Source organism: Gymnoscopelus braueri (assembly GCF_963280865.1).
Source record: "Gymnoscopelus braueri genome assembly, chromosome: 18".
NCBI lineage: Eukaryota > Metazoa > Chordata > Actinopteri > Myctophiformes > Myctophidae > Gymnoscopelus > Gymnoscopelus braueri.
Genome location: NC_137618.1, coordinates 9,529,385 through 9,592,359, shown reverse-complemented (window position 1 = coordinate 9,592,359; position 62,975 = coordinate 9,529,385). Strand labels below are relative to the sequence as shown.

At 42.1% G+C, this 62,975-nt stretch overlaps 2 protein-coding genes across 2 annotated transcripts; both read right to left on the bottom strand.

Moving 5' to 3' along the window:
- Nucleotides 1-2,540: 2,540 nt before the first annotated feature.
- fam113 (family with sequence similarity 113) lies at nt 2,541-32,732 on the bottom strand (the record flags this gene model as incomplete). The annotated part of the gene is made up of 13 exons (XM_080456689.1): nt 2,541-2,544; nt 4,040-4,175; nt 4,527-4,640; nt 7,863-7,961; nt 8,312-8,543; nt 9,345-9,498; nt 12,553-12,785; nt 12,929-13,008; nt 13,759-13,840; nt 14,217-14,238; nt 15,422-15,512; nt 31,533-31,706; nt 32,696-32,732. 13 exons carry the CDS (start codon nt 32,730-32,732, stop codon nt 2,541-2,543), a joined length of 1,458 nt encoding a protein of 485 aa, XP_080312815.1.
- Nucleotides 32,733-55,953: 23,221 nt separating this feature from the next.
- LOC308105926 (GPN-loop GTPase 2-like) lies at nt 55,954-56,844 on the bottom strand (the record flags this gene model as incomplete). Its single annotated transcript, XM_080456892.1, has 1 exon — nt 55,954-56,844. A coding segment is annotated over one exon (891 nt), but the record flags the coding sequence as incomplete, so codon positions are not given.
- Nucleotides 56,845-62,975: the final 6,131 nt, after the last annotated feature.

The following is a 62,975-nucleotide window of genomic DNA, read 5'->3' as shown; positions in this document are numbered from 1 at the left end:
TCTAATTTTCTTTAACATCTAAAAAAAAGGGTAAAACACATTCTGTAAAAACGAACAACCCTTAGTAAATTTGCCGAACAACCCTTAGTAAATTTGATTTACATTTAAAGTGTTGTCTGAGACAGTTATTTAAAATAAGTCTGCTGTCAAGTTAATGAGCCTTGTGGTTTATACTGTAAATAATAAAATGTAAAAGTAAAAGGTAACAAACTCAAGTGCCCCGTTATTCCATTCAATACGTTACCGGGGTGCTACATGAAATTTTACTTTATGTTTATTAACTCAGAGATGGGGAGACCCCTGTTACTGAACAAACACTCTATATCAGTGATTACTATCACTGATTTGGTATAGTATACTACTATAAAATAATATAGAGCTTTATGTTTTTAACAAAACGTTTTGTTTTAACCAAAATATAGCACCTAGGGTGCGGTCACACCGAACTTTAATTCTGCCTATGAGGGCGGATTCTGCCAATGCTTTTCAATGGGTACGAAGCTGCGGAAATCAGCAAATGGCAACAAACCGCTCCGTTCCTATTGAAAAGCATTGGCAGAATCCGCCCCTCATGGGCAGAATTAAAGTTCGGTGTGACCGCACCCTAACAGCACCTCATTATTTAGTCTCTGTCGGGTGGAAATCTCATATGTCCAAAACTGTTACTGATTCAAATTCAAAAATAGCAAAAGTAGCAGATCTACAAGCTCAAAACGCGGCGTGCTTCGCGCCACGCTTCAAGCTTGTGGATCTGCTACTTTTGATGAGACGCTGTAGTATGATCAAGTTTGTTCATTTACTAAAAAAGAATATGGAGATAGGAGGTTTCTACCCGACAACAACGACTTTCAACCTTTTGTCCTACTGCTGTGCTCAGCCTGCAAACTTACCATACATGGCCGCCATGCTGTGTGCAGGTCTGTAGTGGGGGGGCTGGGGGGGTCTGTGGGGGGGGTGTGGCGGCGGCTGCTCACCCCCGTCAAAGCTCATGTAGCCTGGGATGAACTCATGGTTTGTGGTAACGGAGTCTTCAGCGAACTCTTCATAGTCATAGTAGTGTGTCTGGTAAGTCTTTGCTAAAAGAGAACATAGTGTTCGATCAGTACAACTCTGGCAGTGAAAGTACGATTCCTTAATGCAGTGGTTCTCAAGCTTTTTCAAGTCAAGGACCCTCAAATGTATTTTGGCCACGGACCCGGGACCTTCAGTAGCAAAGATTTGTAGCAGATCGATGAGCTTGTATATCTGCTATTTTTGAATAGCCAAGTATAAAAGAATGGTTAAAGTGGTTAAAATGTTTGTGACGCTATCTTAACAAATTTTGCTGGGGACCCACAGACACAGAGTGAGCAGACAGACTCACTCTGTGTCTAATGTGTCTCATTAGTGTCATCTTAGAATGAGAATTAGTGAGGACATATTGAAAATGGGTGAAGTACTGTGGTCACAGCTAACTTTGATTCTGTCTATGAGGGCGGATTCTGTCAATGGGAACGGAGCGGTTTGTTGCCATTTGCGGATTTCTGCAAAACAAAACGCTCTGTTCCCATTAAAAAGCATTGGTTGAATCCGCCCTCATAGGCAGAATTAATGTTCGGTGTGACTGCACCCTTAGGGATAAGTTCCACTGTCTTGGAGGTGCCATTTCTTACCTGCTTTTTGTGCACCATTTCCACAGGATGGCTTCGGCTTTGGTTTAATGGGCTCTGAAGGGGCATGTAAAGTCAAATGACATAGTTTAAAGTCATACAGTGCCATTTCCCCGACACTCGCATCAAAAAGTACGCAGGGATCGTTGTGTGTATGTGTATGCTGGAATTATTTATGTATTTTGAAGTCGATAAAAACATACTTAGCTTTCTAAAATACTTAGCAAAACATAGCATCCCATGCCAATATCCTCGGCGCTAGGACCCCGCAGCACATGTTTTGGAGCGGTACTTTCATGATATTGTTTCAAACTGAATTCTGGGAATTGCAGTTCTAGCGGACCCCAGAGCTAGCGGACGTGTCGTCAAGAAGACTATACTAAAATGGGTGTTACACAGTAACACTTGAATGTAATGACCCAAGTAGTAAGAATAAACTATCTATTAATTCTCAAAATGCACTGTTTGTCTGTCTGTCTGTCTGTCTGTCTGCCTACCTGTCTGTCTGTCTGTCTGTCTGTCTGTCTGTCTGTCTGTCTGTCTGTCTGTTCCGGGCATAACTTGGGCGCAGCACAACCATGAGTATGACTGAGTATGCAGAGCCGAGCGGAAAACCATGAATATCTGCCTGTCCGTGGGTACTCCAGAGGACACATCGAATCTCTGTGTGTTTGGCAATAAAGACCATTAATTCAACTCTTCTATCTGTCATCATTGAGAAATCGTCAATATAATCAACAAGCCATGGTGTGAAACCCATCTACCCAACCACAGGCCTATTGTCAGTTCTTTCCTGTGTTCTTTATGTCATGCCTCGAGCGACAGGGTGAGAAGCGAGCGAGCACCTGAAACTAGACGCTTCACTGCAAAGAAAACATAATCTTGTGACTTTCACCTGTTTAACAAGAATGTCGGTCAGGCATATGTGACTATTTGATTGTGCAACTCTTAATGTGTACCCACATGTACCTGTACATGTAACGGGTGTGTTTACCATTGATAAGGACCGTTTTCAGCACCCCATTCTCCTCAATCTGTGTTCTCTCTGCCCCGTTCTCCTTGATCCTGTAGACCACACACACACACACACACACACACACACACACACACACACACACACACACACACACACACACACACACACACACACACACACACACAGACACACATAGACACACACACACACACACACACACACACACACACACACACACACACACACACACACACACACACACACAGTTAAATCGAATAAAGAAAAACATCACTTCATCTTGCTTTTCAATTCACTGCTGCCCCTTATACTTCTATTGCCGAGCAAAAACTGTACGGTTGGTGGTTTATGATAGGCTGGTTGGTAGGCTTAATTTATTATTATTATCATGTAAATCTTATATGATTGGCACTAGACCACTTCATCCATTTATACATTGGCTATTAAAAATGAGCAGATCTACAAGCGCACAGCGCGTTACCTGCGCTTCGAGCTTGTACGTCTGCTATTTTAGAAAATTTGGGGAAAATCTCCAAAATGTTTTGGAGAATTTTGCCTTTTTTAACACAAATCTTCTATTCTGGGGGTCCCTGGCACAAAATATTTTCAGATGGGGGTCCGCCTGCCAAACACATATCAATTTGGGTGGTCCTTTACATGAAAGAGTTTGAGAACAACTGGGTTAAAATATCGGTTATGGCCGGGCTATTAAAAACGGGTGTAGTTTTATTTATTTATTTATTCATAGGACCACAATGGAAACAAGACTGCAAGGACTTTTTTGGTGTTTGACTGTACCCATGCTGTTTTGCATTTCTGTCTAATAAAATATTCAATCAATCTATCTATCTATCGATCTATATATATCGATCTATCTATCTGGCCACATGATGTACCAGATGGGTCATAACTACTACTGCATGAGACTCAAAATTACTCACAAGAAACAAGAAGTACAGTCACAGTAAAACTTTCAGTGAACCCAAGTTCACTGAAAGTTTTACTGTGACTGTACTTCTTGTTTCTTGTGACTGTACTTCTTGTTTCTTACAACAACAAAAAAAAGTCAATAGCCACCACTATTCGTGACAGCTAACCACATACTGTACATTGAGCAGAGATCCTTTATATCGTCTCTGTCGGGTGAAAGTCCAAGACTGTTACTTTTCAGGATTCAATTTGAAAAATAGCAGATCTACAAGCTAAAAAACGTGTCGCTTGTGGATCTGCTACTTTTGATGCTTTTGTGTGACGCTGTAGTATGATCAAGTCGGGCGTTAATTTACAAAAAAACACAAAAAGTCAGAATACGGAGATAAGTGGTTTCTGCCCGACAACAACGATATGCAACTTGACCCAGGTCTGCTCATTTTGGCAAAAAGGAAGAAAACTGTACTTTTGGGTGGGGGTGCATTTGCCGCCGACGATGCGAGTGGAGGTGGAAACGGATTTGAAGTTGCCCATCCCTCCTCCCATGCCATCTGTCCCATCCATACTCCTCAAGGAGAAAGAAGAGAAGGAGGAGAAGTCCACTGGAGGAGAGACGAATTCCGCTGGGGACAGTTTGCATTGGTTTAAAGCTAAATTTACTGGAGATACTCCAGTAAAGTAAAAGTACCTCAACATTGTACTTAAGTACAGTACTTGAGTAAATGTTCTTAGTTACTTTACACTGCATTTACTTTAAGTAAGTAAGCAGAGTAAGAGTAAACAAAGTATCTGTACTCTAACTACTTTTTATGCTTTTCATCATGAATCATCATTTTCTGCAGAGGCCTTTCTTAATCTCCTGCATAGGTGTTTCTGGCCCACTACACTAGCATTGAGTGAGTCATGGCAACTGAACTAGACAGCGATAGAGGAATGGGGAAAACTCTGTTTACCTCCTGCTGCTGAGGGGAATCCACTGGGGCCAAGACGAGGGGGGCCTGCGTTGCCGTGGAATCCATGCCCATGGATGCCTCCGAAGGAAGAAAAGTCATCTGAAGAAAAGTAATCTGAGGATAGATAGACATCATCATCATCATCATCATCACCGTAATAGAGGCTGGAAAATGGCTGATTAAAGCCTGTGACTTCCTTTAATCCGTTAATAATAAACTTTATTTGTATAGCACCTTTCATGACATGACATGCAGCTCAAAGTGCTTTACAGAGCAAGAATACAATTACAGTTACAACTAATTTAACAATAAAGCATAAAAGAAAAGCAGAAGCATAAAACAACATCAAAATAATAGCAAAGGGCAGTGAATCAGGCAATACAATGAGGACATGGACAACAACACAGAGATTAAAAAATCAACCAACAAATCAGCTAAAAGCAAGAGTGAAGAAGTAGGTCTTGAGCTGTGCTTTAAAGCTATCCACAGAGGCTGCCTGTCTTAGGTGTAATTGGAGTTTATTCCATGCTGTCGGTCCGTAGAAGCAGAATGCTGCTTCACCGTGTTTTTTATATGTCATTGTAGGCACCTCGAGCAGGTCAGCTCTTGAAGACCTGAGGGGACGGTTTGGAGCATATCTAGGCAGGCAGTCATAGAGGTAGGAAGGTGCCAGACCATTTAGAGCTTTGTAAACTAGTAAAATAATTTTAAAATCAATCCTAAAAACAACCGGGAGCCAGTGTAGTGAAGCTAGAACTAAGAGTTAAAGGGATTGTAGGCGAGTTCAGAGATTAAAAAAATTAAAAAACTATTGTCAAACACCGCACCCACCTCCTCATCAGCATTTCGTTTCCCCGACCACCAGGGGGTGACGCAGGGGGGACTTCTAAACGGGCCATGCCGAAAATAGGTTGCTTTATTCGGATACAATGCATGTCACTGCCCGCCCCTGCCGGTTCTCTGATTTTTTTTTTAAAATAGGCTCTTTCATGATAAATTGACCACATATATGAAGTTAAACAACTGAATTCCATCCAAACGCTATCTTAAAAGTAAATTCCGTACCTCAAAAAAGAAGTTTGAGAGCGTTTTAAAACCGAAAGTAAGAAGTATAAACTGCCTACAGAGAAAACAATGGCGGCTCGTTCCATTTTTGTCGGCTGCACTTAGTCCCATTCGGTTTCACCCGAACACTTCACACGGGCACGGACACGCACGGACGCGCACATGCGCGTCCATGCATTTACGTCCCGGATACCCGGATGTCAAAACATAAATTGTAGGGAAAATACGGATTTCAGAAAGAGGACTGTGTTTCAAAAAAAAAAAAACACCCCAGCATCATTATATAGTGGCTGATAGAGGGGGAAAATGCAAAATATATATATATAAATATTTTAAAATGTAGGCTTAATGTTGCCTACAATCCCTTTAAGACCTGAGGCCAATTCTACAAATGCCTTCTAAATCAGCAGTTCTCAAACTTTTTCGTGCCAAGGACCCCCAGGGAATGTTGAACGGGAGGAGTAGGACGCAATCGCTTCGTCCTCCTGGTGGGGGCACCTCTCTGGCATGGTGAGCCAGTAGGATACAACAGCAGTGGCTACACAGAAATGTTTGTGGGGAGGAATGAATTGGCAAAATAAAAACAATTGGGATAGAAAGGGGGTAAAAAACTCGATCATGATCTGCCTCTTGTGTCCAATCAATCTCCTGTGGGAGCCAGGAGCCTCCCTTCGTGGCCATTTTCTCAAATGTTTTTCTGAGTAGCATGCAGAAGTACTCTGTAAGTAAAAGTCCGGAATTAAAAATGTACTCTACTCCAGGCTGGATTACTGCAATGCACTACTCATCGGGACCCATAGCAAGAGCCTCCAAAGGCTCCAATACATCCAAAACAGCGCTGCTAGGGTCCTGATGAGAGTGCGAAAATATGACCATATCACACCCACCTCACTTCACTGGCTCCCCATCTCCTTCAGGACCGAATACAAGATTTCCCTTTCACCCATCAATGCATTTACGGCAACGCCCCCCCTACCTCAAAGAACTCCTCACCCCAAAACCCGCCACCCGAAGCCTCCGCTCAAACAACACCAACCTTCTTGTTGTCCCTGACACCAACCTCCGCACCATGGGCGACCGGGCCTTCTGTCACACAGCCCCATGTCTGTGGAATGCCCTCCCAGACCACCTGAGAGCACAGCAGTCCACTGATGCCTTTAAAAATGGACTAAAAACCTACCTTTTAAAAAAAGCATTTTTCTAATTTTATGGACTTTGTTTGTTTTTCGTACTAAGTTTTAATTTCAAAATTTTGGCCCTTTAGTTTAGCCTAGTTGGGTCTATCGTAATTGTTTTGTTGCCTATGCTGTTTTTATGCCTTGCTTTTAATTGTAGCACTCTGAGATTCGTGAGAATGTAAAGTGCGTTATAAATAAAATGTATTATTATTATTACTTGAGTAAAGGTACAAAAGTATTGGTATCGAAATGTACTTAAAGTACCAAAAGTTAAAGTACTAAAATGTTTGAAAATAGCAGGCTATACAACCTTGCTTGCTCTATCTGAGCTTGTAGATCGGCTATTTCCAAATAGCCTAGGTTTAAAATAGGGCTAAAGTGGTTAATATATGTTTTATAACGTAATAATTTATACCTGCAAAGTAACTAGTAACTAAAGTTTTCAAATAATTGTAGTGGAGTAAAAGTACAATATTTGCCTCTGAGATGTGGTGGAGTAGAAGTAAAATAGACCCTCTAGAAAAATGCGATTATGCATAATTTACCGCATAATCAGCAAAATGGCACATAATTATGCAGGGGTAATGTTTTTTCAAAAAGGCCGCATCGCATAATATGCGCATCGCATCGCATAATATGCGCTTCGCATCGCATATTTCCGCATATTTCGGAACTTTTGACATATTTAGCAAATTTCAATATTTCTAGGATTTTAGCCCGCATAATCAAGTGTTTTAGCCCGCATAATCAAGGATTTTTGCCTGCGTTTTTCTGGAGGGTCTAGTAAAAGTATAGACAATTGGAGATACAGTAAATTAAAAGTACCTCAAAATTGTACTTAAGTACAGTACTTGAGTAAATGTTCTTAGTTACTTTACACCACTGCATTTACTTTAAGTAAGTAAGCAGAGTAAGAGTAAACAAAGTATCTGTACTCTAACTACTTTGTATGCTTTTCATCATGAATCATCATTTTCTGCAGAGGCCTTTCTTAATCTCCTGCATAGGTGTTTCTGGCCCACTACACTAGCATTGAGTGAGTCATGGCAACTGAACTAGACAGCGATAGAGTAATGGGGAAAACTCTGTTTACCTCCTGCTGCTGAGGGGAATCCACTGGGGCCAAGACGAGGGGGGCCTGTGTTGCCGTGGAAACCATGCCCATGGATGCCTCCAAAGGAAGAAAAGTCATCTGAAGAAAAGTAACCTGAGGATAGATAGACATCATCATCATCATCACCGTAATAGAGGCTGGAAAATGGCTGATTAAAGCCTGTGACTTCCTTTAATCCGTTAATAATAAACTTTATTTGTATAGCACCTTTCATGACATGACATGCAGCTCAAAGTGCTTCTGGGGGGTCCCTGGAACAAAATATTTTGAGATGGGGGTCGGCGGCCAAATACATTTAATTTTGGAGGTCCTTGACATGAAAACATTTAACTAAGAACCACTGATACAGCAACATGCGTTTTTCAGAAAAAAATTTAGGAGACATTTTTAGAATCGGGTCTTAATGGGTTTAAAATCCCCCTGCTCACCATCAGTGGAGAGGACTCCCCAGGCCTCGGCGGCGCGCTGCAGGATCAGGGAGGTGATCCTGCGGTGGGCCAGGTGGTCCCAGTGCACACCGTCCTCCATACGCTGCTGCAGGTTCAAGCGGAAGCGGGTGTACAGGTCCAACACGTCCAGCCCGTACGCAATGGCCCGCTCCCAGCTGAACCAGTTGGCCTTAATCACATCCTGATCCAGCTGAAGAGCCCTGTATGCCATCTGAGGGACAGGAAGAGGTGCAGAGTGACTAAGTATCTTACACAAGTACTGAACATTAGCCAGAAATGTCTTTTTGGCAAAGACATTTACATGCACCTGTGGACACAGTGTGAATGATTATTGACAGCATGTGAGCGGAAGTGTGAACCAGAATCTGGTCAGGGTCTTTTGAGGACAAAGGAGACCTATGTGTACAGAATATATATATACACAATATCTGTCCCACAGTCTAGCATCAGAAAGGAAGGTGATTCCCAAGTGTAGTATGATACTAATGAAAGATAAACGGCAAACTTTGTGCAACCGTCATATTGAGATATAATGATAATTTTTTTCATTTATTTTATTTTATTTTTTTATTGTATTTTATTTTTTCCATTTTCCCATTTTCCCATTTTCCATTTTTAAAAATAAATGAAAAAAGTAATTGAAAAAACACGGCCCCTCGCGTATTAGGGGGGCGGTATGAGTCACCAGAACCAAGGACGGGTGTTTTTGATGAATCTAACATGGTTAAAATGTAGTTTGAAGTTACAATGGGTTTGTATAGGAAGGGGGCGTGGCTGATTAAATGAATATCAAATATCTATATACTGAATAAAGCAACTTAAAAACTGTCTGGGGGGTTCACAACGGCCTGAGTAGACAATAAAATGACCAAAAGTTTTTTTGAAAGTGAAATATCCCTTTAAGCCCTATTTAACAGTATACTTCGCCTATTCGACATTTTTTTTTTTACAAATACTTTTGTACTTTTCCAAGTCAAATGTTGCTACTTGTAACACATGGGTTGTACTGTACCACAGGACGCAGGAATCCAGCTTTGTTCCTCTGGCTGACAGGCATGGTGAGGTTCCACATCACCAGGCTCTCCTGAGGCAGCACCGCTGTGAGCCCATAAAAGAACCTGTCCAGGTTCACTGTGTATTCCTCCAGCCAGTTAGCATTATTATACCTGAACACAACAACACGCAGGCACGCACGCACGCATACGCAGTTAGCATATCTGAATGCACAAAACCAACCCTAACCTCACACTAACCTAACATTTGTCTGACTATTAGGAAGTCAGAATAATGGGAGGTCGGAATTATGAGTGAACCCCTTATACCCAGGGATTTTATGGGAGTATAGGCCTACTGCCACTTTAAAGATATTTAAACTGGTAAAAAAAAAAGGACCGGTTATAATCATGGCAGAGCAGGTAAAATAATGCAGTCCTTAGGATGATTGTTAAAGAGATTGTTTCTTTATACACATCTATGTTTATCACATTAAACAATATTAGACAAACCAAACACATCGGAAATAATACTATTGCATTGTGACAGGAAAAATACAGATATATTATTTTCACATTACAGACAGACAAAAAGTGTTGATAAGTTGTCTTTATTGTAGAGCCGTGCAGAAGCCAGTGTCCATGGACCAATGCAAGATTAGCTAATGAAACTCATTTCATGAAGCTTTCTTATAGCGCATATCCCCCTCCTCTTTCCCCAAGTGAAGTGGCTATCTCCCCTTAAAAATCATTACCAGACCAAACTCTTGTGCTTATTTGGACATGCTTTTACATGCTTTTACAATATCCCATTGTCACTTGATGTCCTATTTATTACTTTGCCATAATATGGCAAGGTAATAAATAGGAAATCAAGTGACACTTGTCAGGCTGATATTGAAACAACAGTTTCAATGTCAGCCTGACTTTGTCCTACTTGACACAACATCATAAGTGAAGCAACGTCAGAATAGGCTATGATATGACACAATTCCATAACAGTCTTAATAACTGTCTTGCATGTATTTTGTAAGCTATATACAGCAGTACCTACAGTATAGTGTCCTATTGTGATGCCACACTGTCTGGCATTCGACTCATGGTACCAGGCTAGACCATTTGTCATGGGGGGAATCTCCCTTTGTTTGTATAGGGCCCTGTTCCAGCCCAGATGTTTGGACGGTGTCCAAGGATCTGTCCAGTAACCTCTGATTTACTTAGCAATCCATCAGGAACGACACCTTTATTTGTTAGAGAAGTGCGTCTACCCTCGTTCTGAACCGCAAATTGACTTCAATGCCATTTTGACTATGCTTGCATCTCTTGGTTCTCCAACATCTCAATGTCACTGAAAACTAAGCTTCAGACCTCCCAAAACAAACTGATTCGACTACTTATCGGCCAAAAGCCCATGGCCCACCTGATATATTTTTTTTTAGATTTAAGATAGTCAAAGGGACAGTGACCTCAATACTCTCATACCTGACTAACTCCTACTTCTCTGTGAGTGACACCCACAGCCACAACACTAGAGGGAGCGACCATGATCTGGTACTACCCAAATATAGAACAAACATGTGAAAGTTCTCATTCTACTGCTCTGCCACCAACATGTGGAATGCCCTGAATCCATTAAAAGATGTGTTAAAAGATGTGTAGAGATGTGCCACTGGTTTCTTTCAAAACTGGCAAACATCCATCAGGAGACCACAAGGGGAGGTAAAAGCAAATTCCCATAGAAAGGTGGTGTCATTCACTGCAGCCAGTTTTTGGCTTTTTTCTCCTTTGTACATATAGTGTTTTGTATTTGTTGATAACATGTATTATTGTGTTATTTCTTATGTTGATGAATTGAATACATACTGTAGGACCACAATGGAAACGAGTCCCCAGGACTTTTTTTGTGTTATCCTTTTACCCTTAATGTCTTACTGTACCACATGCTGTTTACATTTCTGATTAATAAAGTATTCAATCAATCAAAAAACTGACCGGTGAACCTGAAGCAACATAGGACATGATACAGACTTTGTGTTTGAACATGAACACTTGTGATTTATGGCTGTATGCCAAGACCAGTGTAACAATCATTGTATTACTGTATGTACTGTCTTTTCTTTCTTTTTTTTCTTACTCTGATGCCTCGATGAAAGGCGATGCAGCCCTGGTATCACTTTGACTGTGAGTCTGTTTGAAAGCAAAGGGCACCGTTCAAATAAATTACTGTAAGACATTTGTGAAAAAAAAATTGGCAGCTTTTACGTTCATATATTTCATTACTCATTTTTCTCAATTTTTACCCTTTTAATTTTTTGTCTTATCATGATTTGACCATGACAGCGTTTAAGTGGTTAATGTATGTTTTGTTATAATCTAAATCTGCAAAGTAACTAAATGGCAGATCTACCAGCTCACAACAGATCGGCTATTTTCAAACATATAGGGTTGAAGTTATCAAACTGATGTAACGCTATATTAAAGATATAGGGTAAGTGATTTTCTTTGGTTAAATAATAATAATAATAAGTGTTAAATAGCTCTATTCTGATAATAGCCTGGGAAACCAGACGAATCTGCCAGTGCGAAAAACAAAAGCCCATCTACGCAGTGATATATGCCAGGCTATTCTGATAGTACTCATTGCTATAGCAGTGGTTCCCAACCAGTGGTTCGGGCACCATCAGTGGTCCTTGAGGGGGTTCCAGGTGGTCCCCAGCTTAATAATGGAGAGTTGGTAACCACATGGACCCTTATAACTCTTGAGAGTGTAAAATGAAACCTAATGGGCCCTTACGATCCTTTTGGTTTAATTTTACGCTCTCAAGAATAAAATTATTATTAAGCATCTGCATTACTTAATTAAATAATTGTTTTTGATCAACGTTTGCCTGTTATCTTGCCGATTGGTACCACATCAATACAGCATGGAATTGTGGACAAAATCGTATCCAACGATAACCAAATATTCTAAGTTTTGGGTCTGAGAGTCTAAATCTCATCAAACTGTGGTTCCGTGGCTTAAACGCCAAATAAATAATGGACCTTGATATGAAAAAGGTTGAAAACCACTGCTATAGAGTGTTTGTTCGGTAACGGGGGTCTCCATGTCTCTCCAGCTCTTTATCAAACAGAGAAAATATTTTCAGGTCGGGAAACCAAATGAATCCAATCAGGATAGAGACCCCCTGGGGGGGTCCCCGGAGACCCCACTTTGAGAACCACACTGACCTAGTAATGTCCCAGAGGCAGGAGTTGACGATGACCACGTCGGGCTTGAGGCTTGAGTTGTGGAAGTGTTCCAGGATCAACTGCACGTAGGGCGAGTAGATCCGGGTCAGGAAGTAGAAGCGGACCAGGTGCCGGTGGCCGTGGGAGAGGTACTCTCGGACCTCGCGGTACCCCGGGCCGTTGTGCAGGGGGCTCCCATCCACCAAGCGGTCCTGCTCAAAACTCAACTCACCCTAAACACACATAACAGCAGCATGGGGCGGAAAAGATACACTTATTATATGAGGGAGAGCAGTGCAATGTACAGACCAATTTAACCAAATAAACCCAAGTTAGAAAATGAGAGACAGTACTTACAAGTTCAGTTGCCATTTACCTTGCTCTTCAGTTGTCCTAAGCTCAGGTATTTGTCTTTCTGGAGCAGGAGAACAAGGTCCTTGTACACTGACCTCTGAACTGAGGAATACAAGCACAATGGTGCCACTTATACATACAGTACCAACGTAAAAGTATTCATTATGAATAGTCCCCCCCCCCCCTCCCGCCCCCAATCGAGATGTTTCAAAATTTGTCTCACAACACGTCACCTTGTCAGCCTCTATATCTGCTATTTTCGAATATCATAAGTATAAAATAGAGAAGAGTTTTTATTAATAATCTAAATCAGCTAAAGTTTTCAAATAATTGTAGTGGAGTAAAAAGTTGAAAATACTTGAGTAAATGTACTTAGTTACTTTACACCATTGATTCTTAAGCATTTATTGTATAAAAACATAAAACATTACAACAGTTTAAAAAGTAGGCCTGCACGTTATGGCCAAGATGATTATCACGATTATTTGGATCAATATTGAGATCACGATTATTTACCAAAATTATTCATTGAGTTTAGTGACAAAAATATGTTTTATTGCACTGTCACATAAACATAACTTTGCTTTCACATTCATGTTGTGCTACTGTACATCATGAATATTTTTGAATCATAATCATATTTTGTTCTTATTCACCTACTGCAAATTCTGTGCATCTCAGAATGCACTGCTTTCACCTTTACCCTGTGTTACACATTCCTGCTAATTAACAGATCAATAAATGTCAGTAATCAGACTATCATGTTCATCTAATTGTTGGAGGCCAAAATCGTGATCACGATTAAAATGTGATTAATTGTGCAACCGTACTTTAAAGTTGGACTGTACTCACTGGAGTCTCCCAGCACCACCACATACTTGTCCCGCAGCAGAAGGCTGGCCTGCTCATGGTTTACGAACTCCATCGTCTCCACCTGTTCATCAAAAAAAGACAAAGAACGTTACATTTGATTGGTTATTGACAAATGTTGTGATTCTTCTCAGGAAAATGCTCTAATATCTGTCACTCAGTCTGAAGGAGGATGTGTGTAAGAGAGGGAATTCCCCCAAGTTGAAGTCCAACAGCAGCAGTAGTTAACCATGCATCGGAGAACAGACTGAGAGAGTCCAGACAACGGTGACAACGGTGCCCTGCCATAATGGAACTTAAACTTGATGTTCCTTATCTGCGGGGGGCCACGCTGGGTTGACAGAGGGGCCGAAGTGTTGCGTCTGTCGAAGTGTCTTGTCTCGCTTCCTTATCATAGTCTAGCATATATGCATTTAGTTCAGGTTTATTTGCATGCATACTTGCGAGCTCAGATGCACCAATCTGTTTGCACACCATAACCGTTTATGATGTGCAAACAGATTAACAGGTACATTGTGCTATTATTTCCTGTGTGCCACAAACTTCGAGAGACAGGAAGAAGCCCCATTGGTCTAGCATCTGCTTGAACTTCCGAACCTACAGCTCATTTCACCCTCAAATGAACTCGTATGTATCTGTGTTTTGCTAAACCCACGTGATGACCACTGGGACGTAACCTGTAATGCCGGATACACACTCTGTGATTTCTCTTCAATAAACCAGAACAGATTGAACTCATACACTTGTGTGACCTCAGTGAGTCCCTTCCACGATGCATCGTTCTCCTGTGCTGCTCTAGATCATCAACTGGTGTCTCAACTTGTCTCATGCGCATCATCCTCATAGACTGAGAAAGGCAGATAGCAATTTAATCATAACAGTAACCAACGGTATACGTTACATGTCGAGCGTATCTTTTATCCTGAAATTCTTTTTTCTTTTGCATTTCGGAAAATGTCTGATTTTTCTTTTTGAAGATTTTGAAAATATTTTTAAATAATCATTTTACATTTCTTGAAACAAGGGTAAAATTATATTTCCCCAAATGTGGGGTTTGGGAAACAGTGCTCTACAATTACAGTATGTTCCCATACAACATTCCCATCCATGTGAAGCAGATAAGTAGATGTACTAGAGCAGTGGTTCTCAACCTTTTCAGGCCATGCACCCCCCCCCCCCCCCCAAAATAATCATATTTGAACTGGGACCCCCCAGTGAAAATAGCTGATCTACAAGCTCACAACGCCTCGCAACGCGCCTCTTTCTTATATTCGGCCGATGTTTCACCACTTTTTAGTTTGTTGATTACTTGTGATGCAGTAATGGTCTTTTTTCATTAATGTTTTTTAAGGTATCAAAAGGGTCCTTAAATTGTCACATTACTGTCATCAGGGGACCCCCCCCAAAAATCATGTGGGGACCCCCTGGGGGTCCCGACCCACAGGTTGAGAACCACTGTACTAGAGGAGTTATGACCCCCTTATGGTAACTGAATATTCAAATAGAGTCATTGTGGTATTGATTATACTTGATGTATGTTTCAATTCCATTAGTTAGATCATTCCTGCAGAGATGCAGCTGTCACCACATTATCTTTCCCCTGTGGTGTGAAGTTGTGACACATGTCCTTGTTTGTTGAGAGTACAGTTCTGTGTCAAACCATAGACTGGCATATTCGCCGATACCGATACCGATACCAGCGATTGCGGTTGACGATTTAATGATGTCGTTGAACACTGGGAGCATATGAATAGAAATTACATTTCTGTTTGGGATTTTAGGCTTTGAAGTCGCATAGGGCAGATGTGTAAAAATAACCTAAACATACAAAGAAATTACTGACATATTTAACAACTTTATACTTAGAAAAAAACATTAATAGTGGAAATAGCTGATCTACAAGCTCACAATATGGCGTTGTGACATGGCAGATCTGCTATATCCACTATTTTTGAAAATGTTTGAAAATATATTTAGAAACATTTACATGGAAACTATTATGACGATTATGCAAAATAATTGAGATTATCTCAAATAATTGCGTATATATATTTTATCCCTGCTTCTGGTCAGACTGAATTAAATACATGCATTTCCTTGTAGACTGTCTGATAAGTTTGATATTGATGTTTGATAATATCAAAAATGATCAATTTAATTAAAGATTTATATCAACCACATTAACATATTAACCACACTGACATTCCTATTTCCTAGCTCGTGGTCCATCAGCTATTGTCACTATTTATTATACGAAAAAGTAGATACAGTAGGGCTTAAAGCAGCACTGTAGTTTGGGGTATCAGAGGCCACTTTGGACACAAATAACATTTTTTTTACATTCATTACATTCACCGATGGCGGAGGAAACCATGCAAGGCACCAACCTGCCATCGGGAGCAATTAGGGGTTCAGCGTCTTGCTCAAGGACACTTCAACGCTAACTTTGGGAGAGCCCAGGATCGAACTGGGAACCTCAGGGTTCCCATCCAGCCGCTCTACCCTTGAGCTACTGCCGCCTTGGTGCCTTAACAAATGCCAGAATGAAATGAAACTCATTTGAAATCCCAGAATGAAATGAAACTCATTTGAAATGCCAGAATGAAATGAAACTCATTTGTCTCCCCTATACATAGTAATACAGTCAAGCCCTTAGCAAGGACCCCCCTGAGTCTATATATCTATAGAAGGATGATTGTTATTGCTTAAACAAGTAACTTTATACATTTTGTGGGACATATTATGCCATATAGTTGTTAAAAAGAAAATGTCACCCCTCTGTTTTTTGTGGGGTTTCTTTTTTACAAATCAAACCTTGACCATAGTTACACGCAAAGATAAGCGGGAAGCTTGTGTCATATAGGGCCAGTCTGTACTCAAAACAATACATACCAGGCCTGCATGTTGTGAAATCTGAACTGTCTGACTATTCTGATTGTCAAAACATATGGAAATTCCACAATGCATGCATGCTTCTAAATTAGTTTTTCGTATATACCCAAGATGTGAGATGAATCAATAAAAGGTGATCACAACCACTGTCTTTGTGTTTTTATAATGAATGTTTGCAAACAGGATAGAGACGTTAACTGTCCAACAGATCTCTGTCTGGGAGAGAGGCTTTCTGAAGGTCTTAAGGAGGGTTGGATACATAAGATAAAAACTTGACCTTGACTGTCTAGAACACTGGTTCCCAACGACGGGTCCGGGGACCACCGGTGGTCCAAATGAACACAAACGGGTCTGTAACTCTGAGAGCGTACACAATGGAACCAAATGGACCCCTGCAGATCCAGTTGTACACTGTCAGAGTTAAATTAACACTGAGGATTTTAAAAGAAATGCTATCAAATGGGGGGGGGGGGGTCCGTGGCCTGAATGCATATCAAACTGGGGGTCCTTGAAATCAAAAAGGTTGAAAGAAAACGGAACTATTAGTTAGTATACTGGAACCACAATCTAGCCAAAAATTCTCAATGCTTATATATTAACTCTGAGGGTGTACAAATGGAACCAAATGGACAAGTGTGGGTCCATTTGGTTCATTTAGCTGGGGACCCCCCTGGAACCCTCTCATTAAGGACCCCTGGGGGTCCCCGGATGGATCCCACTTTGAGAGCCAGTGCTTTATTTGATTCACACATCACCACTGACCACTGCTGATCATCGTTAATAGAGATACAGTAATTTCGGATTCATCAAAAAAGTAATAAATAGAATAATTGCAAAGAAACTAATCGATAGTTGCAATGTTGTTTACCAAAACATTAGTACAGAGCATTAAAACCAGAGCTGTGAGCATGCATATTCTGGGGGAAACATTAGCCAAGAATAGCCGATCTACAAGCTCACAACGTGAGAGCTTGGTGTAGATTTAGTGTAGATGGAAAAAAGTACAGTCCAAGTACAGTTTTAACTCACATCCGGTTTACTAAGAATAGAGGATTTAAGAGGTTAAACCGATGTTCTGTAACACAACAAATCATGAACATGATAAAGACAGTAAGGTCTTACCTAACAGTGAATATGAGAGATGATTCCGCAGATATCTGCCTTTTTTCTTTTAATATGACTTAAATTATTGTTGAATAGTAAATAATTGTCTTCTTCTCTCTTTCTCTATTTTGTCTGCCTTTCTTCTGCTCACTCCCTCTCTCTGTTTCTCTCTGTTTCTCTCTCTCTGTGTGTGTGTGTGTGTGTGTGTGTGTGTGTGTGTGTGTGTGTGTGTGTGTGTGTGTGTGTGTGTGTGTGTGTGTCTCTGCCCTCTCTCAGGGCTTCTGGAGAAATGAAACTTTACAGCTGCATAATGCAAGGGGGAGGTATTTTAGGTATATTGCTGCCTGTGCATCATGGATGTCCTGTTGCTGTTTGTTTTGTAGTGTAAGTTTGGCAAAGACGTGTCATTTTATTCTGCCTCTTGGCCAGTTCACACTCGAAATGTGTTTGTATTGGTTAAATAAAGGTTACCAAAATGGAATAAAATGGTTAAGTTGTCCCACTGATTATATCTCCAAAGGGAGGGAGTTATGTAAAAAAAAAAAAAGACATTCATTTCTTGACATGCAGTCTATGTCAGTACAAAAAAATAAACTGCACTATTTATGTAATAACACTGTGATAAGTATATATATGTTCACCCATATCATTTTTGCACAGCTTAGAGGAGGGAGAGGGTGTGTTTTGATAAAGCATGCTTGCCGATTACTGTCAATATCACACGTCACTCTGGGGCAAGTTATCTCAGTGCTTACAGGGCAAGTCGTCCCAACCTCCCCAGGGTTAATAAAGGTACAATCTGGGAACCCATCGCCAAATAAAAAGGAAAAACAGCGCCCTCTGCTGTTTTTTTACTCTTAGAATCTGTTCTTGAGAGATTAATAAAGGTAAAACAAAAACAAAATAGCCCCAGTTACTGTTAGACATGTAAATTCAAGGTTACTTTTGCAACCCTGGTTCTCTGATAATGAGTGAGGGGCTTCACACATTATTGTCAAAGACAGTGTGAGTAAGCACAGTTATAATTGTAATAATTATGTTTGAAATTACACAATGTAACTTTGAGTAGTTATTGTAAAGATGTATTGTAGCAAAATAACATATAATAATAGTAGTGCCCAAAATAATATTAATCATATAAAAAAACAAAAACAGACAAATACCAAAAAAATTATAAATGTGAGAGGCTACTTCTAGTAGAGGGGTTCTTTTCTTTGGCACTTTGACCTTTTATAAACACCTAAACCTGTCAACCTCCCCAACAAATGTCGTAGTCTGAAAACAGGTTGTACTTGCAAAGAGTGACAGGAAGCGGAAATCAGATCCCCATCGGTCAGTTCCCCCCAAAAACCGGGCACTTAATGTGCCCCTTTGTGACCGTTGAGCACCTGGACCTCCAGTGGTCTCAGCACGCCTGTAACTTTGTAGACAATTACTTATTTAATGGACAGATGAGTACATTTCACCAAATACAAAGAAATAGGCTTACTGAGCGCATTAGAAGTATGTAACAGATGAACATCACAATTTAAAACCCTTCCAATCGCTAAAATGTTCTCCTTTCTATATGAAAAATTAATCTATTTACATTTTGTGATAAGGAATGTATAATAACAAAGGAGACAATACGATACAGTAAGTTATCTAAGTTTTAGTTTAACACAAAACCTTTTTTTATTCTATTTTCTTTAGACCACAATGGTCCCCAGGACTTTTTTTTGTGTTATCCTTTTAGCCTAAATGTGCTGTTTACCTTTCTGACTAATAAAGTATTCAATCAATCAATCAAAAAACCAAGCAACCTTTTCCTCAGACAATGAAATAAAGAAATAAAAATAGACAAATCCAATAAAATATTCAAGTTTGCCCTCTAGACTTACTTAACATAGAGCAGGGGGTGTGCGACCACGATAAAACAGAAAAGGCTCACAGACTGAGAAACGTGTTTCAATAAAAAAATATAAAAACATCCAAAAAAGAGATGATACAGTAATCCCAGGCTAGCGTGGCACAGCAGTGGGAAAAAAAGTACCTAAATATTGTACTGGTATTTTACTATTTAGTTACTTTCCCCACTGCATTTCGATGAGACCTTGATTGGAATTTGGTTTGGTGTGAGCTCAGGAGACAAAAAGACAAACAGTATAAAAAATATTAATTACAAACACAATTGTTGCAAAGACAATGATTACATTCTTGTCTCAACTATGATTACACCTGATAGAAGTAGAGGTAAAAGTAAAACAATTAATAAAGAGAAAAGGCACAGGTTTTCAGAATGCCCCACTATTAATTAATTAATGATAATCACTTTCGCTATTCTGGAAATGTGGTTAAAAGGGATATTTTACTTTCAAACATGTTTGGGGTCATTTTAACGTCTACTCTGGCTTTTGTGAACACCCCAGACAGTTTTTATGTTGTAGATTAATCAAAAACACCCATCTTTGGTTCTGGTGACTGACATTGGCCTTCTAATGCCTAAGGGGCCGTGGTTTTCAATTACCTGTAGCCTACTTTTTTCATTTATTTTAAATAATGTTTTGGGAAAATGTACATTTTTAAATACGATTTAAAAATTTAAATAAATGAAAAAAGTAATTGAAAATACACAACCCCCTCACGTATTAGAAGGTTACCAGCAGAGCCGTCTGGGAGAAATGCGGGGCCCTGTGCGAAGTCGCGTGCGCGCTTTGGGCGGATATTTCCGAGTTTTTGGTGGTTATTTGCGGTTATTTCTTTTTATAACTCTTAATAAATGTGATTCTGTTCACACACAAAAAGTGCGGGGCCCTGTGCGGCCGCACCGTTCGCACTACCCTTCCTGCGGCCCTGGTTACCAGAACCAAGGACGGGTGTTTGTGATGAATCTATCATGGTTAAAATTAAGTTTGAAGTTACAGTAGGTTAGTATAGGAAGGGTGTTTGTTTGTCTGGGGAAAAAAGACTAAATACTGAATCAAGCAACTTGACTGTCTGGGGTGTTCACAAAAGCCAGAGTACACGTTAAAATGTCCCCAAACATGTTTGAAAGTGAAATATCTCATTAAGTGGTAACTTATTTTTGCCACCCCCCAATTTCTTTCTTCTGAAATGATACCTCTGGTGGAAGGCAAAGTAAGAATTTCATTGTGTAGTTAAAACATTATTGTACATACGATGTATGTTGCTGTCAGGCAGAAACCTCTTACCTCCATATTTTAACTATGAGGTTTTTTTTCTTCGGAAATTACTTCCCTACTTGTTCACCATACTACAGTGTCACAGAAAAACATCAAAAGTAGCAGATCTGCAAGCTCGAAACGCGGCTCGAAACGCGGCGCGAAACGCGGCGCGAAGCGTCGCGTTTCGATCTAGTTTTGATGCTTTTGAATTTGAATCCTAAAAAGTAACAGTTTTGGACATATTGAGATTTCCACCCAACAGAGACGGTATGCCATCTTGCATCTTGAATCGGTGTCTCTTGGTTCGCCGGTTCCTGGTCACACAGGAGGAGGAGTGGTATTGTTATTGTACGGTCTGTATCTGACACCTGAGGACAAAACCAAGTGGACGAGAGGATGAGAAAGAGCCACACGCACCTTTTAACCCATTCAGACCGGGAACGCATATGTGTAACCACTTCTTTATCCATATTTTATACTTTGACTATTCAGAAATAGCAGATATACAAGCTCATAGTGTGGCACCGAGTGCCGCACTATGAACTTGTAGATCTGGTATTTTTGAAAATTCTTGAACATTGTGCAAATATTTGAATATATATATATATTTTTGGCTCAAATCTTTGCTTCTGGTTATGGAATCGGATCACTGCCAATACTCCTAACTTCAAATAAAGGTTTCAGAACCTTGAAAACCTTTTTTGCAAGACTGAAAACTCGTTTCGAATCTCTGAAAAAAGTGTTGAATCTCTGAAAAAAGTGTTGAATCTCTGAAAAAAGTGTTGATAGGCCGAAAAAAAATGTCAAAACTCTGAACAAATGTTTTACAGTGTTTCGCCAACACATTTTCAGAGTTTCAAATTTGTCACAAACACACTTTCAGAATATGCATTTTGGCACTGTTCTCCCTGGGTATTATTTTGTTTTACATGTGTGAAACCTTGTAAACTCCTGACTTAAAATAAAGGGTTCAAAAGGCTTGAAAATAATTTCAAGACTGAGAACTGGTTTTGAATCTTTGAAAAAAGTGTTGATAGGCTGAAAGTGTTTCTCAAATCCTTGCAAACACATTTTACAGTGTTTCGTCAACACCTTTTCAGAGTTTCAAATTGGTCACAAACACACTTTCAGAATATGCATTTTGGCACTGTTCTCCTTGGGTATTATTTTGTTTTCCATGTTAGAAACCTTTTAAATGGGAATCGTTTTTGAAACTAGCAACTTTATTGTTGAAAGACTGAAAAAAAATCAATGGTTAAACTTTATTTTGAAACTGTGATTTAGCGTCACACACACAGCAGCACATTCTCCTCAAATCTCTGAACACACACACACACACACGCGCGCGCGCGCGCGCACACACACAGCAGCAGCGGCGGCAGAGGCATGCCATAAGTGTTGAAACTCTGAAACTGCTACTCGAAACCTCGCAGGGAGGCGGGGGGGAGCGGAGGCGGGACCAGAGGCGGGGCCGTTTGAAGTCCATTCCATTCGCTCCAAATGACACACTTCAGTTTTATTCATGGTTTACACAGGAAATAATGAACTGATTACAATAATGTAAATTCTCTCAAATCAGTAACAGGTAGGTGATACATATGCCCATCAAATATGGTTTTATTGAAAGGCAATCCAGGTACCAACATTCGGGGAATATCTGACGGCTTGGAGCGCCTCAGTGCGGCTGCAGAGTTCATCTTGGAATTTGTCATTACAATTTTACTGTAATCCACATTCCTAAACCCCCCCACTCCTACACCCCCCCCCCCCAAAGGGACCCCCCCCCGAACCCCCCCCCCCCCCCCTGGCCCAAGGGGTCACTCATAATAATTCTATATCAGCATATTTTGTGCATTCAAACAGAACAGTTGAGATTTCATTTGGCCAGATCTCTGGCAATTGTACTTGAATTCTTATAATTTTAATGTTTATATGGTCTTTCAAGTTTATATTTTCATTTGGTATCAGTCATGAATTTATTAGAATGTATTAGAATTCATTTTCTCTATTGATATCAAGCCGGATTTTTCCACGTGCGCAAGTGCATGCTGTAACATAATAATACACAACGTGTACTGTACATATATATAGCCCACTGTAGGCTAACATTTTTGGGGGTTTTAGCTATGGACCCTCAAGCTCCAAGCTCCACCTTAGCGCCGCTAATGGAGCGGTTTCAGAAAAGAAAAATGAAAAAAATTAAACCGAAAAAAAGGTGTGTCTGTCTGTCTATCTATAAATCTATCTAAATATCTATCTATCTATCTATCAAACTATCTATCTCCAGCATGTTGTTCAACAAATAGCAGATCTACAAGCTCACAACAACTGTTATTGTGAGCTTATCTGCTATTTTCAAATAGCGTATGTATAAAATACATCTGAATTGGTTAGTGATTCATAATATAATCATTTATATCTGCGAAGTGTAGGATTATTATAATTATTATTATTATATCACAATTAAAGTAAGCGCATCGGTTAGTGTGATTCGGTCGGTCTGTCTGTCGGTCTGTCTGTCTGTCTGTGTATATGTATCTATCTATCTATGTATCTTGTAGATCGATCGGTCTGTCTGTCTGTCTGTCTGTCTGTCTGTCTGTCTGTCTGTCTGTCTGTCTGTCTGTCTGTCTGTCTGCCTGTCCGTCTGTCTATCTAACTATCTATCTCCAGCAATATGTACCACTTGCCTACAGCTGAACCCCCCCCCCCCCCCCAATAAATAATATCAGTCCAGTAATGACAGCCCCAGATGTAAGCTCCCAACGCGGTGATTAGCAACACGTTGTTCAACAAATAGCAGATCTACAAGCTCGGTTACTGTGAGCTTGTAGATCTGCTATTTTCAAATAGCGTATGTATAAAATAGGTCTGAAGTGGTTAGTGTATGGTTCATAATATAATAATTTATATCAGACAGACAGACAGACAGACAGACAGACAGACAGACAGACTGGTTCAGTCCATTAATGTTGTATTCAGAATAATAAAAAAAATATATATATTATATATTATTATTATTATTATTATCATCATTATTATTACCCTTATTATTATTACCCTTATTATTATTATTATTATTACCCATATTATTATTATTACTACAACTTGTTATATCCACATAATAAGGCACGCTACTAGAAGGGTGAGCTTTATAGGTCCATCTTTACTGGGTAACAAACATATACGCTGGCAACGCACGTTACAAGCCGGTACAACAACAGAGCAGTCACACTTTACGGTCTAGTGTCGTAAACACAACGGTACACTCATACACAACATTTCCCCCCCCCCATAGAAAACCATGAAACACAACCCCACCCCCCCAATGTCTTATGCATTCAGAAATTGGTAACATAGTCCTTGAGGTAATCTGGTCGAGCCCGGTCTCGAACTGGCCGTGCCACGGGCACCACCGGGTGGTCATTAGGTGCCGGAGGGCGCACCACCACCGGGTGGTCATCAGGTGCCACAGGGCGCACCGGGGGCAAGTCCATATCACCTGCTGTAAACTCAAAGTCAGTATTAGCCCACATACCTGCGGCAGCAGGCGGTGTAACAGGCATGGCAGCCTCCGGCCCCACGACAGCAGGTGGTGGCACTCGCCGAATGCGCCTGGCATGCCAGCGTGACCCATCGGACAGGCGGAAAGTGGCAGGCCCCAGCTGGTCGGTTATCTGCATAGGCGTGGACCAGAAAGACTGCAGCTTGTGGCCCCTGTGAGGGCGGCGGACGCGGACCCAGTCCAGGGCCGCGAACGATGGAGTCTTCACCCTCCGTGTCCTGTCGAAACGCTGCTTCATCTGACGCTGCCGGTGGCGGACTCTGTTGCGCCCTCGAGCTGAAGGTGGCACCATCACGGAAGCCCTCAGTCGATCCAAAGGCAGCTGCAGCTCCCGTCCCAACATGAGGAATGCTGGGGAGCAACCGGTAGTGGAATGCTGTGAGGCTCTGTAGTGCAGAAGCGTGCGGCGAAGAGCTGTAGAGAAGGAGAAGCCATCTGCCAGGTGAGCTCTGATGCCATTCTTCAGTGTCTGGTTAAATCTTTCCACCCCCCCGTTGGCCTCAGGGTGGTAGAATGATGTACGGACGTGCTTTATGCCCTTGTCCTCCAGGAAGGCAGCAAACTCCGCAGAGATAAACTGGGGGCCATTATCCGTCGTGATGGCCGTAGGGTGCCCCCAGCGGGAGAAGAGCAAGTCCAGGAACTCAGTCACCACGCGGGTGGTAACAGTCCCCGTGGAGAGCACCTCAGGCCACTTGGAATGAAGGTCGTACACCACCACCATGAAACGCTGGTGGTGTGGGACTGCATGAAGCTCCCCGCAGATGTAGAGCTGGAGGTGCTCCCAGGGCTTGTCAGGCCAATGCAGCGGTTGCAGCGGCGGCGGGGCGGGTGGGCCGGTTTTTCCACTGAGAAGGCAAGCTGTACAGTCCCTCACTAAGGCCTTGATGTCTCTGTCAATGCCAGGCCACCACACCAGGTCACGACAGCGCTGCTTCACCCTCACAATGCCCAGATGACCCTCGTGGGCCATGGTCAAGATACATGGTCTTAGGCAGTCAGGCACCACGGTGCAGAGGCCGCGGGCTATGCAGACGTCATTCCAGCAGGACAGCTCGTCCTTGACCCAGTGAAAGGGAACCAGCTGGTCTGGGACCTTAGCGGGCCACCCCGAGCGGATAAAAGTGCGGAGCTGGGAGAGCACCGGGTCCTGTTCCGAGGCTGTCTGGAGCTCTTAGAGTGAGACTGTAGGCTGGAGTGGAGAGTGGAGCATCTGGATGAGGCCCTGCTCAGCGGAGTCAGGACCAGGATCTGGAGAAGGGCCGGGGGTTGCCCGTGACAGTAGGTCTGCTACTACGTTGTCACGACCTGGAGTGAATTGCAGGCTGAAGTTATACTGCTGGAGCCGCTCCGACCAGCGATGGATCCTGAGTGGCCTATGCCCTGTGCCAGACGTTGCGAGCAGAGCCGTGAGGGCCTGGTGATCCGTCCGCAGTGTGAAGGAACGGCCATACAAGTACATATGCCAACGCTCGCTCGCTCAGATGCAAGCCAAGGCCTCCCGTTCCCCCACTGAGTACTTTTGTTCTGCTGAGTTAGAGCCCGAGAGGCAAAAGCGATGGGCCGCTCAACGCCAGCATGGATCTGGGACAGCACAGCCCCCAGCGCTGGAGGCGTCACAGGTGAGGAGTGTGGGGCTTGCGAGGTCGAAGTGTGCGAGCACGGGTGGCGAGGTGAGCTGGACTTTGAGCTGCTGGACGGCGTCTGAACAGGCGGGGGTCCAAACCCATGGTGCGTCCTTCTTCAACAGCTCGCGCAGCGGGGCTGTGGTGGCCGAATACTGAGGGAGAAAACGTAAGTAGTAGGCTGTCATTCCGAGGAACGAGGCCACTTGGGCTGGACAGGCAGGCTCAGGGAGGCGTAGCACAGCCTCCACATTAGACTGGAGTGGACGGAGCCCCTTGGCATTCAGGCGGAACCCCACAAACTCTATCTCAGGCACGGCGAAGACACATTTGTCCCCGTTCAGAGTGAGGTGCTGGCTGGCAAGGACATGGAGGACTCGGCGAAGGCGCTCGTCGTGGGCAGCAGGCGTTGAGCCATGAACCACAATGTCAATCAAATAGATCGCTACCCCAGGGATGCCTGCTAGTATGGTGGCCATGATTTTCTGGAAACAGCTGGGGGCCGAGCTGGGTCCGAAAGGCATCCTCGTGTATCAAAACACCCCCATGTGTGTGACAAAGGCGGTGAGACTCCGGCTGTCAGGGTGTAGAGGAACCTGCAGATAGCCCTGCCGAAGATCCAGCTTTGTGAATATGGTAGAACCATGGAACTGTGTGGTCAGTTCCTCCGCTGTAGGCAACGGGTACTTGTCGGGGATGACTGCCTTGTTAACTGCCTTGAGATCAATGCACAGGCGCAGCTTCCCTGTCTTCTTCCGCACAGCCACCAGATTCGAGATCCATGGTGCCGCGTTGACTGGCTCAATTATGCCTGCCTCCAAGAGGTTGTTGAGCTCTCCAGCCACCTCGTCGCGCAGGGCAAGAGGAACGCGTCGCAGGGGCTGGATGACAGGGTGTACATCAGGGTTGAGGAGGGGCTGGTGGTTAAAGGCAGTGAGGCAACCCAGCCCAGCGAACAGTCCAGGCCATTGTTGGGGCCACAGTGAATCAACATGGTGGATAGTGAGCCCACTGTAATCCATGAGCACAAAACCTAGGTCAGTGAACAAGTCCAGGCCCATGAGGTTAGCACCGTGGCTTGCCACTTGGAATGTGAAAGAGGAAACAGTCTTAGTGCCATAGCGCACCGCGGAGCTGAAGGTGCCCACAATGTTAATTTTGGAATTACCATAACCCTTGAGGGGCACTTTGGACGGCGCAGCAAGCGTGTGGTGTGGGAAAAATTGTGTGACTGTAGCCGCATTCAAGAGGGACGCGTTAGCCCCAGTGTCGAGCAGTAACGGCAGGCACACGCCATCAAGCTCCACAGTACACACCTTGAACGGCCGGCGAGCAGCACTCACAGAGTGTATAGTAGTCGTGGGTGCAGGGTCAGTAGCTGAGAAAGGCTGCCGTGGGGTGGTGGCCGGGGCAGAACGGCAAACCTTGGAAAAATGGTTTTGTTTACCGTTAACGTTGGCAACGCTGGCCCCTGGCGGGACAGTTTTGGGCTCTGGAAGCATGTGATGATGAGCCGCAGTTACTGCAGCGCTGACCTGGGGGGCGCTGTCGTCCAGCATAGTTTATGTGGGAAGCGTCCTGGAGAGGATCAGGGCTAGCTGAACGCGATGGGGACTCGACCTGCTGTGCTGTGAGTGCAGGCAGTGGAGATGAGGCGCAAGCCAATTGCCTGGCAAACCCCTCTGCTGTCTCAAGTTGAAAAGCTATTTCCACAGCCTTATGGAGAGTCAGATCATCTGGGGACATTATCAATTTCTCACAAACCTTTGGGTTGTTTGTGTGCTCGGCTAGCTGGTCTCTAATCATTTCGTCCTGTAATGCTTCAAACTTGCACAGGCTGGCCAAACCCCTCAGATCGGCCACAAGTGGATTATATTATGAATCACTAACCAATTCAGACATATTTTATACATACGCTATTTGAAAATAGCAGATAAGCTCACAATAACAGTTGTTGTGAGCTTGTAGATCTGCTATTTGTTGAACAACATGCTGGAGATAGATAGTTTGATAGATAGATAGATAGATAGATAGATATTTAAATAGATTTATAGACAGACAGACAGGCCTTTTTTTCGGTTTAATTTTTTTCATTTTTCTTTTCTGAAACCGCTCCATTAGCGGCGCCAAGGTGGAGCTTAGAGCTTGGGGGTCCATAGCTAAAACCCCCAAAAATGTTAGCCTAGTGGGCTATATATATGTACAGTACACGTTGTGTATTATTATGTTACAGCATGCACTTGCGCACGTGGAAAAATCCGGCTTGATATCAATAGAGAAAATGAATTCTAATACATTCTAATAAATTCATGACTGATACCAAATGAAAATATAAACTTGAAAGACCATATAAACATTAAAATTATAAGAATTCAAGTACAATTGCCAGAGATCTGGCCAAATGAAATCTCAACTGTTCTGTTTGAATGCACAAAATATGGGGTCCCTTTGGGGGGGGGGGGTGTAGGAGTGGGGGGGTTTAGGAATGTGGATTACAGTAAAATTGTAATGACAAATTCCAAGATGAACTCTGCAGCCGCACTGAGGCGCTCCAAGCCGTCAGATATTCCCCGAATGTTGGTACCTGGATTGCCTTTCAATAAAACCATATTTGATGGGCATATGTATCACCTACCTGTTACTGATTTGAGAGAATTTACATTATTGTAATCAGTTCATTATTTCCTGTGTAAACCATGAATAAAACTGAAGTGTGTCATTTGGAGCGAATGGAATGGACTTCAAACGGCCCCGCCTCTGGTCCCGCCTCCGCTCCCCCCCGCCTCCCTGCGAGGTTTCGAGTAGCAGTTTCAGAGTTTCAACACTTATGGCATGCCTCTGCCGCCGCTGCTGCTGTGTGTGCGTGCGCGCGCGCGCGCGTGTGTGTGTGTGTTCAGAGATTTGAGGAGAATGTGCTGCTGTGTGTGTGACGCTAAATCACAGTTTCAAAATAAAGTTTAACCATTGATTTTTTTTTTCAGTCTTTCAACAATAAAGTTGCTAGTTTCAAAAACGATTCCCATTTAAAAGGTTTCTAACATGGAAAACAAAATAATACCCAAGGAGAACAGTGCCAAAATGCATATTCTGAAAGTGTGTTTGTGACCAATTTGAAACTCTGAAAAGGTGTTGACGAAACACTGTAAAATGTGTTTGCAAGGATTTGAGAAACACTTTCAGCCTATCAACACTTTTTTCAAAGATTCAAAACCAGTTCTCAGTCTTGAAATTATTTTCAAGCCTTTTGAACCCTTTATTTTAAGTCAGGAGTTTACAAGGTTTCACACATGTAAAACAAAATAATACCCAGGGAGAACAGTGCCAAAATGCATATTCTGAAAGTGTGTTTGTGACAAATTTGAAACTCTGAAAATGTGTTGGCGAAACACTGTAAAACATTTGTTCAGAGTTTTGACATTTTTTTTCGGCCTATCAACACTTTTTTCAGAGATTCAACACTTTTTTCAGAGATTCAACACTTTTTTCAGAGATTCGAAACGAGTTTTCAGTCTTGCAAAAAAGGTTTTCAAGGTTCTGAAACCTTTATTTGAAGTTAGGAGTATTGGCAGTGATCCGATTCCATATCTGGTGGGTCCCTGGAACAAAACATTTTGAGATGGGGTCGGCGGCTAAATACATATAATTTTGGGTGGTCCTTGACATGAAAAAGGTTTTAAAGGGATACTTCACTTTCACATAAAATAAACATTAAAAATATATATTAAAAAAAAATGAAAGAAGTTATGGCAAAATAAAGGCCCCCTCACACATTAGTAGGACACTCTAATGCGTGAGGGGGCCATGAATTTTCCATTACTTTTTTCATTTATTTTTAATATATTTTTTAAATGTTTCCCCGGCCCTAAAGTGAAGTATCCCTTTAAGCACCATTGAAAACATACGTTTTTTCAGAAAACTGTTTATAGAATCCCCAGAAGCAAAGATTTGAGTTGCAAATGTTTGCTTTAAAAATATATATATTACATATATTAAATATACATCATCACCTCACAAACAGATCTGACAAAGAACTATGAGTAGGACTTTTTGCGTTTGCACGTCAACAAGGACAGAGGATTCAGTCATCCATCGTCACACCATCACCACGATCAGACCTGAACCTTTTTGTTTTCTGTGTGTATGTGTGCGTGCATGTGTGGGCCCACTGTGATTTTGATTAAGGTTATCTGTGTTTGCTATTGAGGAATAGTGATAGCCTATTTTTGTTTGAAGCAAGGTAATAGGGATTTGACAAGAATTCTAAGCATTTGAGCATTTGGGTTTTGACATTGTGATTTATTAAGACAAGTCAAGTGTGTGTTTTCTAGGAAGGTAATTAAGGAACTTTACATTAGGTAGCCCTGAGGAAACCATCCTCCAACATAACCAGGATGGCCTTAACCTGGAACCCTCAGGGGAAAAGAAAACCAGGAAGACCCAGAAACAGCTGGAATAGGTCTGTCGAGGCGGAACTCAGGGAAAAGGGAACATCTTGGAGGGAAGCAGAGAAGATCGCCCAACACCGAACTAGCTGGAGGAAATTCATAAATTACCTATGCTCCCCAAAGAGCAAAAGGGTTTAATTAGGTAGAGTTCATTTGATTTCATAAAAGGCATTAGGCCTATTGGTTTATTTAAAAGGGTTTACCTACCATTTGTGTTGTATGTCTAGCATCTAAAAAAAGGGTAAAACACATTCTGTAGAACCGAACAACCCTTAGTAAATTTGCCGAACAACCCTTAGTAAATGTGATTTACATTTAAAGTGTTGTCTGAGACAGTTAAAATAAGTCTACTGTCAAGTTAATGAGCCTTGTGGTTTATACTGTAAATACAGGGTTAAAAAGTTAAAAAAACAAACTCAAGCGCCCCGTTATTCCATTCAATACGGTACCGGGGTGCTACATGAAAGTTAATTTCCTGTTTATTAACTCAGGAGAGATGGGGAGACCCCTCTTACTGAACAGACACTCTATATCAGTGATTACTATCATAATATGGAGCTTTATGTTTTTAACCAAAATATAGCACTTCTGTAGACTTACTGTAGGTCACACCGAACTTTAATTCTGCCCATTAGGGCTGATTCTGCCAATACTTTTCAATGGGAACGAAGCGTGTTTTTGCGGAACTCCGCAAATGGTAACAAACTGCTCCGTTCCCATTGAAAAGCATTGCCAGAATCCGCCCAGATAGGCAGAATTAAAGTTCGGTGTGACCGCACCCTAACAGCACCTTTATTATTTTCGAGCTTGTGGATCTGCTACTTTTGATGCTGTTGTGTGACGCTGTAGTATGATCAAGTAGGGCGTTCATTTACGGAAAAAATATGCAAAAAGTTAGAATATGGAGCAACAACGATGTTCAACCTTTTGTCCTACTGCTGTGCTCAGCCTGCAAACTTACCATGCATGGCCACCATGCTGTGTGCAGGTCTGTGGTGGGAGTGTGTGTGGGGGGGGTGTGGCGGCTGCTCACCCCCGTCAAAGCTGATGTAGCCTGGGATGAACTCATGGTTTGTGGTGACGGAGTCTTCAGTGAACTCTTCATAGTCATAGTAGTGTGACTGGTATGTCTTTGCTAAAAGAGAACAGTGTTCGATCAGTACAACTCTGGCAGTGAAAGTATGATTCCTTAATGGTTCTCAAACTTTTTCAAGTCAAGGACCCCCAAATGTATTTTGGCCACGAACCCCAATCTGAAAAGGTTTTGTGCCAGGGACCTTCAGAAGATTTGTAGCAGATCTACGAGCTTGTACTATATCTGCTATTTTTGAATAGCCAAGTATAAAATAATGGTTAAAGTGGTTAAAATGTTTGTGACGCTATGTTAACTAATTTAGCTGGGGACCACAATCGCGCATGCACACACAATGAAAGCATGCACACGCAATATGTAAACGTTGTGAAAGTGCACCTTGACCAAATATGAAAACGTTACATTACTGTTATTCTCTGCCCCTTCTTGAACAAAAATGGTTGTAATCTGTTATTGTGTTGATGTATGGAGTTTTCTGTATGTTTTTATTTGTTCAAGATAATACAAAAAAACACAATGCAATGATATTCTGACTGGTGTGGTGCCCCATTCAATGAGCTATAGAGCACCGAAGTCTGAGATAAATGTCGCTAAAGGCTGAATAGCCAATGCTAAATCTAAAATGACACAGATGCTTTCCCGGTTTTAATGGGTTAACCACATACCTTGTATGCGATCCACTCAACAGAGACTACAGCGTAGTCACATTGATGGCTTGGTCACCATCGAAGCAGTGATGGAAAAGGTAATAAGTAAAAGTATCAATACTACAATGCTAGAATGTTGCATCGCGACACGTTGTGAGCTTGTAGATCGGCATTTCTTTGAATAGCCGAAGTATAAAACAGGGGTAAAGTGATTAAACTTATTTTTATGCAACAGTATATTAATTATTTTGCTGGGGACCCCTTCAAGGATCCCTGGGAGTCCCTGGACCCTAGTTTGAGAACCACTGTACAAGAGCTTTCCTGGGTACTCAACCATCTGATGATGCCAATGGTAGGCAGGTCTATAAACTGTCCACAGCCCACCTCTGAGACACAGAGTGAGTAGACAGCATGGTGCCATCTTAGAATGAGAATTAGTGAGGACTAGGGGTGTGTATTTTGAAGTAATAAAGACCCTTTCTGAACACATACTTAGCTTTCTAAAATATCCTCAGCGCTAGGACCCCGCAGCATTTGTTTTGGAGCGGTACTTTCATGATATTGTCTATCTATTAATTCTCAAAATGTCTGTCTGTCTGTCTGTCTGTCTGTCTGTCTGTCCTGGGCATAACTTGGGCGCAGCACAACCAAACGGCCTCAAACTTGGCGTGTGTGTCCATGATCCGGGGGTGTGCAGTGCAGAGTGGAAAACCATGAATATCTGTCTGTCCGTGGACAGTGGGTACTCCAGAGGACACATCAAATCTCTGTGTGTTTGGGAGGGATCTGATGAATGTACACACTATGCCATTTCTTACCTGCTTTTTGTGCTACAATTCCGCCGGACGGCTTCTTCTCAGGTTTACTGGGCTCTAAAGAAACACAAACTAACGTCAAGCTAAATGGGTAACCGGAACCAGGTATTTCTGGGCCCCATTTCTTTAAACATTTTATTTATTTTGTATACAAAATATTATATTTGATTTTATATTTACATTGATTTTATAAATGAGGGGCCAAATACATATATTTTTTAAATTACATTTAAGGCCCAATACTTCTACAATTGCTACAAATTGCTGCAAAACCTGTGGCCCACTTTCAACTTTCAATTTCTCCAAAAATGACAAAAGCTGATCATTGTGGCAGAAATGGTTAAATGCTTTAAGAAGTTCGATATAGCATTGGAGGTTAGGTACAGTGCCTAAAGCTCATTTGCCAGTAGAGGATCTTCACTGTGGGTGTGTTTACCATTGATAAGGAGTGTTTTCAGCACCCCATTCTCCTCAATCTGTGTTATCTCTGCCCCGTTCTCCTTGATCCTGTAGACCACACACACACGCACACGCACTTCATCCATTTATACATTGGCTATAAAAAATCTGCAAATCTACAAGCTCACTCACGCTGCGAGCTTGTACATCTGCTATTGTTAAACATTTTGGAAAAATCTCCAAACTGTTTTGGAGAATTTTGCCTTTTTTAACACAAAGCTTCTATTCTGGCACAAAATATTTTCAGATGGGTTTCCGCCGCCAAATACATATCAATTTGGGTGGTCCTTGACATGAGAAAGTTTGAGAACAACTGGGTTAAAACATCGGTTATGGCCGGGCTAGAACTTGGGATTGGCATCGGACAGAATCTACTTCACAGGTCAGTGAACTGTCTTTTCCATCGTGTGATGAAAGAGGCAGCCCCTTTGTGTGATGCTGTAGTATGATCAAGAAGGGCAGTCAAAGAGACGAGTGGCATAGCACACTGTCTGGCTGAACGTATTGTTTTAGTTATTTATTTATTCATAGGACCCCAATGGAATTGTGTGTGTGTTATCCTTTTAAGTGTTTGACTGTACTAGTATTGCATTTCTGCCTAATAAAATAAATAATCTATTTATTTATTTGGTCACACGATGTACCAGATGTGTCATAACTACTACTGCATTAGACTTTGAATACATTTTTTCTTGTCTCCATGGATAATTAGTCGATTCTAATTGGATCTCAAAATTACTCACAGGAAACAAGAAGTACAGTTACAGTAAAACTTTCAGTGAACATGGTCTCACTAGCCACCCCTATTCGTGACAGCTAACCACATACTGTACATTGAGCAGAGATCCTTTATATCGTCTCTGTCGGGTGGAAACCTCATTATGTCCAAAACTGTTACTTTTCAGGATTCAAATTCAAATTAGATCTACAAGCTAAACAACTAGCTTGTGGATCTGCTACTTTTGATGCTTTTGTGTGACGCTGTAGTATGATCAAGCAGGGCGTTAATGTACGTCAGAATATGGAGTCAGAATATGGAGATGAGAGGTTTCTGCCCGACAGCAACGATATGCAACTTGGCCCAGGTCAGCTCATTATGCCAAAAAGGAAGAAAATGCGTACTGTACTTTTTGGTGGGGGTGCATTTGCCGCCGACCATGCGAGTGGAGGTGGAAACGGATTTGAAGTTGCCCATCCCTCCTCCCATGCCGTCCGTCCCATCCATACCCCTCAAGGAGGAAGAAGAGAAAGAGGAGAAGTCCACTGGAGGAGAGACGAGTTCCGCTGGGGACAGTTTGCATTGGTTTAAAGCTAAATCAAATCTCATGACTGAAAACCTTTGTTAGGCCAAGTAAGTCCCAATCTGTGATTTATGAAACTGAGTGTTTCCTAAAAAGCAATAGGGCTGGCACAATATGTAGAATTATGATGTTTTGTTCATATTTGTCTAAACCTACAGTATATGTTCTATATTTCATTAGAAGAATTCGCAGATCGAGACTTTAACCTTGATGCTTCTGAACTAGTTTGTCCAATTCAAACACTCTTTAATCTAATCAATTGCTAGTGTGAACACTTCAATTACTCTTTCATCTTAAAATCCGAAAAAAGCCTATTAGTCTACAAGCTCACAACGCGTCACAGATGTGTTGTGAGCTTGTGGATTGGCTATTGTCCGTGAACGACATGATTCCATCGTAGACTTCTGTAGAATCCAAATGACTGAAATCCGTTGTGGCGACTGCGAACTTTAATCCACGTGTTTGTGTTTCTTGGCTAGTGAAGTATATATCTGTTGACCAAGCATTCTTTTCACCGGTAGAAATGATATGAAACCAGTCGGTCGTGGATCTACAATCTAAGGCTTTATTTCGTGCCGGCAGGTTACAAATAAATAGCATAGCATAAGCAAGCAATGCTCAAGATCATCTCCGTTCCATTCCTCCGTTCAATTTCCTCGATTGCACACACATTAGTCATATTTATACCCCTTCTGTCAGTAGGTGATAGGTCTCTCCTCCTCCTCTTCTTATATTTCTTAATATTAGGCAATATTAACCATCTTGTGACTAGGCCATATGGTTATCTGCATCTAACCAAATACATCAATTTCCCCATAAGTTCACTTTGACCTAGTGTACAACTCATGATCTGCCTCCTGTGTCCGATCAATCTCCTGTGGGAGCCATCTTCTCTCCCTTCGTGGCCACTTTTCCAGACGTGAACTCATTGTTTGTTAATCATGCTTAGAACATTTACTTTGAGTAAGTCAGCAGAGTAAGAGTAAACAAAGTATCTGTACTCTAACTACTTTTTATGCTTTTCATCATGAATCATAATTTTCTGCACACAGAGGCCTTTCTTACAGAATCAGAATCAGAATCAGGTTTATTGTCACATCACAGGTTTACAAGGTAAAAAAGTGGGTGAAATTCGTTTTTGTACATCGTTCCCATCGCAACGTTAATTTCCATAGAAAGAAGAGGGGGGGGGAGAAGAAGTTATCTACATATTTACAAAGTACCTGAGATAATAAAAAACTAAGGTGCCTGAGCATAGCAGCAATGTATGTATACTGTGCATGATATACTTATACTGTGCATGATATACTTATGGACGTTAAGGTGCTTCGAGAAAAAAGGGCACAATAAAAAAAGACAAAAAAAGTCAGTGCGTTATACATGGGATTAAGGTGCAAAAGGTCAATGCGTGTCCACCTAGAATGGACTGACCCTAGTATAATCCGCAAGTAGCTCCATGAGGGAATGCAACAAAAAGTCATTTGTACCTGGTGTAGTCCACAGGTATGTCCGAGGGGGAGCTAAGTCCAAGTCATTTGTCCCTGGTATAATCCACAGGTGTGTTCAGGAAGAGCCAGAAAAGTCTGCGACCAGCTGGACAGTACCGCCTGTTGTCAGGCTGCTGAGCAAGGCTTAAGCCTCATTCAGCATTCTGACAGCAGCCGGATTAAAACTGCACCAGTACCTGGTGGTGGAACTCTTGATACTGCGGTAGAGCCCCTTGCCCGGTCGCGGTCGTTGTAGGGGTTTGAACAGTTTGTGACTTGGGTGGTGCTTGTCCTTGATGATGCGCTTGGCTTTGACCACGCACCGCTTTTTGTACAGTTCCTGGAGCGCTGGGAGCTCGCCTCCCATTATCCGCTCTGCCGATCGCACTACTCGCTGTAGGCTGATCTTTTCTCGGGCAGTGCAGTTCCCGTACCAGGCCGTGACACAGCCTGTTAGGATGCCTTCAACAGAACTGTTGTAATACAGCCTGAGGATGCGATGTCCTACTCCGAGCTTCTTCAGGCAGCGGAGCCAGTACAGTCACTGCTGAGCCTTTTTCCTCACGTGTGTGGTGTGCGTCTCCCATTTGAGGTCCTCCTCGATGTGTACTCCGAGGAACTTGAACTCGCTGACCCTTTCCACTGCAGCACCGTCGATGAGGATGGGCGCATGGTCTCTCCGCGGCCTCCTGAAGTCCACGATCAGTTCTTTGGTCTTGTCGACGTTAAGTGCCAGTGAGTTGATCTCCTCTCTATAGTCAGACTCGTCGTTGTTGACGATTCGGCCTATCACTGTCGTGTCGTCCGCGTACTTTATGATGGTGTTGGAGACATGTGTGGCTATGCAGTCATACGTGTACAGGGAGTAGAGGAGAGGGCTCAGCACGCATCCCTGGGGTGCTCTGGTGTTGAGGGTCAGGGGGTCGGATGTGATGCTGCCCATTCTCACCACCTGATGTCGGTTGGACAAGAAGTCCTGTATCCAGTCGCACATGCTTGGGTGTAGCCCTAGGTCTCTGAGCTTTTTGTCAAGTATTGCTGGGACAATGGTGTTGAATGCTGAGCTGTAGTCCACGAACAGCATACGTACATATTTGTCCTTCAGCAGCTTGTTGTCCATGTGCGAGAGGACGGTGTGGAGAGCCATGGCAATAGCGTCGTCGGTGGATCTGTTTTTGCGGTATGCATACTGCCACGGATCCAGCGAGGCAGGTAGCGTGGAGCTGATGTATTCCCTCACCAGTTTCTCGCGTGTAGTGTTGCGCGTTTCCACGTCGCCAGATTTGAAACCAGCATCCCGTTCATGCAGATGTGCACGTACTCCGCTGTCCATCCATGGTTTCTGATTGGGATAGATCCGAACTGTCTTTTTTGGGACTATGTCAACTATGCACTTACTGATAAAGCCAGTGACTGAGTCTGAGAGTTCGTTGATGTTATTCCCAGCGGCGTTCTTAAACATCCCCCAGTCAGTCTGGTAGAAGCAGGATTGTAGCATAGCGTCTGTGTCCTCAGACCAGATTCGGATTTCCTTCTCAACGACCGGCTCCCTTTTTAGCCTCTGTTTGTAGGCAGGTAGCAGCTGGATGGTGTAGTGGTCAGAGCTTCCTAGCGGTGGGCGGCGGAGAGCTTTGTATCCATCCTTGAAGGGCGTGTAGCAGTGGTCAAGAATATTGTCACCACGGGTACTGCAGGTGACATGCTGGTGGAATTTGGGAAAGACCTTTTTTAAGTCTGTCCGGTTGAAGTCGCCTAGGCAGATGGCTGCGCAGTCCGGGTGACGATTTTCTTGTGCACTGATAGCCTGGTGTAATTCCCTCATAGCTGTGTCCTTATTAGCTCCAGGATGAATGTAAACAACGGCTACAATCACAATGCTGAAGTCGCGTGGTAGGTAGAAAGGACGGCAGGCTATGATTAAAAGTTCAAGGTCTGGTGAGCAGTGATTATCTAGGATTTTAACATCTTTGCACCAGTTGTTGCTGATCAAGGCACAAACTCCCCCCCCACGTTGCTTACCGCTTAGTACAGGGTCTCTGTCTTTCCTATACGCGGTGAAGCCAGGAGGAGTGATGGAAGAATCAGATGCTAACTCCGTTAGCCACGTCTCCGTTAGCACAACAATCGGCGCGTTCCTCGTCTCAGTGTTATACTTAACGCGCGCCAGTAAGTCGTCCATAGTGGTCACTGTTCTTGATTCACACAGAGATCTAACGTTCGCTAGCAGGATTGAAGGCAGTGCAGGTTTATATCCACGTTTTGTTGTTCTTACGAGGAGACCCGCTCTTGTTCCTCGTCGGCCTGGCCGTCTCCTTCGCCACTTCCTTGTTATTGTCCCAGCCGGGACAAAGGGGAGCCCTCCCCCCACCCAGCCGGGTGGAGGGTTTTCGGCAAAAAAGTCCGGAATTCTGTGTGTAATCGCTGTGCTGATGTCCATAAGTGCTTGTCTGTCATAACTCCTTAGACACAGAGAAGGCTAAAAAATACTAAAAAGACGGAAAAACGTTGCGACGCTACGGAGCGAGTACAAGAGCAGCCTTTCTCCATGGCGCTCCTGCATAGGTGTTTCTGCCACTACACTAGCATTGAGTGAGTCATGGCATCCAGGGACGTGCACAGATAGACTCTAGGTGGTGCTAGAGCACCTGCCCTTTGCCCTCTTGACCAGAAGTGCCCTTTTGAAAAAAAAAAATGAAAAAAAAATTTTAGTTTACAGTATGTAGCCCATGGTGACATCGATCAATTCTGGATTAAAAACTTCTAATATATTAACAATTCCCCAAAATATGCATTGCAATTTTCTTCTATAAATCTCACACTACTAGGGCAGCTGGCGGTTCCGCCATAGACAGCGATAGAGTAATGGGGAAAGCGCTGTTTACCTCCTGCTGCTGAGGGGAAGGAGAAGAATCCACTGGGGCCAAGAAGAGGGCGGCCTGCGTTGCCATGGAAACCATACCCATGGATGCCTCCGAAGGAAGAAAAGTAATCTGAGGATAGTTAGACATCATCATCATCATCATCATCATCATCATCATCATCATCATCATCACTGCAATAGAGGCTGGAAATGGATGATTAAAGCCTGTGACTTCCTTTACCCCATTAAGACCGGGGACGCATCTGTGTCACTTTCGATTTCTTTGGCTTTTCAAAAATAGCAGATATACAAGTATACAAGTATATCATTTGGGTGGTCCTTGACTTTCTTTTTGAAGATTTTGAAAATATTTTGAAATAATAATTAAAAATGTCTTGAAACAAGTGTTAAAATGATATTTCCCCAAATGTGGGGTTTGGGAAACAGTGCTCTACAATTAAAGTATGTTCCCATACAACAACAAAAACTCGTCCTCCTCCTTTCCTTTAACAGGTCCGTTCATGAAAGTCCTGTCTTGTTTCCAATGAGGGCCTGTGAGAATTAGGGGTTAAGAGTCTTGCTCAGGGACATATTTCATTTCATCGACACATTTGCTGGCCTGGCCTGGAATCATACCTGGGGCAACCAGGGCCTCTGGCTCCCTAGGCGGGCTCACTAACCACTCAGCTATGGCCGCCCCATACAACAATAGAGCAGTGGTTCTCAACCTTTTCAGGCCATGCACGACCCCCCAAAATAATCATATTTGAACTGGGACCCCCCAGTGAAAATAGCTGATCTACAAGCTCACAACGCCTCGCAACGCGACCTCATTCTTATATTATTTGACAATTCTGACAATATTTCACCACTTTTTAGTTTGTTGATTACTTGTGATGCAGTAATGGTCTTTTTTCATTTAAGGTATCAAAAGGGTCTTAAAAGTCCTTAAATTGTCACCTTACTGTCATCTGGGGAACCCCCCCAAAATCATGTGGGGAGTGGACCCCCCTGGCGGTCCCGACCCACAGGTTGAGAACCACTGTACTAGAGGAGTTATGACCCCCTTATGGTAACTGAATATTCAAATAGAGTCATTGTGGAATTGATTATACTTGATGTATGTTTCAATTCCATTAGTTAGATCATTCCTGCAGAGATGCAGCTGTCACCACATTATCTTTCCCCTGTGGTGTGAAGTTGTGACACATGTCCTTGTTTGTTGAGAGTACAGTTCTGTGTCAAACCATAGACTGACATATTCGCCGATACCGATACCAGCGATTGCGGTTGATGATTTAATTATGTCGTGAATAGAAATGACATTTCTGTTTGGGTTTTTAGGCTTTGAAGTCGCATAGGGCAGATATTTCAAAATAACCTAAATATACAAAGAAATTACTGACATATTTAACAACTATATACTTAGAAACAAACATTAATAGTGGAAATAGCTGATCTACAAGCTCACAATGTGGCGTTGTGAGATGGCAAATCTGCTATATCACTATTTTTGAAAATGTTTGAAAATATATTTAAAAACATTTACATGGAAACTATTATGACGATTATGCAAAATAATTGTGATTATCTCAAATACTTGCGTATATATATTTTATCCCTGCTTCTGGTCAGACTGAATTAAATACATGCATTTCCTTGTAGACTGTCTGATAAGTTTGATATTGATATTTGATAATATAAAAAATGATTTCAATTTAATTAAAGATTTATATTAACCACATTAACATGTTAACCACACTGACATTCCTATTTAGGGCAATTTGTTTTCTAAAAAAGTGCCACATTTTGTCAAAGAAATTGTGAATATAGCAGATTTACAAGCTCGTGCTCCATCAGCTATTGTCACTATTTATTGTACCTAAAAGTAGATACAGTAGGGCTTAAAGCAGCACTATAGTATGTAGTTTGGGGTATCAGTGGCCACTTTGGACACAAATAACATGGCAGCCAACGTCTTTGACTTCATTACCCATAAGAGTCTCTGCAAGCATGAAAATGTTGCATTTATATACCGCTTTTATCCAAAGCGCTTTACATAGATTGTGCATTACATTCACCCGTTCATACACCGATGGCGGAGGAAACCATGCAAGGCACCAACCTGCATTAGGGGTTAGGGAGTAATTAGGGGTTCAGTGTCTTGCTCAAGGACACTTTCACACTAACTTTGGGAGAGCCCAGGATCGAACTGGGAACCTCAGGGTTCCCATCCAGCCGCTCTACCAGCCTGAGCTACTGCCGCCTTGGTGCCTTAACAGATGCCAGAATGAAACTCATTTGTCTCCCCGCCCTATCCACCTGTTTCCGCGGGAATTTACTGGAGCAAAAATCCTGTGTGGGAAACATCCTGCGGGGGGACCGGAAGTAGGAAATAGCGGCTCAGTGTGTTTACATTTGCCAGCAGAACGTAGCTGTACTGCGAACGGGCCTTTTGCATGTAGTTGAAGCGCAAGGGGACGGGGGGCGGGGGGGGAGAGAGTCAGCGCACTGAAGTCAAGGCACAGACTACTGTGTTGTTGACGGACAACGGATGCACGCTTATGAGAAACAACACAAATAAAACCTGGCAAAACAGTTGCGTGCATTAGCGCAAGATGAGGATAAATGAAACATTCAGTCTAAATGTCCAGCAACTACTACCAATACTTTTGTATTTGAAACCTTACATTTCTCTAAATATTATAAACTCTTAGGACAGCCTAATACAAATATAATTTATGAAAAGGCTACTATAGGCTACAGTGAAGTCGGACTGAATGACTGAAACGTTTTTTCTTTTTTAACTCTCTTGGTGATTATCTGGCACAGTAGTTGTGGATTAGCAAACTGGACATTAATGTTTCCTTTTCGCGTGCGAATTACTGGACATTTAGACTGAATGTTTCCTTTACCCTCATCTTGCACTAATGCACGCAACTGTTTTGCCATGTTTTATTTGTGTTGTTTCTCATAATAAGCGTGCATCCGTTGTCTGTCAACAACACAGTAGTCTGTAGTGTGCCTTGACTTCAGTGCGCTGACTCTCTCCCTATGCACCGCCGACGCCGGAAGGGGTTAAATAGTGGGGGGACCGCGATGACGTCATAGCGGGCGTGGCCAAGTGGTGACGTCATGACTCTCACGTTCCGTTTCGGTGTCTCCCCACCCCACACACTACGTCGCGGAAATGTCCGCGACGCAGTGGGGCTTAATTAATTCATTAAATGACCATAAAACAACATTAACAACACTCTACCCATCCTTCAGTGTGTGTCCCATCCTCAAATGTTTTACTTAAGTAAAAGTATCAATGCAATGTAGAATAAAAAAAATGTAAAGTAGCCTACTTTTGTTACTCTAGAGTAAAAGTACTCATTATACAAAATGTCCCATTTCAATGTTTTCAATGTATACAAATCTTCTTCTGTAATCTCGGCATCATTGAAAATGAGGGCTCTGCCCGCAATGTATTTCTGAGAAAATTAATCTAAAAGTTTGAATGAATAAAGTAATTTTCTGACTTAAATAAAATAACTTTACTTCTACTCCACATATAGACAAATATTGTACTTTTACTCCACTACAATTATTTGATAACTTTATTTACTATAGTTACTTTGTAGATTTTGATTATTATTACAAAACCACTTACAGTAGGCTATATATACTTTGGCAATTTGAAAATAGCAGATTTGCGACGCTTTGTGAGCTTGTAGATCTGCCATTTTCAAAGAATTTGTATACATTTTACACGTTTGAAAACTTGTGAAATGGGACCTTCTGCATAATGAGTACTTTTACTTTTGGTACTTTAAATACATTTTGATACCAATACTTTTCTACTTTTACTCAAGTACATTTTGAATACCTTACTTTTACTTGTAATAGAGTATTTTTACATCGCAGAATTGATACTTTTGTTTAAGTAAAAAATGTGAGTACTTTTTCCACCACTGGTATTCAGTAGGGTTTAACACCGGGAATCCCGGGATGCGGGAATCCCGGGAATCCCCAGGTTATTTACCGTCCCGGGAACTGACTTGGGTTCCCGGGATCCCGTTTTTTTTTTTTCTTGTTAGAAATGAATACTAATTAGTAGAAAGGCCTATCTACAGCGCGGAGGAATTACTATTATAATTAGCAAAGTTACTTGCCGCGTTGCCGACCAAGGCAGGGTCCCATCGTCCCGTTGTGAGAACCAATATGGGACGCACTGAATGTAACAGTAATGAACAAAATAAAACACAAGTGGCCGTGATGCCCCCTGCCTGCCCTGCACACGCTGATTTCACCGTTTCCTCTGCTGTCAAACGGTAGACACCAGTTGACTAGTTGAGATTCAACATCAAGTGAAACGCTGCATAAACAGTGGGTAGGTTTGATTTCGAGCCTATATTCCAGCTTAAAATGCGCGCAAGCCAAGCAATGCTTTTGATAGAGAGAGAGGAGAGACTGGAGAGAGAGAGAGAGAGAGAGCAAGAGAGAGCGCGTGCGAGAGAGAGAGAGAGAGAGAGAGAGAGAGAGAGAGAGAGAGAGAGAGGGAGAGAATTAGACCGATGTGGTCGGTGGTCCGATTTTTTTATCATCATTAATGTAGCCTACCCTACCTACACTTGCATTTTAGAACGTTCAAACTACCATTTTACTAGAACTACCCAGTAGAACAAGTGAACTGCACAACAGCTGTCTGTCTCATTGATTGTCAGTGGCAGCGCATGCATGTGCACATCAAAATCACACTACAAAACCCGACATTTGATCAACAACAAAATATAGATTAATACATTTGACAACATACAGCCAACATCCCAAAATGGAGTCTTAATATCCAGCAAGTAGCCTAATATAAATTAATAACTGCAAACAAATTACAAGTTTAGGCTATCAAATAAATCAATATCCTACAAAAGTAGAGAAGCTGTGACCTCACCGGCGCTCTGATGGACAATAAATAAATAATCCTTTTGCAAATTCTCTTGTCAATAATGAATACAAATGGAACGTTTATTTCAGCAGCTAGAGTTTGACATTGTTTGAGTGCGTGTTGTGTGCACAGCGCAGCTCCTCGTTTAAGTTAATTGTCAGAAGATCTCCGCCAGGGCACTATATTATATTTATATATTATATTTATATGATTTAAAAAATCTACTTAAGTCATTATTAGTGCAAGTTCATAGGTGGACACAATAGGGACATTTGGGCACCTCAATATAAAATTGGCTATTTAAGTATCTACATATAAATGCATTTTAGTTTTACTTTTTTTTTTTTTTACCCTTTAACGGGAATTCCCGGGAAGCCCGGGAAAAGGTCTGAAAATTCCCGGGAATTAAAATTAGCTATTTCCCGGAAAATGTTAAACCCTAGTATTCAGTGCATGCAGTGAGTGACTAGCCTGGTAAACCCTCCCTCCAGAAATCTCATTTGTATTTTATTTCAGGAGTGAGTCTGGCCTGCAGACCTATATGGGCAATTTGGCTGTGGGCTGGAGCTGGGCGGGAGTAATGTAGCTTTGATGTCCAAGTGGCCCTTTGATGTCCAATTAAGCCACTTTAGGCTGCAGTGATTATCACCAGGAGTAATTGGTTTGTCTTTGATGTTAATGAGCAGCTTGTATGAAAGGTGTATTGATTAATGACGTGTGAACCACTCGGGTTCCACCTGATTGGCCTACCCCCGCTGTCAATCACAAAACAATGAGCGAGGACACTGATTGGCTCGGTTATTTGGTAATGCACTAGAAACGCCCATACAAGCCTTCATGCCAGACTCACTCATGGAATCAAATGGAAATTAGATTTCCGGAGGGAGGGTTTACCAGGCTAGTGAGTGACTGTTAGTGCACAGGACGAGGGATTCGAGGGACACAATAGGGCTGCACGATTCTTGCTAAAATGAGAATCACGATTTTCCTCTATAAGAATTGAGATCACGATTCTCACACAATTCTCTTATAAATATAAAAATATTAAGCAAAAAAAAAAAAAAAAAATCGTCATAATTTAAAATCGAGATCGCATAGGTGTCTGAATCGAGATCACGATCTTTTTTCGATTAATCGTGCAGCACTATAGCGACCCTTCATTTCAATAAGGGCAGCAGACGGCAGAGCCAAAACCTGCAGAACGTACATGTTTAACACAACCACAGAGATCACGACTTGTTTATTAGAGGCAATTAGCATGTCTGGCTGGGGCCGCTTGACAATGGGAACGGTGGAGTGGGCGGAGTCTGCGGAGCTACTGCTATAGCGCCGGTAGAGAAAAAAAAAGACGAAAAAAAAAAAAAAAAAACTTTCTAAATATATATATAAAAAAATAAGTCGATAGCTGAAAAGTGGGGGGACAGAGAGGACCGTGCAAAAGGCCCGTTCGCCAGCTGCGAAATAGTAATACAGTCAAGCCCTTAGCAAGGACCCCCCTGAGTCTATATATCTATAGAAGGATGATTGTTATTGCTTAAACAAGTAACTTTATACATTTTGTGGGACATAATATGCCATATAGTTGTTCAAAAGAAAATGTCACCCCTCTGTTTTTTGTGGGGTTTCTTTTTTACAAATCAAACCTTGACCATAGTTACACGCAAAGATAAGCGGGAAGCTTGTGTCATATAGGGCCAGTCTGTACTCAAAACAATACATACCAGCCGGCATGTTGTGAAATCTGAACTCTATAATATCGTGATTGTCAAAACATATGGAAATTCCACAATGCATGCTTCTAAATTAGTTTTTCGTAAACCCAAGATGTGAGATGAACCAATAACAACGTGTGAGCTTGGTGTAGATTTAGTGTAGATGGAAAAAAGTACAGTCCAAGTACAGTTTTAACTCACATCCGGTTTACTAAGAATAGAGGATTTAAGAGGTTAAACCGATGTTCTGTAACACAACAAATCATGAACATGATAAAGACAGTAAGGTCTTACCTAACAGTGAATATGAGAGATGATTCCGAAGCTATCTGCCTTTTTTCTTTTAATATGACTTAAATGATTGTTGAACAGTAAATAATCGTCTTCTTCTCTCTTTCTCTATTTTGTCTCCCTTTCTTCTGCTCACTCCCTCTCTCTGTTTCTCTCTCTGTGTTTCTCTCTCTGTGTGTGTGTGTGTGTGTGTGTGTGTGTGTGTGTGTGTGTGTGTGTGTGTGTGTGTGTGTGTGTGTGTGTGTGTGTGTGTGTGTGTGTGTGTGTGTGTGTGTGTCTGTTCAAGGGCTTCTGGAGAAATGAAACTTTACAGCTGCATAATGCAAGGGGGAGGTATTTTAGGTATATTGCTGCATGTGTGTCATGGATGTCCTGTTGTTGTTTGTTTTGTAGTGTAAGTTTGGCAAAGACGTGTCATTTTATTCTGCCTCTTGGCCAGTTCACACTTTTATTGGTTAAATAAAGGTTACAAAAATGTAATAAAATGGTTAAGTTGTCCCACTGGCTATATCTCCAAACTCCAAAGGGAGGGAGTTATGTAAAAAAATTAAAAGAAATGAACAGTTGTAGCTCATTTAGACATTCAGCTCTTGACATGCAGTCTATGTCACTGTAATCTCAGGTGAGAACAGTTTTAACATTTTTCAACCACAAAAGTACAAAAACGAAACTGCACTATTTATGTAATAACACTGTGATAAGTATATGTTCACCCATATCATTTTTGCACAGCTTAGAGGAGGGAAAGGGTGTGTTTTGATAAAGCATGCTTGCGTTAACTGTCAATATCACACGTCACTCTGGTTATCTCCGTGCTTACAGGGCAAGTCCTCCCAACCTCCCCAGGGTTAATAAAGGTCAATTAAACAAAAGCTAATTCACCCCAGTTACTGCTAGACATGTAAATTCAAGGTTACTTTTGCAACCCTGGTTCTCTGACAATGAGTGAGGGGCTTCACACATTATTGTCAAAGACAGTGTGAGTAAGCACAGTTATAATTTTAATAATTATGTTTGAAATTACACAATGTAACTTTGAGTAGTTATTGTAAAGATGTATTGTAGCACAATAATAACCACTGGCTTCTGATGTCTCGTCTGAGTGAACCTAATCTAATCTAATCTGTCACTACTGCCTGACTGGAGTAGGACGTCGCATCCTCAGGCTGTACTACAACAGTTCTGTCGAAGGCATCCTAACAGGCTGTGTCACGGCCTGGTACGGGAACTGCACTGCCCGAGAAAAGGTCAGCCTACAACGAGTAGTGCGATCGGCAGAGCGGATAATGGGAATCGAGCTCCCAGCGCTCCAGGAACTGTACAAAAAGCGGTGCGTGGTCAAAGCCAAGCGCATCATCAAGGACAAGCACCACCCAAGTCATAGACTGTTCAACCCCCTACAACGACCGCGACCGGGCAAGGGGCTCTACCGCAGTATCAAGAGTTCCACCACCAGATTTTGGTGTAGTTTCAATCCAGCCGCTGTCAGAATGCTGAATGGGGCATAAGCCTGGATGAGTTCAGCAGCCTGACAGCAGGCGGCGCAGACTTTTCTGGCTCTTCCTGAACACACCTGTGGATTACACCAGGGACAATGACTTGGACTTTAGCCCCCCCCTCGGACACACCTGTGGACTACACCAGGTACAAATGACTTTTTGTTGCACTCCCTCATGGAGCTACATGCGGATTATACTAGGGTCAGTCCACTCTAGGTGGACACGCACTGACCTTTTGCACCTTAATCCCTTGTATAACGCACTGACTTTTTTTGGGTCTTTTTATTGTGCTCCTTAAGCACCTTAACGTCCTTGTCTATCATGCACAGTATAAGTATAACATGCACAGTACAATACATTGCTGCTATGCTCAGGCACCTTAGTTTAGTTTTTTTAGTTTTATTTATTATCTCAGGTAATTTGTAAATATGTAGATAACTTGTCTGGCCTTCTGTTGCTCTCTTGTTTTTGATCTCCTTCCCACCTGCCCCCCACCCTCTTCTTCTCCCCCCCCCCTCTTCTTTCTATGGAAACTAACGTTGCGATGGGAACGATGTACAAAAAAGAATTTCACCCACTTTTTTACCTTGTAAACCTGTGATGTGACAATAAAACTGATTCTGATTCTGATTAAACATGTAGTTGTTAGTAGGAATAAACACAGAAGCACCCGGGAGGAAGTGGACTATGAAAGGGGAGGAGACAAACCAAGTTCCTGTCTCTACACAAAAAAATGTGGTGGTTCCCAGATTGGAGTGAACCAAACCGTGTGACAAACTGACAAACAACTCGTCATTTATTAGGACGAGTAAGATGAGACGTGACGGTTGCGCAAAGTTTGCCGTTTATCTTTCCTGAGTATCATAATAGCATTTTGGGAATCACCTTCCTTTCTGATGCTTGTCTGTGGGCTATATATCTGTACACGCTACTTTGTCCTCAAAGGACCCTGACCAGAGTCTGGTTCACACATAACTTAATTGCTATAAATGATTAACTGGGGCAACCGGGCAACTTCAACTTTAAACATTGGGTTCTGAACAGTACAGTTTCCACCCGGCAGGTGAAATGTTTTGTATTTGGGTGTTTGCAGGACGGGAACAAATGAGGGACTCAGTCAGTAACTTTTCTTTAACGCATTTGGACCGGGAAAGCATCTGACTGTATTATTTTTAGATTTATTTGGCTATTAAAAAATAGTAGATATACAAGCTCATAGTGCAGCATTCGGTGCTGCACTATGAGCTTGTATATCTGCAAAAATGTTTAATCGTGAAAATTTGTGCAAATCTTTTAATATATATATTTTCAAGCAAACATTTGTAACTAAAATCTTTGCTTCTGGGGATCCCTGGAACAAAATATAATATTCAAATATTTGCACACATTTTCAATTTTTGTTATGTGTTATGTGCCTTGTATGTGTGTTGTTATGGAAATAATGTATATTGTCCATGCAGAAGGTGTGTGTGTGTGTGTGTGTGTGTGTGTGTGTGTGTGTGTGTGTGTGTGTGTGTGTGTGTGTGTGTGTGTGTGTGTGTGTGTGTGTGTGTGTGTGTGTGTGTGTGTGTGTGTGTGTGTGTGTCAGTCTAGTCTCCCTATGCTGGATTACCTTCCCTCATGTGTAGATTACACTCACACTTCCTTTTCGGATTCTACCTGGCATGGTTTCACCTGAAGTGGTTTTAACTATGTGAAATATGTGGTTTACTTTTTACCTTTCCTGTTGCACAAACTGGTGTATTGAACTGCACCTATAAAGAACACTGTACCTGCAGCTGCTTTTTCTTAACACCCGCATGATGCTACTGTTTCTAAAAGAACATGTACACACTTGCTTATGCTGCTAATGTTGGTAAATTAGGCGTACACTCCTGCATATTATGCTAATGTTCTAAACATCATGTAGCCTACTACCTGCTGTCACATACAGCTATCTGTATCTTTTTTGTTTTGTTTATTTAACCTGTTTCTATCCCACGTTTCTTTCCCCTTTCTCTTCTGCTCACGCTACCTGTCCTCTCTGTTCCCACGGAATACTACAATGGAGCACCCACTTTACACCTGAAAAGCTGTGACGTGACAATAAAGAAGATGATTCTGATTGTGATTCAGCCCTACAGGCCCCATGCAGCTCAAATCCAGCCACATCAGGCCCCAGTTCAATCCCAGTCAGAAGAAACCGGCTCAAACACAGCCATGTCAGAACCCAGCAACATTAGTGGCTACATTATTTAATTGGAATTGAAAAACAAAACAAACAAACATACATAATATCAGCACGAAGTATACTTTACAACATCCTAGGTTTAATCTAGCAGGTGCAAGAGCAGGCGGCGGGAGCGGGCAACAACACGAGCCGCAGCAGAAGAAGCCGAAGACTAAATTAATCTCTTGAACAGTGTCTTTTAGCCACATTAAATACTCCACCTTCCTTCTAGAACAGTGGTTCTCAACCTTTTCAGGCCGCGACCCCCCAAGATAATCTTATTTGAACTGGGGACCCCCCACCCTGATAAGCGCTTGGAATTGTAGTAGTTGAGGCATTACATTTAGTTTGACTCGGCTCCACAGATAAATACAGTATTGTGAAAATAGCCGATCTACAAGCTCAGAGCTTGTGGATCTGCTATTGTCATTTGTCAAAACATTTTATATTATTTGACAATTTGGCCAATGTTTGACTAGTTTTTATAGTGTAGTTTGTTGATTACTTTGGATGCAGTAAGGGACCACTCGAAATTTACAGAAGGGGGTCCCTGGAGGAAAATAGGGGAGGGTCATGCCTTTTTAATTTTAGTACAAGGGAGGGTCAGCTAATTTCACAGCCCTCACATCTAGCGTGACGCGTCGTACACTTCGCATCGCAGATCCACCTTACAGCCACCTCACAGACAGTGTGAGCGAGAGTATTGCGTGAAAGTAGGGCGAAGTCGCTTATAATTGTCGGACATGGCAACACTGTGGTGAAAAGTAAGGCAAATTAGCTTATAATCAGAGGACGCTGAGTGTCCTGTGCTCCCCTCTTTCTCTGTCCCTGTGTGTCTGTCCCCCTGTCTGTCCAATAAGGTTCGGTCCCACATAAAATTGCCTAGTTGGGTTCCACCTAGGGCCCAGGTAGAACCCACCTAAAGCCCACATGGGCAACCCAGTTGGGACCCACCTCGGTCCCACATATAATTGCCGCGGTGGGGCCCACCTAAGGCCCAGGTAGAACCCACGTATAGCCCACACGGGAAAGCCCAAGTGGGCCCATATAGTTCAGCCCACCTTGAAACCATATGGGTCCCATGTCAGCCCCACATAAATTGCCAAATTGGGGCCCACCTAGGGCCCAGGTAGAACCCACTTAAAGCCCACATGGGCAAACCCAGTTAGGACCCACCTCCAGGGACGCGGGAAGTGGGGTGCTGAGGGTGCTGCAGCACCCCTGGTGGTGGGGAAGAGAAATAAAAAAAAATGATTTATTTTTTTTTATTTTTTTTAATTAAACAAATATATATCATTTTAAAAGTCTATATACACACTTATATATTAAAACAATGATGTATTTAACTTTGGGGAATAAAATATTTGTTGAAAAAGGTGAAAAAAGGTGAAAAATGTGAAAGAAATCGCGGGACACATGTGAAAAAAAATCGTGCATGCGCGCTTCGCGCGCGTGCGGAGTCCCCCGCCAAGCCCAGCCCCCCCTGGCATAAATGACTTCCAGCGTCCCTGCCCACCTCAGTCCCACATAGACTTGCCTAGTTGGGGCCCACCTAGTGCCCAGGTAGGACCAACCTATAGCCCACATGGGCAACCCAGTTAGGACCCACCTTGGTCCCACATAGAATTGCTTAGGTGGGACCCACCTAAGGCCCAGATAGAACCCACTTATATCCCACATGGGCATCCCAGTTGGGACCCAAGTGGATCCCGCTGACATTGCCGACATGGGGCCCATATGGTTTAGCCCACCTTGAAACCATATGGGACGCAATGGGCGTGCTGGCTGGGTAGGCTGGCGTGAAAGTGTATAATATTTAGAGAAATTGAAAGTTTCAAATAGAGAAGTAGTAGTAGAAGTTGTGAATTAGCAAACTGGAGATTTAGTGATTTAGACTGAATGTTTCCTTTAGCCTCATTGTGTGCTAATGCACGCAACTGTTAAGGCAGGTTTTATTTTTGTTGTGTCTAATAACATCCTTTGTCCGTAAACAACATAGGCGACCCGTCTGTGCCTTGACTTCACCCGGCCCCCCGCCCCTTTGCCTGCAGTGTGTGTCTCTCTCTCTCACACACACACACACACACACACACACACACACACACACAGCACGGAGAAGTTCTACAGAGTTCTAATGAATTAATTAGATAATATAACAGCGTATCCGCGCGCCTGGTGTAGCCGGTATCATTGATAATCACGTTTATCTAAACAAACGCGTTGTACGCACCACGCATACGCTCGCTTTGAAAAGTCTGGTGTAGATCGATCGGCCCGAGTATTTTTTTCTCTCCGTGTCTGTGTCTCTCTCTTTTTTAAATCGAATGCTAAAATTGCCATTTGAATGTAGTTTAAAAAAATATATATATTTTTTTTAATGTACATTTTATTTTATTATAGTATTATAATTTTTTTCCTGACCTACCAATGCGAAAACAAATGCTTTCATCATGTTTCCCCCATAAACGTCACTTGAAAGTTACGTTTTAGAAACTTTAATAGTTATCACAACAGCGAACGCTGAAAATCAGCAATGCAGCCTGTGCTTCTCCTGTCTGTCTGTCTGTCTGTGCACTCGTTGCGCACAGCTGTGTGTCGTTCCTTCATCAACATGCAGGAGCTGTACTGTAGCCCCGCCCCCGGCTGATCCAATGCTGTGTGGCCTTGTAGATCAGCTGTGTTCACTACGCGAGACAAAAGCAGGCACTTGTAGGCAGGAACACATGCAGACATTATTTACGTGTGGTAAGAAGTTGTTGCCTAATATTTCTCTCCTCTTATAAAAAAAAACGAAAATGAACTAACTATATAAATTAAAACCATAACCATAACTATAAACTAATATAGTTGGTTTCACAATTTTGTTTAGCCTGTTATTAGAGCATTTGTATGTGTAAACGTATGTGTTTATTATTGTACTACCATACATAATTTTATATTATACATTATGTAAAATGTTCGAAAAGATTCGAATATTAAAAATAATAAAGCATTGAAATTCGAATGGGATTATAGAGGAGAACTGACAGCTCTACTGTGTGTCTGTGTGTCTCTCTCCCCCCCACCCCACACACGCACACACGCACACACGCACACACACACACACACACACACACACACACACACACACACACACACACACACACACACACACACACACACACACACACACACACATGCTCTCCTTGTCTCTCTCTCTCCCCCTCCCTCCCTCCCTCCCTCCCTCCCTCCCTCTCTCTCTCCCTCTTTCCCTCTTTCTCTCGCGCTCTCTCTCACCCCTCTCTCTCTCTCTCACCCCTCTCTCTCTCTCTCTCTCTCTCTCTCTCTCTCTCTCTCTCTCTCTCTCTCCTCTCTCTCCCTCTCTGTCTGTGTCGCTGTCTTGCACGTCGCTCTTTCTCTCGCGCTCTCTCTCACCCCTCTCTCTCTCTCTCTCTCTCTCTCTCTCTCTCCCTCTCTGTCTGTGTCGCTGTCTTGCACGTCAAAGGGTGCTCACTATCTCGCAGATGATTGGCTGTTCAAAACGGACCAACCGGAAGTAAATTGCGAGATGAAATATATAGCACTTTATTATTAGAGAAGGAGACACATGTGAAGGTTGAAAATAAAGTAGAAGTACTTATATACTTTTGCATGAGGGATTTTTGTAGCAAGTTAGGAGAGAAGTGGAGCAGTGGTTTGGCCGTGAGTTGTTCCTAAGAGGTTGAGTTTCCAAAGGCGTGCGGCTCTCTGATTGTGTGGTGGGATAGTCCGTTTTTATATACCTTTTTAGTACAGCAGAACAGTGGTCAATGACCCCTCTCTATTTCAAAGGATAAACGGATTCAAATCCAGTAACACCTTGGTCTATTTAGAATCAATGACGGTCGTTAACAAGCCAATCAACGCACAGCGAGTGTGAACGACCCAGCAGAGCACGGGGCAGTGTTGCCAGCTTTTGTGAGAGAATTACGCAACCAGGTCTAGGAAAACCAGCCCAAAAGAAGCAACTGAACTAGGTCACATCATGAGCACTTTAAACATAACAAGATCACAACGCGTCACATTGTATTTCCATTCCAACACTTTAAAAGCAAGCCCAATAAAAACGCAACCCGCACATAATACTACTATTTGCAAACGACTTTACAAAACATGGCAACATCTCAGTTCCGCAAGACATGGAGCTGTATATTCACACACATACCAGTCACAATGACGGTTCCTACAACACACGCTGCTCAACCACACTCGACTACTGTTAACTTACACACACATTATAGGAACCTATAGTTGATGTTAGCTGTTGATTGATGGACATTTTCACTTCAATACATTGTTCTTTTTAAAGTAGAATCCTGTACCCAGCATGCACTGCGGTATTAGCGTAGCTAGGCACATAGATATACTATGGCTAGGCGGCAGCCCACAGCAGGCATGCTCTTATTGGATACAGGATAGGTGGGCACTTCGATGCAAAATTGGCTATTTTGCCCAAAATGTAAAAATAAATAATTGAAAAATGGTCTTAAGTAGCTAATGTAAAGTACATGATATGAACATGCACGGTAGCCTACATCAGACTTAAATGTATCCTTCAAATTCTTGTTTATGCCCCAAAATGACTGAATGTACAGGTTTTGTTGCAATTGTAGAAATATTAGACCTTAATTGTCGAATGTTCAAGCATGTTCTAATCATGTATAGCCTACTTGACTTTACTAAAAAATACTTTCCAAATATATTTTGTTTTAACACCCCTGTTACTGAACAAGCTATTACTAGGCTATTAGAATAGGATATATAGCTTTACCTTTTTTAACAAAAAGATTTTTGTTTTAACCAAACAGTATCACTTACAGCTCCTTTTACGGCATAGTGTTGTTTGGCCCATAATGACTCTTATACAGGTAAGTGTAAAGGTCAATGACCAGTCAGTACAATTAGACAGTTGTTCATAAGCTTTATGAGTCATGTTGGGGGTGTAGTGTACACATGTATCTGTTTCTGCACATATACACACACGCTTGAAGACTGCAATCCAGTTACTTATCACTATGCAGCATTAACTAGTCCCTATGTAGCATTAACTAGTCCCTATTGCAGAAGAGTCCCAGCTGTAGTCCATCCTTTCTGGTGGTCAGGTTTGACAGCAATGGAGTCACCTGGGCTTGAGCAGAGGTTACAGGTGGCATCTATGACATTATGACATGGTGACAAGGCTCTTTTCCACAACACAAGAACTAAGTGGCCGTGCTGTGTAACATATTTCACAGGTTCTGTATGTTTCCATACGAGAAAACTCAGTTTCAGATAAGGTTCGGAACCGAATTTGGGCCCTGCTCATGACGTAGCACTAGCAGGAGTTCTAGGAATTTATACATTGTGAATTTATACATTGTGAGATTTTTTTTTCCTAAAATGTCTCACAATGTGACCCATTGTGAGCTATTTGAGCTTTATTATTATTATTTTTAGGACACTTGTGATGCTTGACACTGCAGTGACACTTCAGTGATGCTTGCGGCTCTGCCTCGTTCCTGACCGCATCACTGGCGTGCCAATAATCATGGTAAAGCACACCCTCTCGTGTAATGTTGCTTAAGTATATAGATGTGGAGGGTCTCAGCTTTTGTATGAATGTAAGAAGGGGGGCTTCCAAGGAAGAGATTGGAACCACTAGTCTCGCGTAGCCAGACAACTATTCCACAATCTCTGAATGCTATATAGAGTCTGGAACTACACCTCCCGAAATCCGAGAGAGGAAACTGGCACTTCCGTTCACAACGTTTTATTCTTTAATTTCCATTTCTGCTAAGCAGCAAGCTAAATATACTTAGATGATTTGTATTTATGTTGGGATAAATTTGTGCGAAACAGACGTGGGGAGGAGGCTTCACATCCGGTTTATATTCCAATCATGATCAGAGCTTCCGAGTCCCAGACTGTATGACCGGAAACATTTGAAAATTGTGGGGGGCAACAGTCTGGCCATGCGAGACTAGGGAACCACTGACTTGAAGGACTGGCAGTGTTGTTTCCCATCTTCCTCTGTAAAGCAGTGCAGGAGAGGGACGTTACCTCTGTCCATTTGTGCCCAATAATTTCACAGGTCTATCATTTCCTCCTCCACTGTCTTTTCATTAGTTTCAACATATCTCTCGTGAAGTCCCAGTGTTGAGCTGAACTGAAAGTCTGCCCCCACAGCATCTGACATCATGGCCTGCAGGTTCCTCTCTTCTAGGTCTCCAAAGCAGTAACCATTAGCTTTGTCCACGGTCCGTAACACCCGTGTCATGCTCTCCTTATCCTCCACATTGAGAGGGACAAAAGACACAAGGCTGTAGTCTTGCACGATCTCCACCAACTTCTCGTTTAGATGGTGGAACTTCTTAAAGAAGGGGTCTGCAGCCAAGTGGTCCAGAAGATAGGTCAGGTCCATGACCTCTGTGTAGAAGTCCAGGTTGAAGGCCAGTTTACCGTACTGCTCAATCAGGTCCATCTTGGAGAGAACGTTGACATGGGGCAGCTCTACATGCAGCATGGTGGACAGAGAGGTGCACAGCACAGAGATGAACTTGGCCGGGTCAGCGCAGTAATGAGAATCCACCAGGTGGACCGCAGCCAACCTGAAGTTCCACTTGGCCAGCTGGGAGAAGATGTTCTTCACCGAGTTCTGGTGAGTGTAGAGCTCCACCTGCCCGGGACAGTCAAACAGGACGTAACAGTCTTTATGCTGATTCAGCTTCTTCTCCAGCCAGTCCAAGTTTGCCTCCAGATACTCCATACAGTAGAGCAGTCCACCGTTGGGCCCCAGCTTCAGGCCCTCCATCACATCATCCAGGGTGACCAGATCTGAGATGTCCACGCCACAGGGATAGGGAAGCCTGTCGTTGGCAGGGTCCATGTTCACCACAACCACCTTACGTCCCAGGTAACCCAACACCTGCTGCATTCCCTGGCAGTACGTGGTCTTACCTGACCCCGGGGGGCCAATAACCACCAGTGCAATTTATGGGTTGTTGAGGGCTGATTGGACATGATGGTGGGAGGCTTTCACATTGAACTAATCATGACATCACAAAAATCTAAATCCTGAAAGTTTAGTGTTCTCTCCATTGTTAAACATATAGAGGATCAAATATGTAGCAAAACTTTTGCCAGTACAACGCAAATTTTTATTTTCTTAAACACAGCAGTTAGAAAGTAATGTCTTACTGTTGTATATAATATGTTTGGATGTGTGGCAGAAATCACGTCAGAGTGTCAGGCCAGGAGGACACTGTTATCAATGTTCAGGTGAGTTTGTGATGAAACGGAAAGCAGAACAGGGATTCATTTTAGACTGTTGCTATGTGGGCAATGACAATAAACACCAACAACTATTCTTCATCTGACTGACAGGACCCTCTTTAGGGCTTTTCAATATTTGCCATGACGTTTTTGCATTAGAAGACTTCATACTGTATGTCATAATGATGTCATAGATGTCCATAGACAAACATAAGTGCGAACATTAGTTTAGTATGTCCAAATTTGGAGTGTATTCTACATGACATCATAGATATCCATAGAGAGGTAGAGAACCTGGCTTAGACATGTATGAGAAAAAGATAATAGGATTCTCAAACTGATTTTTAAAGATAAAAGTACACCCGGCTCTTAACACAAAATGTTGCCATGCATGGGGCCTACACTTCTGTTCATTATGTCACCTGATGGCTGTAAGTACCTCCCCCCACCCTCAGTGCACCCAAAGCCGGATGCTACTGTAGACGTGGTATATGGCCATTCTGTGGCTATGAACTGCACAACAAAAAGAACCAACAAAATAGTAAATAAAAGTGAATAAATTAAGACAAACAGAACAGCTCAAGCAGCAGGTTTGTTGCTGCTTTGGCAAGTCTCTTAAAAGTGGTGACTTTTGCAGCAAATGTTGAATGACCCAGGTTTGAAGACTTTGTGTCTTTCACAGTAAAGGTGGTCTGAGCTAAACATGCTTTAAAGACTTGCTGCTCTGGTGTTGTGGTGGCAGGCACAGCAGCTCACCACAACTAGCAGCTACACAGTTTCACTCGGCCACTTCCTACTAGTGTCATTTTTTTTCATGATCAGAACAACCTGGGGAATTGACTTGAACTGTTGGTCATCATGATTGGAGACGGTTTTAAAATGATGCCAATTGTTGTTTTTCTCATTTTGCTTGATGATATAGTTCACACCACTGAAGGTAGGATATCTGTAAAGTCTGTCTTCTAGCAAGTTGCATATTATGTTAAACGTTAGAGGCCACTGTATATCAGCTTCCTTGTGCAGAACATGATGTGGTAATTTATCTATAACAGTCTTTCAACAGTAAATATGTTATGTTTAAGTTACAGGCTTCACTGATGTTACCTATAGTAGGTGAAATGTTTCAGATAAATTATTACATTGAATTTGTCGGAAGTCTGATGTCATTTGTCACTTTTGTTCATATTATTGTATGTGAGCAAAAAAAATGTATAACATTGATTTGCTTACTCACTCAATACATTTCCTTATGCAGTGAGATCTCTTGTGAAAACCATTGGTGAAGAACCAGATGTCACTCCAATATGCCCCAATCAGACATTTAATGCCACCATAGGGATAATATGTAACATCAAAACAGCACGGAATGGTGGACACTGTCGACTGTCTTACTACTATGAGAATGGCACTGAGAGTTCTTGTGACTCTAGGATCACACTCTTAAAACAGAATGAGACAATGTTTCTGCACCTCAACAAATTAACACCAGCGGATAATGGGATCTATAACTGTGATTGTGTGTTCACTGAGGGAATGGCTTCTGTCCATCTCAACGTGACTGTGAACAGTGAGTCATTATTGTTTTGTATTTGCCTGGACATAGTGGGGTGTCATTTATGTTGGACATTCATTAACAGCCTTTCTTTTACCATGGTAATGTGACTACTTTAAAGTTTATCCCAGAGCACTAGCATTAACTAAGAGTTAACGTTTTGATAATTCCAAGGGTGTTGCATTACACATGAATGATAACACCGTCACCGTTTATAGGTCTTTAAAATCATGAATTTAGGTGCTGCAGTGTAATATTTGTTTGACAGTGCCCACTGTGTAACTAACCAGGCCAATAAAACCATAGCAGCAGTTATTACAGCTCATTTGAGCAAACTATATGTTAACTGGATTGAACATCTGCTGGCCTATTAGGATCCTAGCTCAGTACTGTTACCACAAAATGAAAAACTCAGGCAGGATAAGGGATAAGGGATCTGTTATTACACAAATCACAGTGACACATTGGCTTGATGACAAAGGTTTACTTTATGTCTTTCACAGTAACAGAAGTACCAGGGGACAATGTTTCCCCAACTAAGATGCACATACTTACTGAAGTGATAAGAATCACTGTCATCATCATTGGAATTGCAGTTACCTTGTGTATCGTGGGAAGATACTCGGTGAGAGTAGGATATTCCAGCAAGAACATTAAATGTATAGTGTAAATAATGGATGATGGATGGATGGATGGAAATGTATGTATGGTATTACAATAGCATTGGAGCTTTTATTTTTGTTTTGCATTTTTACTATTCTCTAAGGCTAAGCAAATTTCAAAGAGGACATTTTGAAACAAATTAATACATGTTTTGTTGTCCAACTGTCCTTTAATCTTTTATTAATTTGACATTAACATTTTGTCATAAATGTCAAAATGGGTTATTACATCAATTTTAATACCAATTGCTATAATGATGTTATTTTGTATGTGTCTTAATGAAGCTCAAGGCCGCTTAACATGCACAAAACTCCAGTAAAACAGTATCCAGTATCAAACATTTTTGATCACACCAGAGACCATGAGAATCGGCCTACAGTTCACTCCTACTGCTGTGAAATTTCACTTCCTGATGTGGTTCTGAAAATAGATGAGACCCATGTGCTGCCTCAAAATGCTCTGAAGATGTGAGCTTAGTCATAATGCTATTTTGTATTAACTTATGCTTGTTTGATCTTTTGCCCAACAGAAAAAAAGTCCAACATTGCAGAGCCTCCAATGTGTGGTAATGTACATATGTGTGTGTGTGTGTGTGTGTGTGTGTGTGTGTGTGTGTGTGTGTGTGTGTGTGTGTGTGTGTGTGTGTGTGTGTGTGTGTGTGTGTGTGTGTGTGTGTGTGTGTGTGTGTGTATTGATGTATTTATACAGTAGCCTGTACATAAGTATGTTGTAACAAATCAGGTAACAGGAAGGGGTGGGTGGGAGGAGCAATGAGCAGTGTGGTCGCACAAAGATCACTCTAAATAAGGCTAGAGCTACAGTCCACAGGACAATGTGGGGGCTTGAGTTGAAAACAAAACAAATCTTGTGTCGATACAACATGATATAATACTTGCTTTGAGCCGTAATACTAGCTACTGAGGGTGAAAGTGTGTACTTGGAAAGTGTGGCATTGTTCATGAGGTGGATCTCTCTCTCTCTCTCTCTCTCTCTCTCTCTCTCTCTCTCTCTCTCTCTCTCTCTCTCTCTCTCTCTCTCTCTCTCTTTCTCTAATTGACTGGTGACCCTAACCCTCTTGTCTGACATTATTTTGTCTGTAGGAAGGTCTCAGACTTTGAAAGTCCCCAGAGTAATGAATATTTTCTTTTTCTTTGTAGGAGCCAGTGGACAGCATTGAGCCTGACAGCACCTTCATACAGACAGAAAACGCACTTTAATCTCTCTCTTGAAAACAGCAGTCATCAAGCCACGCAAAAAAATTATAAATCAATACACATTAATAATGACTAAATCAATAACTAAATAAAATCTGCTGTTTGAACTAAAACAATTCAACTTCTTGTTACTAAAAACAGCTTTGATATCTTCCAATCAGGATTTTGACCACGCCACAGCACAGAGGCTACTCTCTTCTTGTTAAAGTCTTCAATGACATCCACTTATACAGACAGTGGCAGAATTTCAGTCTATTGATCTCAGTGCTGCATTCAACAAAGTCGACTAGGCTACAACATATTACTAGACAGACTGGACAACTGGGTGGGACTTTCTGGCACAGTAAACTGGTTTGGATCATATAAAGGGCAGGGACTAGTTTGAGTCACATCTGTGCAAGACAAAAAAGACATGCAGAGTTCCAGAATTCTCCATTCTGGTGCCTTCAACATCTACTTTCATGGTCATGGCCTCTGCCCCTTCCATTCCCCTCTCCTGATCCCTATATGCCACGATTCCGCGAAGACCCGCTGGGCCACTGTGATGATTGGCCAGTAGTATACTGCAACCTGTTTTTTGCAACCTGGACCCTATCAGGGCCAGACTATCAATTCCCCTACTGATGAGACTAGAGAAGACTGTCCGAATGTTATTCATTGCTGGTTTGTATATTCATGTGTCAGTTCTCATTTGGTTTTAAGTACGTTCAGGTTGTTGTCTTAGTTACTTAATTATGCTTGAGTGTTGTGTAAAGGGTTTTGAATGTTCACCATGTTGTGTGTGTTCATGTTTCTAAAGTCTTTGTCAAGCTTAATTTATGTTCCTGGATTAGTATTCCTGATTTGAGTTCCTGCGTTTGGGTCCTTACGGCAGTGACAGCAGTGACAACACACAGAAATGTGTGTGGGGAGAAATTAATTGGCATAATGACTAAATTGGTGAGAAAATTGGGTACAAATAATTGGCTACTCCAAATTTTGGAGGAAAAAAAAATATTCTGCTGCTTGAATCCCTTACTAATACCAAGAAACCAATTTATTTCTACTGTTTGTTCATAAAGCATCTAATGGTTTAGGGACAACGTTTTTGTTTTTTTGCTACATCATGCACCATCCAGACCTGTATGTGTGTACGTGGGAAATAAGTAAATGTGAGAGACTATACCAATGTACGAGAAAATAAATGATGCTATGCTGCCCCCTAGAGAGACTAATGGCTCAGCATCGACAAGGGTGACAGTGGTTTCTGCCCCTGTAGAAGTTAAAGCCTAGCCCCCCGCCCCCCCCCCCCAAAATGTTTTTGTTTTCAAACTGTTTATATGATGTTTTGCATAGTAGTGGATATTTGACTGTCATTAATGTTTCGATGAATTGAGTACAAAGGACCCTCAATGGAAACAAGCCATAGGCTTTCTTTTGTTTAAAATCCTCCTAGCAGACCTTGTATTGAACTGTACTTTCCTGTTCTATTTTTTGCAAACTGCTAATAAAGTATTCAATCAATCAATCAATCAATCAATCAATCAATCAATCAATCAATCAATCAATCAATCAATCAATCAATCAATCAATCAAAAAGCATGTCTGTGTTTACTACTACAGCTAGGCCATTCTAATAGAATACAGTCATGATTGTTGTAGACAATTCATTCACTATGAATTGAGTACATGGGGACCCCATTTGAAACAAGCCATTAGGCTTTCATGGGCTTTTCAATCCTATTTAGTTGACCTTGTATTTAAACTGTACTTTCATGTGCTTTCCCCCCCCGCAAATTTCTAAATAAAGTATTCAATCAATCAATCACACTTTGACATCTCTTGTTTAATAAAATTATATTGCTGTCTTTTATGTTCATAGAGCAGAATAGACATATTTGACGTTTATCTCCAAGTCAGATGCGATTTATTTTTTACTTTTTTAAATCACCCTTTTGGCTAGCCATGGTTCACATGACGCTCGTCTGTCACAAGCGTCATGGAACCGTTCAGTCCTGATTTCAAATATGAAGTGCTGACCCCCGAGCCACAGATGTAACAAGTTGAGCCGGCAAAGGTCTAAGTACCTGTATATTCCGTATTGTTCAATAAAAAGCTTTTTAATCCGATCACCAGCCATTTTCTCCGATGCTTTCAGATATGCGACACTACTGGTTGGGAGGTGTATTGCACTCTGATACATTACAACAAAATATAAAAAATGGCCGGATTAAAATACTTTTTATTGAACAATACGGGAGATACGGGTACTTATCGCGGACCGGCTCAACTTGTAACATCCGTGGCTCCGGGGTAAGCACTTTATATTTGAAATCTGAACCTTTATGTACATGTGAGAGTTGTAAATGTCCAAAAATAAAAAAACAAGAACAATCGGTTCCATGACTGTCATGGTATGACAGTCAT